Source organism: Struthio camelus, chromosome Z (assembly GCF_040807025.1).
Source record: "Struthio camelus isolate bStrCam1 chromosome Z, bStrCam1.hap1, whole genome shotgun sequence".
NCBI classification, from domain to species: Eukaryota; Metazoa; Chordata; class Aves; order Struthioniformes; family Struthionidae; genus Struthio; species Struthio camelus.
In genome coordinates, this window is record NC_090982.1 from 2,364,299 (window position 1) to 2,434,688 (window position 70,390).

The following is a 70,390-nucleotide window of genomic DNA, read 5'->3' on the forward strand; positions in this document are numbered from 1 at the left end:
TTTTCTGGAGCACAGACATCAGTGTCCCGGTAAGAGAGGAACGAGAGAGAAACCTGCTGCGGTGCGGGCCGTGCCCAAGCGGCCGGGGCGCTCCGGTCCGCAGGCGGCGGCCCCGGAGCCGCAAGCAGCCCCGGGAGGCGGAAGGGCAGCCCCACCGCCGCGGCGTGCATTAGACCACCACCTTCCCCGCCCCGCAGCCAAAGCACAGCAGGGCTTCTCCAGCCGAAACTGTCCCCCTGCCCGGGGCAGGGCGTCCCTTCCTGGCCCGGCCCGGCTCTCCGCCCCCGCTCCCCGGCAAGCCGTGCAAGAGCAGAGGCAGAGCGGCGACGCTGCCGGCCGCCGAGGCCGCAGCGGCAGCCACCGCCTCCTGCAAGGCCCCGGGCGGCGCAGGCCCGACCCGGGCGGCGCAGGCCCGAGCGGCGGCAGGGCCGCTCCTGGGAAGGGGGCTCCGTGTGGACTGCCGCCCGCCGCGCCCCGCCGCACTCACGGTCAGGCGGGCTCGGCTCCGCTGCACGGCGCGCAGCACCCAACCGCTCATGGCCGGTCCTCCCCTTCCAGGGCAGCCGGGCAGGAGGGAGGCAGGGCCTACAGAGGCTGCTGGGGCGGAGCGCAGCCGCTTCGCGCTGCTGCCGCCCTCGGTGCCCGGGCCCGGAGCGGCGGCAGCGCGGAAGCGGCGGCAGAGCCCGGAGCGGCGGGGCAGCGCCGGTAGTGGTGATGGCAGTGGCGATAAGGAGGGTGCTTTGTCTGCGCGTGTGGGTCCGCGTGAGGAGTGTCCCGGTGCCCTCTGCGTTTGGCGCTGGGCTCAGAGCCCCTCATTAAAAGCAGTCTTGATGGGGAATGGTAAAGCAATACAGTAAAGGGCCTGCCGGCAACTCTCACTGGAGTAAACTGTATCTGGCTTTGGCATACCCAGCGTCAGAGCTGAGAAAACATGCTTGGAGTTAATCCCAGAGAGGCTCCAGGAATCCTGATACAGATGAGAAGAAAAGTCTCGCAATGTGTAAGCGTTCATGTCAGTTAAATACACTGATAAGGCCGATGAAGTATTTTAGCTCATTACTGCCTGTAAACACACGCCTGTCGTCTCCAGGGCTGCTCTGCAACTCTAAATTGGTATCGGGCACAAAGCACGTGCTGCATCCAGGTGAAGCTTTATGTGACTACAGCTGTATGAATTAGTCCATTTCTTTGCAATACCTTGAAGAACAAAACCTAGCTGAGGGATCTATGAGCCTCTACGATGGGGATCTTGTCACAGAACAGAGGGCATCCTTGCAGCCTGAATTTTCTTGGAAAGATTGATAAGCTCTCTTTTCTGCCTGGAACCAGGGCTGTTGCAAAGTGGGGTGAGCACTGCTGGCAGTGCCACCTGAGGCAGAAGATGCCAAGGCCCCAGAGCTGGAAAGTGAATGCAGGCAGCCCTGCAGTTTGGGGGTAATGGGAGTAAATGCAGAATGTTTCAAGCTCATATGGGTATTGTTAGAGCTGAAGGGCACTGGCTTGTGCTCAGGACTGCATGGAGCAAAGGCTGATTGTGGATAGTATGAAAGGTTCTGCCCTTTATTCCAAAACAGTCTGCAGGGGAGGCCAGGCGCCTCAGTTTTCCATCTTCATGTCCCCTGAAGAATGAACTGGGGACAGTCCAATGCCCAATCACACACCCCTTTGGGTTGATCTCCCCTGTAACCTAATTAACCCTGTAAATTAAGTGGGTATGCTGCACTGGTTACACACCCTGTTGAGATGGGAAGTCAGGGAATATTCCAGGTGCATCTGCCCATTCCCTCCTGGGATGTCCTGCCCTGAGCCTTGCCGTGTGATAGAGAAGGTTGCAGGGGCTTCTGAAAGCCTCTCTGTCCTTCAGTCGTCCACTGGGGAACAGGTGAAAACAGGGCGGAGCTAGCTCAGGGTTGCTGCACACAGCAATACTTGAGCTCTTGCTGTACTAGGTAAGCAGCTTTAGCTGCTCCTGCAGTGCAACAGGCCTACAGCTAAAAATAGACTGCGGAGAGAGGCAGGTTATGACCTAACATGTTCCACCATGGGAGAGCTCAGTGAGGCAAGCAGGCCCTCTCCCATAGCTGCAACTGGGGGCAAGACATAAAGAGTGGTTGTCACCTCAAAAGGACAGAAGACCAGTTACATAAAGGCAAAGCAGGTTTCTGCAGTAACCAGTGCAATGAGACACAGCATGGGTTTGCCACATTGAGTAAGTAGCTTCAAATTGCGTTCCTGTAACTGCAGTAATTGTGCTTGGAAAGTGCATCGTGATCTGTTGGGTGAAGCCATGTTTTCGTTTCCCCACTCTGCCCTGTGCTGCTTGTAAAGGAGAATAACTGTCCATTGAACTTGCCTTATCCCACCCACCCTGGTGTTGTTTACAGTGCTGAGGCTGCAACTTTCACATGAGTTGAATCCACTATCTGAAAAACAGGTACCTTTGTGTCATATATAGGTGGGTATACCTCTGCAAGAGTGGGGAACATTTTCCTAACATACCCTAAATGCAGCGCCTATCTCAGCACAATACCATCTGCTCTGATCAAAGGAGCAACTGGCCTAAGCAGTGCTTTTCAGGTGCTCCAGAAACTTCCCCAAATTCTGTAACATTATCTGGGAAACCAGAGACCAGACTGGCTCTCACAGTGGTCTTTGAAAAGCATCAGGTGCCTGCACATCTGGATGACATACCTTTGAAGCACTGTGTCAGGGAAAGTGAGCCAGGAGCCAAGTATTGATAAAAAGGCAGGCAAAGACAGAACGCTCTTGTACAAGAGTGCAATCCTGCATTACCTGAGCTAGCTTAACACAGCAGGTCCAGTGATGGTGGCTAGGGTCAGCCAAGAGACCAGATTACCAGATAGATCCACAATGACATGGCAGGTCCAAGAGCAAGCCAGAAAGTCATTCAGAGGGTCGGGTGCATGGCTAGGCACACCCATGGCTGTAAGACAGCTGCAGTGCAGCTCAGGCAGAGGCCAAGGCTGAGAATCACAGTGTAAAGGCAGATCCCAAGGGAAGAGGTAGGCTGACGCAAAACAGGGGGAGGTATTCAAAGCCCTGAGATTGTGCATTAAATGTTGGGAGACCTCCACTGTCCTGATGCAGAGAGATATGCTTTGAAAATTCAGAGTGGAAAACATCCATGCACAGGGAAGCTCTGCAGGTACATCAGCATGTGGTAGAGTGGGGTGGCTGTCAACTACCACAGGTTTCTATGCTTCCCCAGGTAAACAGGTAAATAAGTAAACAGAGTTCTCCAATTGTCTGCATTGCTTCTATAGTGAGACACAGTCGGACAATTCATTTTTTTCAGCCATGTCATTCCAGGCTTCTTCAGGTTGTAATGCAGCACTTTTCACTGAAAGCAACAGATGACACAGTTTTGCCCTGTTTTCCAAGCACAAGGTTCTCCACCAGCCTTACTTCAGAGCTGGCAAATATTTTGGAGCATTCCTGTGGGCACACTGCACCATTTTCTAGGAAGCCCAGCCTAAAGACCATCTTCCATGTAACACAGAAGAGCAAATTTTCATGGGTTTCCCATTTCCTAACTTCCTCCAGGCTTGCCAATGCAAATATCACCTTAGAACCTGCTCTCCTATGGTGCAGAAGATGCAGATGACGTTGTGCTTTCCACAGTGGCTCTCTGTTCATTACACAGGGAGAGGGGCTGGCAAGCTGAGGGTATATCTGTTTTATCTCACTCAAAAATGAGCTGTATTTTCGATTCCTCCATCTTCTTGCAGACATGCAGATGAAGCTTGGACCCTGCAAGCCCTCTCTCACTGGTGTGCAGTGTGACAGAGGACTTGCCCCCACAGCCTTTTAATCTGTAGGCTGTTCTGCCTGATGGGCAGACAGAGGACATCAGGAAGCTCAAACTACAGTGCTGGCTGTTTTCAGTGGTTTACACTGATGTAAAAGCGCATGAGAAAAAGCAGGCATTTCTCTTTCTGTCTTTTCATGGCCCATTTCCCGGCTCGCCTGTTTGGCGGTGTTCCCTTCAGCCAGTACTAATTCCAAAGATGGAATAAACATAAATAAATAACTTGCTCTGACTTTTTCTACGCGTACAATAGGCGGGAGCGCACAGTCACACCTTTGATTGGAGAGTGTCAGGAAGTCAGGCTCCCCCGTGCCTGTGCCGTGCTGGCTCCGCCGAGAGCTCCGCCCGCCGCGGGGCGGGGAGAGCCGACCCGGAGCGGGAAGCGGCAGCGCGGCCCCCCCGCTCCGCGGCGATGGAGGGCGGCTGCGAGGCGGCGGAGCGGCATGGGGAGGCGGACAGCGCCTGCGAGGCCCTCCGTCTCCTGCAGATCGACCCCGGCGGCCCCGCAGAGCCGCAGGCGGGCGGCACGGCGCCCTGCTCGGTAGGGGCCGGGGCCGGGGCCGTGCGCGGGCGCGGAGGAAGGACGAGGGGCGGGCGGAGCTGTCCGGGCGAGCATCCGTCTGGGCCCGTGGGAGGCGAAGCTACACCCAGCAGGGCTGCGCCGGCTGTCGCCGGTGCTCGCTAATGTCGCCCGGCTTTTTAGCATTGCATTAGTTTTGCATTCATGCCGCTTTGAACCGACCCTTTACCTCCTCTGGAGCACTCGGCATACTCCAGAACCACGCTGACAGTGGCCAGGGGATTCCCCTTCTCGGGCAAGCATCCCTGCCACCCGGCAACCCCTGGAGTGCCCAGGTTCTCTGATCGCTGCAGAGAAATGATTGGAGGTCCTGGCGCTGTGCATATGTCTCTGCTCTCTCCCGCGCCAACAGAGGAATGTCCTGCGGAAACAGAAACACTGGGAGAAAGTCATCATGGCAAAGAAGAGGAAGAGGACACAAGAAAGAGAGAGAAGAAAAGCAAGGCAGGCTGAAGGCAGAGGTAAGAGAGAGCCATCGTGCAGGTGTAGAGTGTCACAGGATCCAGTGAGGAAGGGCCTGGAAAGAAATGCAGGAGGCAGCAGGAAGCACCTACATGGGGATAGAAGCATGCTTTCTTAGGCACGCTGGTGGGGCCCTAGTGTGAGCGGTATAGATCCCTCAAAGACTCCAGCCATGGTGCAGATTTCTCTTCTTTCTGCTCTGCATTGCAGGCACTACAGAACAGCAGAGCAAAAGGGTTCTGAAAGCCATCATGAAAGAACGCCTGCTGGAGGCCAAGGAGTCTGGGCCTCGGCTGTGTGTGGACCTCAGCATGGCTGACCGCATGACAAAGAAGGTACAAGGCGTCTACTTACCGCTCCCTTGTCCGTAGCTGCAACCTGTGAGTACAGTCCCGCTCTGGGACCATGAGACTCACAGGGACCCTGGTGACATCCCATCATAGCTTTGGGGCCTGACAGAAGTTGTTTTCAAGTGCTCATTCCTGTCTGCTTTTGTTATTGAAAGTAACTATCCCATCCAACAATGGTGCCTTGGAGATACCACCTTCTGCCAGCAGAAGTGAGCACTGTGCAGTAGGATAGAGGGAGAGGAGGAGGCTGGAGCAGGTCACTGGTTTGTTTTAACCATGCTAAGGAAGCTTAAGAAACCCTCCGTCTAAGCTAGAGCTGGGACACGTGAGGGTGTGCGCTGCCACAGAAACACACAGAGTGCACATAGCAGCTTTCCGGAGCTCAGGTTCTTGGGAGAAAGTGGACGCCTCCAGTGTTTGCCTGTCGCTTGGCCCCCAGGCCTGCTTGCTGTTGTCAGGTCTTCAGTGCACTGGCTTGCTGCGGGCTCAGTTCTTTGGGTTTCTCTCTTTGGGTTGCTATGCTCCCTAGAAACAACTTCTCCAGAACCTCACTAGCCAAACTGTGTGACAAAAGTGCTCAGTGATGCAGGCCCTGGAATGGGGTCTTGGTGCTCCTCAGCCCTGGACATGCTGTGTGACTGTGCTTGTTCTTCCCTGGAAGGAAACGAGCCGCCTTGCTGCTCAGATCAGGAGACTCTATGGGGCCAACAAGAGGGCTGAAAAGCCATTCTGGCTCTATCTGACAGAGTTTGTGGTGGGCTCATCGATCTATGAGGAGTGCTTCCGCATGAACGATGGCTTCTGCAATTATTTGGTAAGGGTCTCTGACGACAGTGCTGCCGAGGCCTAGGAGGAATGGCTGCCCCATTCCAGTGGCTCATGTCCGTGCCATATAGCAACCTCCAGCCACAGTGCTGGCTCTCAGTGCTGAAGTGTAGGGGTACAGTTTGCTGTGCCAGACCTTCAGGGTTAGAGCTCGTGGTCCCTGCCTGCCTGCAGGAGGAGAAATCCTCCCAGATGCTACTTCTGTAAAGAGACCTGTGGGCCTGATGAAGGCAGACACACTAGGCTGCACAGATTTTGGGCAGGTCATGTATTCCTGGAGTTTTATGCGGAGCTTAGTGGGGCTCCAGTATGTAACCTGCACATACAGGTTATGTCAGTGACAGTGTCAGTGACGTTAAGCCATATGTTCTACAGCACATATGGGACTGCAAGTGGAAATAGTGAAGGAAACAAGCACGTGAAATGGAAATTCCTGAGTCTCTCAAAAACTGGAATTTCACTTAGAAATAGTTAATTATTGCTGATCTCCCTTCTTTAAGGCATGTCTAGAGATTTTGAGCAGGAGAGGATATAACAGATCTTGAGAAGTTTATTTTTTGTTTAGTGCACGTGCACATTTTTCAGTTTTAAAAAATAATCCTATCTGCAGCTGTGGAAACACCAATGGCAATGGTATCAGTTCCAATACACTTCTGTGTCTGAGAGTGGATTCTGCTATGGCAGATGGACTTTGGGCTAATGGGTTTCTTCCCTCTCTTGCCCTTTTCAGATGGATACAACTGAAGAAAGTTATCTTGACCTGTTTCCTTTGGATATGATTGTTTATCTCACTCCTGACTCCGAGAATGGTAAATATTTTACTTGAGGCACAGGGACACTAGGGTAAAAGACTGATTTTTAACCTTTTAGAAATTATTCTTAAATCCATATCGTACTTCCAGTGATTCAGTTCTAAGCATTCCGTGTCTCAGCTGCATGAGATATACGCTGTCCTTAGATCTGATGGTCAGTCCACTCTGATCTGATGGTCAGTCCACTCTGCCCTTCCCTTGGCAGGGAATGAGGTTTTGAATCAAGGCTGTGTGTAATCTGCAGCAAACCTAACTCTAAACCTATTTGTAGACCTCTGCAGTTTGTAATACTCCTAGCTAGCAAAGTGGAGATGCTGCGGCAGTTTTGGATGAAATTTAATTAGTATTTTTCTCTCCCTGAAAAAATGCAGTAGCTATAAGCCTTTGTAAGCCTTTATTGCTTAATCCATTGTTGTGTTTATTTTCTCCCCTTCCTCAATTTCTAACTGGTCACATGTTCTACAGACATAGATCTGTTTCTCATTTTATGGCAAAAGTCCAGCTCTGCTAAGGAAGCTGATACGGGCAGGGGAAGGTTTTGGTGAGTGGCACTGGGGTGACCGGTGGGGAGGCATTTGCAGAGCAGACTGGGATTAGACTAACCAGATCATCCACATGTCAGAGCAGACAACAGTGAAAAAATGAACAATGTGTTGCCTATAGACCTACATTTCCAGCACTCCGTGCTTTCAGCCTATGTCTGATGTCCCCCTCTCAGGCTGCCTGCAGGTTCAGGCAGACAGTTCAGGCTTAAAGGTCTCAGCCTACTGCATGTTCTGAAGTTCCAGAGTAGGGGGTGACTGGCCACCACTTTCTAGTGTAAGCGTGGCCTTGCCTGGAGAATGGTGCAAAGCGAGGTTTTACTGTTGTGTGGTGATGAGCATGTGCTTATTTCGTTTCTAGTCCTTGAAGACATTGATCCAAAAAAAGTGTACATCCTTGGAGGGCTAGTGGATGAAAGTATTCATAAGGTGGGTAACAGCCTCTCACAACCTGAAGCTTCTGTCTGTCCTATTCTGTACGGAGAAATCAGACATCCCATTGGTGGTATACAGTGCTTTTACTGCCTTGATTTGATAAGTCACTATTGTGCCATCAGCCATTCTTCCCACAGAACCCCAAGGTCCTGCCCGGATTCAGCACCAGGGTGAAAGAGACCCTAGCAAGCTGGGTGAGATGAACCCCAGGATCCCAGCTTTGCAGCTGCTTGTACCCAAAACAGTGTGCATGCTCTACATATACATTTGTGCACACTAGGTGCTTTGTTCTGTCGTCCCTGTAGAAGCTGACCTTGCAAAGGGCACGAGATCAGTCCTTGCAAACAGCCCGCCTCCCAATTCGTGAGTACATGGTGAAAACCATTAACACCAAGAACTACCACTCAGAGACACTTGCAATCAATCAAGGTGAGCGGCTGGGCAGTGTCCTGTCACTTGCCTGGGTTTTGTCGGGGGGGGGGGGGGGCAGCTATCATGCACCTGTGCTGGGCAGGGAAACAGGTTTCTCCTGCTAGGCCTTGTCCTTGCTGCCCCTGTTTTAATGGTCTTATGTGCTTTACTGCAGCAGCCCGTTCTCAGGGGAGCAGAGCTCACATCACTCTTACTTTGCACAAAGCAGTGAACAGTTAGCATGGGGCAATGTGGGAATGATGCTGTTGCTAGAATCCACACAAGGTCCTTGACATGGGAGAAGGGAAGAAGTTGTCAGGCCTATGTCAAGTTGAATCAAAGAAAGGCTTACAGCAGAAGGATGGGACTGCTTTGTGCTGTACAGCTTTGATAAAAACGTACTGTATTGGCTGTGCATCGCGACCACGTGAGGGCTGGTCACATTAATGGATGTGCCCTTGCTCTCTGCCCCTGCTGGCAGTTTGTGGCTTTGCAACATGAACCCCTGTCTGCCAGGAGCCGGTGAGAAGCTGAGGTCATGGGCCAGCTTTACTTCTGGCTGGAGGAGTTTGTCACTATTTCCTTCACTACAGGGCTGATGGGATGGCTGAGGGCTCTGCAGAGCACCAAGCCTAGCTCCTAGACAGCACAGTGTATCCAGAGGCACATCCTGATGTGGAGGCACAGCAGCCAAGAAGCCGTACAGTGGAACCACTGTAGATAAATGACATGAAAACCCACTATAGGGAGGGATACTGTCATCAGCAGCACAAACACAGCTTGGGAGATACAGGTTAGCTGAAAAGGTGGCTGGGGACAACTTGGAATAGGAGTTTTGCCTTGGCTGACACAGCTCTTGCTTTTCCTGGTCAGAACTTCCCAAAGTAATCTGTCAAAGTATGTATATCATCCACTCTCAGATGAGCTGCCTCAATCGTTTGTTCATCAGATGAAAGGGAATGTGAGCCCTATGCTAACCTTTCTGGCCATTAGTTATATTTTCCTGATGTTTTGTAGCCAGTGGGGTGTGTATGGGAGCTTGGCATTGATATCGGTATCACAGTCTTGTCCATCTCTCTGTTCTTGACAGTCTTTGATGTCTTATCAACTTACTATGAGACTCGAAGTTGGCCAGCAGCCTTGAGAGCTGGAGTTTCTTCTGGAAAAGGCTATGTGCTCGCAGATGCAGTGAATTAAGTAAAATTACATGGCAAAGCACAAGAAAGCTCTTTATTTTCTGATGTGAGGAGCTGTGACAGACAACGGAAGCAAACTCCAAATTTCAAGCAGAGACACCAGCATGAATGTGTATACAGAAACACAGCTCAGCTTAAATTTGGGATAAGGCCCTTTCAAGAGTGATAAATTAAACCTTAGCAGGGTTTTGCTGGAAATGACTTCTCGCCTTAAAAACAAAACAAAAGCTGGTCGAGCCTTGGAATCAAGTGAAAACTGATGGGAATTCACTTTTGCTTTTTTTGCAGGTTTTTTGGGGGTATTTGTGTCTTTTACATTTACACTTGTTCTGGGACAGAGAGACAACTTTAAAGTATTTCTTTCATCTTGATTAAAAGGAAGTAGTGTGACATTGGAAGGGTGACAGAGTACAGAACACACTTGTAAAGAAAATCATCTTTCCCATCTAAAAGAACAGTGCTGTTCTGATTGGGGAACACAGGATGGGAAGTGATTCCCAGACAAATGAGATAACAGCTCCCAGAAGTACCATGTCCTGTCTTCCCTAAACCAGCTGAATTAAAGAGTTTATGAGCTGCTGAATCCCATAGCTAATTTTGTGCATTCTGCTTACAATATACAATAAAATGTTTACTCTTCCTGAACTCCGTTTGTATCCTCACAATTACCTGTGTATGGTGCCTTGAGAAGTTCACTAGCCCTTGTGTTCCTCCTGAAAGGTAGACATCTGGGATTTGACTGTGTTCTGCCTAAAGAGAAGTGATATATTTCAGGACCAAAGCAGGAAGCTTTTTGGTGTTTGTTCTGTATCTAACTGGGTATTTTTCCTCAGCTGTTGCTGCCAAAAAAAAGTCCAGGTCAGTGACTATGTCTAGTCACCACTGGAAGTACTTGAAGGGCTTCTGAGGTAAAGTTCTCTCTCATTTCCCTACCTCTCAACTCATTTGCCTCTCTCAACTGTCTTAATACCCATGAGACTGAAACACAGAATGTCAGCTACTGGTGGATATATTGAGTGTTGTTCCCAACATAAGCTGAATTTGTGTATGCTCGCATTGGTTGCAGGTGTGTGTTGCTTTACCATGTCACACAGGCTCTCCCTCTTCATATTCCATGTGTCCCTTGGCTGATCAGCTATTGGTTTGTGGTTAGATGGGTCACGGCAGTTCAGCTGACAGAGCAAAGTCTGCAAGTTGGCTTCATTGTAAGAGGCTTTAACTTACTAATTCAGACCCTTGAATTTGCTAGGCAGCAGCAAACAATTACCCAAACCAGCTGGCAGTGAAGAACTCCTCTGAAATCCTGCTTGGGATGAGCAATTTGCAGAGTGCTATCCTCCCCAGTGGCTGAAGACACCTTGGACGCCCTGTCCCTATGCAACCATTAACCAGCAGATTGCCTTTGGTTAGCTGCCTTGTTGCCTGCAGGGCACGCTGTGAGAATGGTGCCTGCCATGGGTTTGGTGTAGTGCTGCTAAGGGACTGCTGAACTGCTGGGGGTATTTGCTTGCCTGGCTGTTAGCTTCTCCCAGGTTAGGTAGGTCCTTTAGAGCTGTCACAGCACCCCAACCTTCCTTCAGACCAGCCTCTTCCCTCCTAGCTGCCTCTCTTGTCCTTAGTTAGGGCTCAGCTGAAAGGACTCAACCTTTCTTCCCCCACAGGCGTTAAAATACAAGGCAAAAGTGAGGCTGGCCTCCTTCAGCTCCTTCATGGCCTCCTTCATGGGACCATGGGCAAATACTGTCTATGTGTTGTCCAGGTGCTTGGGAAGGAGGGGTGTGTGTTGAGCTGACCAGCTCTCTTGTAGAGGCCCATCTGCTTGACTCATGTGGGGGGCCTCCGTTTGCCTCTCTGCTGCCTCACACAGACTTCTCCATCCTAAATAATTCAACTGCATGGGCTGACAGGCAGCAGTGCGAGACTTCTTGCCTGGTGCCTACATATCTCAAAGAACTGCAGCAACTCCCAAACAAAGCCCCAAGTTAAACACCAAAAGTCAAGTACCCGCCTCTGCCCTCTTTAGTGCTAGAAAGCCTCTCAGCACTGGAAGGCCTGCTGATTCACTAGAGATGCGCAGCTAGAAGACGTTTAAGGGCAAACAGCTCACATCTAGCTGGGGATATAGAACATTAGGGAAGAAGAGTTATTAATAAGAAGGCTGGGAAAAGACTTGCTTTCTCATAGGGAGGTAGGCATAATGGGTCATCTGTTCTCTAACAGCTATGAAGGCAGCGCTTCAGTGTTATGGATCACTTTTTCCTTTTTTAGAAGACAGGAATCCATAGATAGCTGAGGGAGGGTTAATTTGGGACTCTTTCAAGCATCAGCAGAAGGAAATTGCAGAGCTGGCTTCTATACAGAACCTTCAACAGGACAGGGATACGGCGTTGCACTGTAGCCTGGAACGATTCTCTTTTTCTTGCCTTGCAAGGAGAAGCAGTTAAATACAGAATAAATTCTTTCCAGAGGGGTTTTTGCTACAATTCTTGACATTTCCGTGACCACAGATGGTGGATAAAGCAGCCTGGGTCCTTTTGCGTCAGATCAGGGTTGGGGGGGAGGGGGTTGACCTCACTCACATGGAGAGTCTGCCTGGTCTGCTATGCGCCTGGAGAGTCAGTAAGGCGTGAAAGGAAGGACTGGCCAGCTGCTAAGGGCTCCTGTCTTTCTCCACAGATGACAGGAGGAGGTTAGGACAACATACTGAGACTAGCTACCTGCAAGGTGTTCAGGATGTAAAGGACAAGCCCCAGGCAAGATACATGAGCTCGAGCCACTGAAGCTTGCATATTAGACTACGACTGTCTTTACAGCATTGGACAAAAAGCTAGGTTGGAGTGGGGCTGGGCCTTGCTCCATGACCACACTTGGACTGAGCTGGTCTTGGTGGGGGTGAGCAGTGGAGCATGGACAAATCATTCCACGCTCATTCTCTGAGATGTGGGACTAAACACCCCATATGGGAGAACCTGGTGATGGACAGCAGGAAATATGGCTGGGCTCCTCCCTGTCCAGTACATCTGTACACCACCAAGAAGCCTTGTCACAAAGAGAGAGGTGCGCTGAACTGCTGCATGAGACAAAACACAGCAGCTGTAAGGGCTGTGTGCTGGCAGGCGAGGAGCTTGGCACCCACATCCTTGCAGCCCTGCCCGTCAAGCAGCTGGTGAACAACCTGCACCAGCTGGTGGTAGATGCCCACCACACCTGTGAGCACGGCCCCAAGCTCACTCTGCCGCTGCATGCACAGCTGACAGTGTGTCACCTGGAAACAGGCCACTGTCAACTGAACCAGGTCATCAAATGTCACTCTTAATGCCCCCTGCAGCTCCTTAAGGGGTCGTTCTGTTTTCAGAAGCTCCTGGCAACTGGACAGCAGCTCCTGAGAGGCTGATTCAAGCGCACCCTTGCTCTCAGAGCTGTGCTCTGCACACCTGTCTTGCAGGTGGGTTCTTTGGTTGCCAGAGAGCTTTTCCACAACCTCCTGGAGCTCTGTGATGTAGGCTAGGAAGCAGGAGAAATCCACAGGGCTCATCCGTGCTTGGTCCTTCAACTTGGTCAGGGCTTGGATGTGAGGGTCCAGCCATGCCCTGTCTCTTGCAGTAGCAAGTGGGTAACTGTCCACAGGGGTACCAGGAAGACTGTGGATGGTGGATGGCGGGGTGGTGAGGGGCCCCGGGGACATGCTGTGCATAGGGATAGTGTTTTCATGTTCCCCCTCTTCATCAGGCCTGTGGAAGCAACTGACATAGGACAGCTGACAGCTGCACTTGTCCATCCCAAGCTGTGGTGGAAATGTGTTTGTGGTGGAAAGACCCGGGGATCTGGTCATAACGTGGCCAGGACGTGTCTGCTCATCCTTCTTGTAGTTAAAGCAAAGAAAGGAATGATTTGAAGCCCCATAGTGTCCTGTTCTTTTCCCCAGGGAGCCCAAAGGAACTGGGCCTGAGGGAAAGGAGAGCCCCAGAGATGGAATTAGGGGACAGTCTTTCTCGAGCACTGTAGCTTCCTCTCTGGGAAGAAGAGTCGCACTAGGTTGAGGCTGTTTGTAATATACATTTTCTGTATCTTTTCTGGGCTCCCCCTCATCTGGCCCCTGGTTGCTCACCAACTCTTTTTCAAAGGCTGGTATAGCTGAGGGTGTTTGTGTCTCCTTTCTGACAGCATCAGCCCCAAGGCATCCACTGGTCATGTGAGCTGTTTCTTGGGAGTCCAAAAGCTCCAGTGGGTTGTCCAACCTCTCCGTAGATGGGTTGGGTGATGTGAGGTCTGTCCTGACCCCAAATGAGAGCCAGGAGAGGTGAGTTATAACCCCTGAAGTGCCACTGCAATCTGTTAACAGCTGGGTTACATTTGGAAAACCCACATGATTTTTACTGTGCACTTTCTGAAAGGCCTCCTCTCTTACTGCCTGTCTGGTTTTCACCTGAGACAAGCCAATGTCACTCTGCTTTCCAGCACAGTTGTCAAAATCACTTTTTTTTTCTTCACAGAGAGCCAGGACAAGCTCCTCACGTGCTGCTTCTTTCCCAGCTGTAGGGAGCAGATCGAACTCCAAGGCCGCACCACAGGGAGATGTCATGCTGGTGCCACAGGTTAAAGGAGAAACTGTACATTCATTAGAAGGGCAGATCATGTCTTGGCTCTGAAATTTCACCTCATTGTTGACCTTGCACTGGGCTTCCATTATCTCAGCTGCTCCCTCCAGCACTGCTTGGGCAGGCTGGTTCCTACTGCTTACACAACTGTCCTCACTTTGCCACCCAGTTTTTAACTCAATGCTGGAATTTTTTTTGGTGCCTCTGCTTTGTTCCCTGGGAAGGTGTTCGGCTTCCTCCCACAACAGGAAAGCTGGATGTACAGCACTTGCAGGACTGAGGCCATTGTCCAAACATATAGCAATGTCTGAGCTCTCTTCCCCATTCTGGTCACCTTGCAGGTGAACAGCTGAAATGGAAGAAAAAAACAAGTCAGTCACTGATTTTGTTTCCATGGTGTCAGGCTCCATTTCCATCAAGTCAGCTGATGGGTTTTTGCTTCCAGTGTCTCTCTGGACATTTGTATCAGTGTCAGCTCCCACTTCTGTGTCCGTCTTGATGTTCTCTGAAGAACGTGCATCTGGAGGCTGAGTGAGGAATGATGGGTAGGGGGACCAACTGCAGCAGCTCTGCCGAGAGCCTGGCAAAGCCAATGGGAAAGTGACCTGGGAGGTGTAATCAGTTTTCAGGAAAGATCTCCTCTTCCTCAGGCTCTTAGCGTAAGTCAGCTCTTTCTCCATTCTGTGTTTCTCCCTTGCTGTCTGCCTTGACACCAGTTTTTCCCCCAAGCTGTAACACCTTGATTTCTTTAGGATGCAGGAGGCATTGTCTATATTGTCCGATGATGTAAGGCTACAGCCTGCTGGCAAGGACAGAACATGGGAGTCAGAAGTGGCTCCAAGCAACAGAACATACACGCATCTGTGCACATGGCCAAAAGATCTTAACACAAGTCTTACAATTACAGATACAAATGTTTGGTATCAGAGACTGGCTCCCAACTGCCAAAGGAAGGTGTCTTTTATGTTATGACCATGCAGGTACTTACAACCAGCTATGCCGAAAAAAAGGTAAGAGTCTGGACCTGTGACTACAAAGGCTGAGGTTCAGTATTATGAAGAGTATTACACTCTCTCTCCTTGCTTGAACAGCTTACTGGAGTCACTTCTTCTGACTATAGATACTAATAACACCTTTTTCAAATTATAGTTGTGGCAAGCTACAGAAAGCACTGGCCAACAGTTGCAGATTTCTTAACCTTGAATGGAAACATTAATAGAAATTCCTAGCCTGGATATTTAGGCAATAAAATACCCAGAGATTACAATATTGTACTTGAGCATTGCATTGTTCCTGTATGTGAACTCAGAAGCTGAAATTGTCTAAGTACACAAACTAGATTCTTAAGAAGTTCAGTTAAAGTTGAAAGAGCTGGTTATTTCAGAAGCAAGCATCCTCTCATTTCTGAGAAAAAAATATCTACCCGAGAGCCATTCAGCCACAGGACTTCTTGACCCAACTAAATAATATGCCCTGACCCCCAAAATATTTTTAGTGTCAGTTGCGTTGTGCACTGAGCTGTAAAACAGCTTCCAGCTCTTGAGTTAAGGTAGTGCCTGAAAGCAGAAATATTTTCCATAAAACTCCAGGTCTGTGTAAGGGCACAGATTTTTTCCCTATGTTCTATTTCTGGGAGTCACCACCCCTTTCATCACCAAAAATTCAGTGTACATAGCAAGTTGCATAGAACTTGCTCATGTGGCATGATGGCTTCAACACTAGGCAGACCCATACATCAGTATTCCGGAATTCCTGCAGAAACCTAGGCACTTTCCGGAATGCTAAACTCATTTGAAAATTGAATTTTTCTGGGATCAGTGCTTGAATGCTATGGAAAAACATCTCTGCAAAACTGCAGCTCTGACTCCTACTGCACATGCACTGCCAGCTTTGCAAGGCACCTGCTGACGGCTGACTTGCAGAGAAGGTGCGTTTAAAGGTCCTTCAAAAATCTACGAAAATCTGAAAGAGGAGATGGTCCCTCCTGTATGATTGACATAGTAAATAAGCACAGCCCTAGCACAGTAAGCGGAGGGAAGGCAAGGACACGAGATCACCTGCAGGGGGTCCATGAGGGTTTACCTGCCAGAGCATCCGGGGGGCTGAGTCTGTCTGCTGCGTCGTAGAACTCATCCTCAGAGCTGGTGTCTCCAAAGCCTGGGGGAGGGTCCAGAATGAGATCGCTCACCTCTACCTTTTGGTCTGATCTGCGGGGTACACCCTCCTGGGCAGACACATCTTTCCAAGAACTTTTTCCAGGGCTGTGATTGATGTTCCTCTCCACACTGCCAGCAGGGGATATGCTGTAGCAAAGGCTGTAATAGCCCATGGCATTTCTCTCAGACAGCTTGGTCTCCAGCACAGATGCACCCATGTCCTCTTCTCTCTGATCAGAGTGACTGTGTTGAGATGCAGGTTCTGCTGCTTGTGGTACCTGCAAGAAACAGAAGAAATCTCTGGCTTCTGTCCTGCTGGAGCCCCTTGCAGCACCAATGGGGAAGAAGCTCTTGTCTGAGCTGTTCATCTCTTGCACTGTTGGCATGCAGAAGTGGAAAAACTCTGGCCTAGAAGAAGAGCAAGCTTCCAACTCGTCTTCCTCCAGCGCATCCATAGAGTCACTTGAGCCACTTGTCTTACACCCTTGGCTCTCAGTGTTGGCTGAATCTGAAGCTTCTGATGTGCTGTCTGTTGCATTGTCAGACCTGTTGCATTGTTCACCCCCTCCAGCTTGGGACTTTATGCTGTCCTGCTCCAGGCTGTGGAGGTCTTCCAGCTCCTTCTCCTCGCACACAGGATGGGCACTGCCATGTGGTGCAGGAGTGTCCAGGCAATGCTCTGAGGAGGAATCTAGCTCCCAGGAGTCTTCAGAGTCACTGCAGGTTCTAGATTCATATCCTGAAATTTAAACACATCTTTGAGCCTGTACTTAGCAGAGCAAGGAGAAATAGCTAGACAAGGGTCTGAACTTGGCTGTAGAGCAGAAACTCAAGGCTCAGGGAGCTCTGCCCTCACTGTTGCTCCACAGTAATCAAGGTGAAGATACAGTCTGAAGTGCAGGACCATAACCTGTGAGCTGGGGCTTCATCCTTCCTTCTTGCTTTGTCTAGTTTTACTGCATAGTACACACACGCATTTTGGAGAGAGTGTCTCTCATGTCCTTCATTACAGCATCTGAGAGAAGAAAGCCTAGGCCCAAAGCCTCTCAGGAGCTGAGTGCTGGAAGAGAATTGCATTGTTGTCTCACAGGCAGCCCCTAAATCTCTGTGCTCGCCTGATTTTGTACCTAGTCTGCGTGTTGGTAGCACCCAACACCTCCAGTTCTCCTGTGCATATCACCAGCGATCAGCTCAGCGGTCTCAGCAAGAAGGCCTACCTCCCTGAGATCCCTCTAGGGCCACTGCACAGAGACAGACTGACATAGAACGAAGCACATCTTCCTAAGCTGTTAACAGAGGGAGCTTAAGAAAAACAGCCAGATAACTTGTCTAAATCTCAGTCTGCAGCATCTGTTAGGCTGGAGTTATCCTGACAACTGACAGTGGTATCACACAAAACAGATACCACTGTCTTCTGGCTGGGAGAAGCCAGGAGAAGGGAGGTAGTTCACGAAGCTGGAAACAGAGCACAAGGACTCATTTACTGGTTTGCAGTTTCAATGATAGACACAGCCTCAATTTCTCGGGAAGAGCAGACAAACCATGCTGGCCTCCCTGTTGCTGCCCAACATGTTTGGGACTGATGGAAATCTGGTAGGGCTCACACCAAAGCTGACAGTCTCAACAGTGAGCAGCCATCACTGCAACCCCAGGGCTACTCTTCTAGCATAAGGAGAGTATTCCCAGGGAATAGCATCTCTGCTACTAGAGAAGCCACTGACTTGCTCCCTACCCTTTGTCAAAAAGATGGCTGTTTTTTTTTACCTTCTTCAGCTGAGATACGGTGCAGTTGCTGTTTTTTCTCCCCCCAAGTAAATATGGAGACACTTGCATCCACAAACAGCCTATAATAGCCATTGATGAGGCAGACAAGATCTTTTGCACTGTTTGATTCCAACAGCAGAGTCAGCAGCTTTTGGTGGGGGGAGGGGAGGAGGAAGAAAGAAAACCACAACAAAGTTAAAACAGACAAACACTGCTTGTGCTGCAATCTGCAGGAGTGTGCTGTACACTAAGAAGACGTTCCCTGTCTCCCACACTGCCCTCATTGCAGAGCGCTCTGTTTATGCATGAGACAGAGAGAAAGAATAGATTTTTTTTTTTTTGTTGCATTTTGTGTTTTGAAATGCCTGGTTGATGAAGGACAGCAGGAGGAAACACTTTTCTTCTATCATTTTGTGTTCTTCCTATTAGCTTTCCCTTCTCAGTCGGCTCTAAGTCTTTACCATTAAGGACACTGTTAGCTGAAGTGTCAGATCTTGAAAAAAGAGTGGTGAGAATGACTCCCTCTTGTTCTCTGGCCTTGACACAGTCACCCTCTGGCCATCACGAAACCACCATTACCTTAAGATCCTGTAAGTAGATTTTCACCATGCTCACTTTCTCAGACTCTTCCATAAGCTCCAGCCTGCTGATGTTTGCAAACTCTGCCAGACTTGTTATGATGTTGAGCTTATTATTGATAATCTGGCTCACCCCATACTTGGCCCCAACCAGCAAGGCAACGTATGATTCTCTGTCCTGTAGCTGTAGGGAGAGAGGTTAAATCCAACATCAGCTGAAATCTAAGCAGGAACGCGTTCACATCTGTTGCACTGGAACTCCTCAGCCATCTGCTATTGTGTGGTATCTTTTAACACAGGACTCCTGCTACAATTGAACTGTAACCACCTGCAAAGGAGAACCCGTCATTTCTTACAGGTCATCTGGTCCTGGCATGTCTTTTCTCTGACTTGGAGACTGCCTCTTTCCCTGTGCCTCCAAGACACGTGGCCCAAGGAGGTGCAGCAGTCATCTAACAGATGCAAATAGGTGGTTAGCAGCGTGTTGCTATGGGAAGTGTCACCTGTTGGGTTGCGCCAGATGAACCTGGCAAGACCTACTGGAACAGGTAAGAGACTGCAGGGAGGCAGACTGAAGCAGCCTGCAGAAAAGGCTAAGATCAAGAGAAGTCTAATGTGTCCCATTCAACCCAAAACCAACCCTGAGGTACGTGCCAGGGCTGTAACCCACCTCAGGACTTAAAGGAACTGGCACTTTGTGCACTTTGACAGCCAGACACTCTGTCAGAGATGAGTGCAGGTCTACAGAAAATTGCAACAAAGCCTGCAGTTCGTTTCTTTTCAGCAAAATTCACTGATAGGCTTTTTCAGCTGGCCTCTTTCCTCCCAATATGTACTGCTTTCTTCTGGCCCTAAAAATGGTCGGTGATGGTAGATGTAGCGTGACCACCACAGAGCACAGCAGACACAGAAGAAACAGGACTTGGACGGAAGCACCTACGAGGCACTGTAGGATAATTCAGTCAGCCTGTTTTGGCTCTCTGCATTTTTTTAATTTTCTTTTCTTTTTTGTAAGAAATGTCAACATTTTCTGTTAGGATCAGACATTTAAAAAATAAACTAACTTAACTCCCACATAGTTTAGCAGAAAATATTTCTTTTTCCACACAAGTATAAACATAGGCATTATTATAACACATCAGTCAGGCCCTTCGCTGATATAGTCCAGCTGCACTGCTCAGCTCTTTGTACAAAGCAGCCTGTGATCCCTAGTTTAGCAGGTGATCCAAGTGGTGATGGGTAGGAAACCAAGAGACCCTCCTGTGAAAAGAGCAGCATTCTTTTTTTAACAAAGAAAGAGGTTTAATCTTGGCCAATATCTTTTCTTAATGGTTTTTAAAACATCATGAGATCTCTGAAGTCCTTTAAAACATACAAAAAATGGACAGAGCTCACCTGAGGATCAAGATCTACATATTTTAATTAGAGAAATAACACATAATTATTGAGTAAACTGGTACGTTATTGACTTTAATGGAGCTATGCAAAATTAACTTAGCAGGGAGCCTGATCGATATTTATAATGATGTCTCAAGATGAAATACCAGTAGTACGACTGGAGCTTGCTGAAACAGCATCAGCAGGGCTAATGTGACATTTTCTACAAGCAAAGACAGCAAAGACAGGAGAGTTGACACAGTAAGAATTTGCTACTTTTACATCAACAACCAGCTCAGAAAAATATTTAGATATTTCTGCTTTAGATAGGGTGTGCTTTGGTAAAGAGATGATCTTATCCACAGGTGAAGAAAAAGTGTTAAAATTGCTTCTATAGCCCAGTCTTTCCAGTTACAGTCCAAGTACAGTGCTGTGAGAGATACACAGGGCAGGTAATAAGACAGCATACCAAAACTGATTTAGACAGAAAAAGAGCACTCATACCATGAGGGTGGCATTAAAGATCTTCCCATTGTACATCTTCAGGTCTCCCAGTATCTGTAGGTAGCTCAGGCGCACTTGGACTGCTGCAAGCATATGCTTAGTTTTGCAAAAGAAGAAATATTGTTTAGAAACATCACATATAAATAGAGTTTGCCAGGTATCCTGTAGGCTAGAAGATTCAGGAAAGCTTTTTTTTCCCCCATACAGGACTTGGTATCTGGTTTGATTCAGATACGCAATTGATCTGTATAGGACTGTCCCGCATTGCGGCATTTACTGTCTGGCAGCCTCACCAGCAAACTGCAGCAGCACACAGTACACAAAGAGATTAGGGTGTGTGGGCTGCAGAAAAGGTTGGAAGAGAAAAAGATACGGAAAAACAAATGGTCATATAGAGATGAAACCCACACAGGAAAGAACCCCCCTCTCTGACCCTGAAACATGCTGCCGGCAGCAAGGGAGGAACCGCAAAGTTATACCATACACAATACCTTCTGCCGAGGATCCAGCAGGACCTGGTTCCGCTTCATGTGGTAGCTGATAGCTTTCTTAATATCTTTGCCCCTCATGTTTCGGAGCAAAGTTGGTGAGATGAAATTTTCAATTCCCCAGTCCTTCCTGCCAGAAAGACAAGGAAGGGAGCAAAGGGAATTCCAGCTGTGCTGCCTCACAGTGATGACAGAACTTGAGAAGGAAAGTCTGTCAGGGACAGGGAAGGACAGAGACATCACCTCTGGCTCAGGAAATACTGAGTGCCAGGGTGTTGTGGGATCATTCTGAAGAATCATGCAACATGACTGCCTTGCTCAAGTTCTGTTCTCTCTGCATCTGCACCTGACTAGGAGATGAGTTTGGAGGAACGTGTGGTCTCATCCAGAATGCCTGTTTTTACGTGCTGATACAGAAGACAACCTCAGCCAGCCTCAGACACGGTCCTGTCTGTCCTTACCACCCAGAGAGTGAAAACTCCATCTTTACATTCACTTCGCTGACCAGATTATTACATTTTAATGTATCTGCATTCCTGGACCCAAAAATATGGGCCAACTCTTCTGCTGAAGAATTTATTCAGCCCAAGCATTAACTACCTACAAACTAAGAATGCTGCAGAGTTGTCTGTTGTTACTTCTCACTCTCCACGAACTGCATGTGGTTGGGCACGTCTGGCTGTAAACAATGAATCAGTGATGCTGCATGGGCTGGCTGAGGCTCTGCAGTGCAGTTACATCAGCACTACAGCACAAATGTCTGTTGCTTAATGACTGGCCCATGACAAGTTCTCAAACCAGGATTGCTCCTTAGGGCAAGTGTGATCTAACAGTACTGTCACGCAGTTCAATGGATCTGCTGCATGTGAAAGCATTTCCTGTTTTTTTTCCAGATCTCATTACTTCACAGGTCCTATCAACTATACTGAAATTATATTTCTGAGATAATGCTGGGGGATGAAGAAACGTAAAGTGCTGGATACGCAAAGTTGATGATTAATCTCTCTCAGAACTACAGCATGCAAGTCTCTGTATTCTGGCAGGAACAGCCTGGATAAGCATAACTATACAAGACGTTGTGGCTCTTGCTAGTTGATGTCTCTGCTGTAGCTACACACCAGAACCTTCCTCTGCTTATGCAAACGCTTAGATGTTATAGTGTCCATGTTATCCAAGCAGCTCAGAAGGAATTTTAAAGACAGGGAGGCTCACGCAGCTGCCTCATCCTAAAAGGACTATCATGCCTAAGAGACCGTAATCTCTTTGGGTCAGAGACAGTCTCCTATCCTGTGTTAGGGACACTGGGAAAAGTGCAGAGCAGATGCCATTTTTGGTTGGCTCTTTGTTTTGCCTGGTCTACTCACAACATAATACAGAAATTTTGACACCTACTCAATGTATTTCAAGGACACTTTCTGTGGTTGAGCACAAGCATAGATCCTTTCCTGTATGTGCAGAGCAGCCAGACGTAATGCCACGCTGCATTTCATTTCCACAGCAAACCTTTCTTGAAGCACATCACTGCAGCTCTGGAAGAGACAGAACTGAGTTAGCATGAAGATGGGAGCTCAAAGAGAAGTCAAGATAAGACCTCTGATATGACTATCACTGCTACCCAGCTCATTTCCATCTCATTGAAATAATAATCATGCCATTAACAAGCGAAGCATGCAAATTGGTTTGATTAAGAATTTAATGTAAGTTAAACCCACATCACCTATTTTTAAATGCTCAGCGTTTTACATTCATTTAACAAAACTGGCCTAAATTATGCTTTGGTTTAAAGCAGACATGAGGACTTGGGTAAGAAGAGTTCCTGAACTGAATGCCTCAATGTCACCTGCAGATAGAGATACTCAAAGGCAACTGGGTCTTCCTGCAGGAGGTCTAAGGGATCCTTCGGGATGAAGCAAACTCTGAAGAGGCACCGGTAGTCATGGGGTTCTCTTTTCTGGACCACCTGCAATGGACAAACTCAAACAGCATCATATCATAGCAACTGCTGAAATCCCCTCCTTCACAAATGCACACTGAGCCTCAGGCTCTTAAGAAATCACAGACTATTTAACGCCACTGATATCTGGGATGGTTGCACATTAGCTATTGTCTTTAGCAAACACAAGGGGACATTGCTCATGCTTCTAGTTCTTTCTTTGATTCTTCTGTTTTTTTGTTTTCTCCCTGTGATGGAGTGGAAGTCCTTTGGCTGCCAAACTTCATTAAATATCCATTGAGCTGATGTACTTGTAGTATAACCACAACAGAGGCTTCAAAGCTATACAATAATGACAGAGGAAAGGGCAAGCCCCTCTGATTTTAACTTCAGCCAGAAGATGCAAGTGGGCTATTTTGGGCTGCTGTATCATCATCATAATATCAATATAATGTTCAGGCCACTACACTATACTTTTAGCATATTTTAGGCAAAGTTGGAACAGGTTCATCAGCAGAAACTAAAAAAAAAAAAAAAATTCTCAGACACTCATGCTCAGGGGTTGGATGGAGGGTGTTAACGACAGAACCTCTGTGCATCAGTGCAGATCACCACCCAACAACGTAGTCAAGAGCATGGAGATGAGACCCACAGTTAGGCTCATTGTCACTAATTAGATTAGCCCAGAATTAGTAACAGAGCAACTATGGTACAAACAAAAAGTTAAATTTGAGCAAGTTTTTCAAGCGGTACACTAATTTTTTTTTAAAAACTGTCTCAAACGCTCCTCTGTACATGAACCTATTTAACAGCTGGCACAAAGCATGCTGATCTCCGATTGCACTACTCTGTTCAAGCAATACCAGCTTGTGGGTATTGCTCTGTGGTCTCTCTAAACTGAGTGCGGCATTTTTGAAAGCATTATTTCTCAGTGAGCTCTGGTTAATGCAGTTTTAATATATATGACAGACACAGAGAAGAGAACAGCACCTCTGGAGAAGAATTGCCAGAGGATTCACTACTTCTAACACTGTCCTCTGCAGGTAGTCAACAGCTCTCCCTCCTTCCTCACAGCACATTAAGCCAAGCCCTCTTCCTCTCGTACCTCTCATGATATCTGCAGAGCTGGGCTCTCTCTATAACTTGTTGAAGCAGGAGGGGCACCAGGCCAACTGATCCTGTGACCCCTTGCATGAGTGCAGCTGCATTAGAGGTGCTCTCCTCACCTGCTCGATGAGCTCATCGTCATGCAGCAGGTAAATCTTAGCAATGTTGTACTGCTCCTCCAAGGCTAGGGCAAAGTGTGCTATGCTCTGGATGGAGAGCTTCTCCTTCAAGGTGAGAACAATGTCCTGGGAAGGCAAGACATATAGACATTTAAATACAATTTAAACACAGTTGCTGAGCCTTGCTAGGACGCTGTATGAATCCGGATGCTAACAAAGCTACCTTTGATTCCAGCCTACCATTGGCAGTTGTGTGGGACAGCACTGAGAAGGCAAAAGCTGAACCCAACAGGCTTCTGCAACAGAGTAGTGACATTTTTAGTGCTGTCTCACAGGAAATCAATGCCTACCTAATTGTACTTTGTCTCTTCACTGACAGATTTTGAACCCACGGACCTAGACAGACGATAGAGGTCTCATGCTTAGACAAAGCCTACAAGCTTATCAGAACAAGAGATATGAGGGATGCCAATCTCTTTGTGATGTCAAACATAAGCTTGGCAGTTAGCTGTTCTTCTAGCCCAGCAGGATGTCCAACCAGCAAATGCACATGCCAGCTAGTCAGTCAGCATACAGGTAGCTCAGAAACACCCACGTATGCTGACTATAGCCAGTGGGTAAGTAAGGGACAAAGGAGGGAGCTGAGACAACTGTGGGGGAAGCTTGGGAAGTGTAGATGAAGGGAAGACAGCATATTTTTTTGGTAGGTCAAGAGGACTAGGGAGAGAAATTGGGGCTTGTTGTAATAAGGCTGGAGTAAGATGCAAAGCTTCAAGATACAGCAGGCATCAAATCCTTTTCCTAGAGTTGCATTGCCCTAGGCTGCTTCATGTTGAAGGCTTTTGCCTCACAGGTTTTAATTTTAGTTTATAGTTTTTAGTGGTGTTGGCGTTTTCTGTCACCCTCAGCCCAAATGTTTACCCTTAATCATCCTACCTTTCTAGAAATCTAAGATACTAGTCAAAGAAACTACAAAGAACTGGGGAAAAACAATCCTTCCCCCACCATGAAAAATACGAAGAATTTGAGAGCACAGTTGTCAGCAAAAGTCTTTCCAAACTTGATGAGGTGTTCAGCTGTATGGAGAAGTCTACTGGAATATTACATATTATGGAAATAATTATTTGGGTTTTTTGTTGGTAAACAGAAAACATTACACAGGGCTTGACAGAGCACAAATTAAAATAGAACTCCTTTGATTCACTCAGACCTCATGGGATGTGCATAGATGTTTGTGAAAAGGCTCATTTCAATTTTAAGCAGGGACCTTTCAAATAAGAGAAACTTTTGAAAACACCTATTTCAAAAAAGCATTTACCTGTTTAAATGTATGAATTGAACTGGTGAAAGTTTCACTCAACTCCAGTAAGAAAAATTTGTTCCAGGATAGAGGTGAGTAACTCAAGTCAATCATGAGGATCTAATCCATCTTTTAGCAATTAATCCCTTGCAAACGGACATTCAAATATCACTTCTCAATTCTTCTCTACCGCCTCTTTCCTTTATTTTATTATTATATTTTCCTCTGAGCAGCAACTGATTCTCACAAGATTTGCAGGGACTTATTTGCATGAGAGACCATTATAGCTCTGTGAAATTTGGATTAATTGGACAATAGGCCCTCTTTTTTGAGGAAAGTTATCAATGGATTATAAATAAGATCCCCTTGTTTTGCCTCCTTAATGTTATTTCCGTCTAATACTCCAGAAAGTCTGCCCATCACTTTCTAGGAAGAAAAGAGAACCAAAGCAATGCTGCCACTGCAGTAAGAGCAAAGAAAATCCAGCTCACTGAGTAGTGGCCAGCAATGCAATCAGCACCAGCTGGCTAACCTGTAACCAAGACTTTGTAAGTTCTGCTGCTTGTACAGCTTTGCAACTGGGTTGAATAGAGGTGGTAGGAACACAAAAAGATAACCAGTCATCATTACCTTCACAGTAGTGCTCCTCTCAAACCTGAAAGCCTTCGTCTGCCCATTTTCCAAGTACACCTTGAGAACGTTTGGCATACAAAGAAGAGAATTCCCCTGTGCAACAAAAGCAACAGCCTTAATTAATCCCCAGACCTATGAGGCCTCTGGGAGCCAGGCTGCTCCACCTGACACAGCACATCCTGATATAATTACTAATCTTTCTCTGCTGTTACAAATCTCACCTAGGGCCCCTAGTTTTATTCCCTGGTTATGCTCCTGCTGTGGAACAAGGGGAAAAGACCATAACAAATTCCTTTCCAATAAAACACCTATTGCCAGGGCAATAAGTGTACACGGCCCACTGTCCAATTCCCACATGGCATGATATCAAAAGCTGAGAGCCATCATCCCTGCTCACTACCGTAAGAGCAGTGAAGGCTGCCAGAAAAGATATGTTTCCATTGTCAGGCACCGGACAATACTAACCTTCACACTGACACTTTCCCACTAGCTGTGCCTTCACTCAAGAGTTATGCAAGCCCTTCACGCTACCATGAATAGACCTTGCACACCAAGGGAAGGTGTAGGATCGATCTGCGTATGGAGTGGTACTTTTCTTGAGCATCCCCTTAAGAATTGTGGATCTTGTGAACAACATATGGTGTTACCAGAGTTTCTTGAGATATGTCTCAAAAGCATTAGGCAAGGCAACGACCACGATAGTGAAAGTACCTTCCTTTGGTGCTCTCAGGAGAATCTGGGAACTTGGCCTCTCTCCTTCTGTGGGTGCCTAAAACTACACCCTTGACCCCACCATCTTCTCCCTTTAGTAAAGACTGTTTCTGCCTTTTCTCTTGTTTTCAGCCTTGTTCTTACTGCTGTTCAGTGCTGAGATGGTGTTTACTCCTCCTCTACCCTGAAACTTGTCATTCAGGTCTCCCTTTACTCTTCCTGAACCAGCACATTATTTCTTCCACTTTCATGACAGTGTCAAGGCTGAGAAGGATATTTCTGTGATGATTTAGCCTATGCTTCATCGGCTGTGAAACACCTTAAAAATCTCATGGCCTTGGTCTCTCTTGATGGAGACCCCACAAGCCCTGGAAGTGCTACAACAGAGAACATAAAACACTTGTGTCTTCTGCCTTTTCCCCCTTTTCCCTCCCCTCCCAATGAACCATCATTGTCACTATTCTTGAGCCCAAGCCCTACTTCCTCTAGGCTAAGTAGCCCAAACAGATCATGTCTTTGACAAGCTTTGGGTCCTCCGTCAACTACAGAGAAATGGTGCTTGTTTACACCTATGGCATATCTCCTTTGGTACCTCCAGCAGGTTATTATATGAATATGGCTTTGCTGGTTTGTTCAGCCAGCGCATAGCAGGACTTGAAATCTATACAGAAATGTTCATAGATAAAAGGAAGTATCACAGCTTTCCTGGTCAGATCAAATTGACAGCCGGTTCATCCAGGTGAGATTTCTGTCATTTGGAGAAGGTGCTGACAGATGATTATGAATTAAAATTTGGTAAGCTTCTGATATGGCTTAAGCACCTGAACTCCTCCAGTTTTGTCTGATGAAAGGCTGATTCACACCAAGTTAGAGCCAGATCCACAACTTCTAATAGTACGCTGTTGATGCTGACCTGACGATCCTGAGGGGATGCGTCTCCTGCATATCATTCAACTGTATGGAAATAAACCAAGTTTGCACCAGAAAATGGAGGCTTGATAGCATTTGGGCTCATCAACAATTTATGCTCCCAAATTGGAGTTTCAGATTTCATCTGCAGAAGGCAGCTTCTTGGCTCCTTCCAAAGGCCACAGAGCTCATTTAGCATTGCTCCATTAAGATGACAAGAGTTGTACATTTACTGAAACAGGATACTCTGCAGTCCTCAGTGCCATAACATCCACTTTGTCTCCCTTAATGCATCAATCTTCTACAGAGAAGGGAAGAGCAGTTCTGAAACACACATGCAGAGTAGCTGCTGTCTGTGGTGAATAATACTTTTCCAGAAAGAAGAAATAAATATACAACAAACATGCTTACTCTTCTTTTTGTACTTAGATTTTACTGTACAAATCAGGGGTTGTATCCAGCTGGTGTAAAGGGAGGTGACACGTGTGGGATCTAAGCACCTCCCTGGATTTCTCTTACCTCTGTGCTCTCACTGTGTGAACATGAAACTGTATGTTGACTATGTTCCTCCTCTGCACTTGCAAGGGGATGATAACCCGGCTCAGCAGAATATTGATAGAGGCCCTGTAGGAAATGCAGAGTACGACCTTCCATCTTCCACTCCATCTTCCATCTTTCGTTCTCAGCGATCCAGCTGCTGGAGCTGTCAAAACTTACCTCGTACCCCATAGAATGGCACAAATTTGAGACCTCCATGCACTAGCAGAGTTGTGTCCTTCACAGTTTCCTCTGCAACAGCAGTGCCCAACCTGTGGCTGAAACAGCTCCATGGGAACTCCCAAGCAGAGACCAGCGTGAACCCTCAACTACAAGAAGAACAGAAACTGCTGGCATCTTTCGGTCTTCAGGGCTGGCTATATCCCAAGACCAGGCTTGCCCAAGGCCTCTCACAGTCATCCCTGCTCATGAACCACCTCCAGCGTGCTCCCTTCCTTCTATATTCCTTATCTGTATGAGATCTGTGGCCTGTGTCTCATGTCTTTCAGTCATATGAAGGGTCCAGCATGTGGCTTCTATGCCAGGAAGGGTGGCCCAGCTACAGTAGTGTTCACCTAGGACTGCAGCCCTTTCATTAACATCAGCAGGATCTGAACACAGCCGAAGATAGAGCAGAGCCTTGCAGCAGTCCTAGGACATCTGGCAACAGCTGGCAGTCTTGGAGGTATGGGGGAGGGAGGAAAGGATCCTAGTGTCTAGAACTGTGCCTGAAGTGACACCTAATCCTCTCCTTCTCTTGAGTGAGGGCCCAAAAAGGAGGAGGGATTCTGACATGCCTAGAGTCAGGCACAGATGTCAAAGCACTTGCACTATGCCTGTCTAATAAGCTGAAGCCATCCCTGGCATCTCCAGCTGCACCTCTGCTTTGGTGCAGGGTGAGAAGAGGAGGGCAATCAAATGCGTCCCGTGGAGGAACAAACTGCCTGAGCTGGGTCACGAAAGCTCAGTACAGCCAGAGATGGGAGAGAAGAGAGCCTAGAAGAGAAGAAGGAAAGGGCCTAGTGACACACATTACAAAGCACAAAGAAGCAGAATTTGGTCCGACCCCAACTACTGAACCGCACTTACGAGTGGGGGATGAGGCAGGGGGAGTTTGGGCACTGAACTTCTTTATCCAGAAGAGGAAAAGAGAAAATTGATTAAAGAAAGACTCCCAGGTTATCCTAGTTCCTCCGAACCACACTGAACTTCTCAGTAAGTTACATAAATAGAAAAAGAAAATGTTTAAGAGCTTCTCCCACTTAAGAATAAGTGTCCTCTCTGCTTGTACTTTTCTGCCACAGGCATATCCACATCTACACAGATCATTCATTATCAGTACTAGAAACTCTGCGACAAATTTGCAGTGAGCCATGCTCTTGTTGTTTCACACTAGGACAGGTCAACTCAGGCTACAGATGGTCTACTATGGAGGCAGCACTGCACAGTCTTCTGCAAGGATATGAAACGCAATGAGGCAGCAAGTGACCCTATCATCTATCAAACCTCTTGTGTCAAATTTAACAGCAAAGGCAAATGACCACTACCAAACTACCTGAACATAACATTGCCCAAGGCCAGGAGGAGACGCCTCAACTACTTTGGCATCAAGAAAACTGTCACGTACAGCAGGATTCAGCTCTTTTATCTTTAGGGTTAGGATCTGTTGTGCAGAAACTTCCATCTAGGTTTACTATGAAGAGATTAGCACCTCAAGAGATGACTCTTCCGTCCCATGACAGCAGTAGAACAGGTATGTAATGCTAGCATGAAGTTTACATGATGAAAAGGACATAAACCATACATGGAGGTATTTTTCATTAGTCCAAGGAAATAAATCAAAGACAAAACCCTGTGGTAGGGAATAAGACCTCTGGAGATGCCAGTGCTTCCTCACGGATCACAAACGAAACCTAGGAAACAAGTTGGGACAAGATGCCGCGATACATACACAGGATATGCTAACACAGTGAGGGTGTCACTATTCTGTAGGTCCCAGCCATCCTAACCCAGCCTGGGATCTGTCCAAAGGTGTGACCTACTTCTCCCAGAGATGTGTTCCCCAAAGTTCCCAGCAGCAACCATGCCTCACTGACCTGTGAGTGTCCATTCACCAGCACCTCCTCTGCGAACCGAACTTTCACAGGATTTGTTTTTAGCCTTGCCCTCTTCTCTGCAGTGAGAAATGATGACTTAGGCCCACCCTGAAAAAATAACAGTAGGCCATTGGCAGCTCAGTCTGCTACAGCTATGTGTGAGGCAAAGGCCCGTGATACAGGCAGAATGTGATCACAGCCCATGCCAAAGCTGCTCACACCACACTGGCTCATGCTTACAGGAACAGATGATGTTAGAGTCTCTTATTTCCCTGGGAAATCCAGGTCTGCAACAGGTTCTACGATCTATCTGGGCAGTTGCTCTTTTCTGAACCCAAACCCAGGTGTCCAATAAAAGGACACAGGTATAACAAACGTTGTGCACATTCCTCATTTCACTGCATGTTAACCAGCTGCTGCATCTGGGCATCTTCCCAACTCCTACAACGAAACTAGGATCTTACAGAAAGACTCACTGTTAAATCACCAATGGCTTCCTTGTAGTGGGACTATACCTCATAACCAATGTATGCAGACTGCCTGGAAGCCATAGACCAGAAAACCTTCATCCAATGTACTACATGAACACAGCAGTGTCTGCCACCCTTTCAAGCCCCACAGGCATTTCTAGAGCATACTCTCACCTTACACACATTTAAGAAAGTTTTTGGAAGGCAAAAAAAAACAGCCTGACTTTGTAGTACTGTTGTTACATTAACCATACCTTTGCCATTGGGGGAATCTACCAAGCTCACAGAGCACCACATGAGCCTAGAAACCACGGAGTTCTTGTGCCGAACTGGCCTCTTGTAAAGCATGATATTGACTAAGAAGCAGCCACTGGGGAAAACACAGGCAGTATCTCTCAGTATCCTCAGAAAAGATTTTCAGGTATAGCAATTCCTGCACTCTTCCAGAGGCTCAAATGCCCCTCAACCTGTCACAGAATCATCTTGCTCCAAGGTAAGCATTTCGAAAGCATGAGGGAAGAGAGGCAGGCATGAGTTCCCAGCTGTCAAGCCATTCTGGAATCTGCTGGGTTCTACAGATCACTATGTTCCTAAGGCTGTCCATGAGGTGGGCCAAGGCCTGGGACAAACTTTCTAGAGTGGCCAGAGCAGCCTTGGCAGAGGGTTTGATATCTATCAACGGGAGGCGTTACCTCTCACTGCTGCCTTCAGAATAGGGCAAGAGCCAAAGACCCAGACCCAAGATCAGCCTTGGCTGTATTTGGAGGTGTCCTTAAAGTGACCTGCAAAGGAAAAAACAAAAATGGGTTTGTGCCCCACTTGCCTCTCAACAATGTATGAAGGCCTGTGAAGGGTTTTCCAAATCCCTTTCTCTCTGACAACCTGTTACTTTTTTACCATTTGGCTGGCATTCAGTTCTTGTCTACTTCATTTCTTCCTTGATGTCCAGAGCCAGACCAAGCGCTGTGGCAAGGTTGACACCGGGTATACTACACCAGAGAGGTCAGATTAGTAGAGAAGGGAAGCTCCCGTTCACTGGGTTTGCTTAAAGCTTTTCTGGTTACTTTGGCTTTGTGCACATCTATTGAATGCCTGGAAAAAATCTGAAATATGAGAAACTTTGGGCAGGAAAAAATATTTTAAGGTTATTTCCTTAATGCATCTTCAATGAATGACAAAGAAACCTCTTGACCTTATGCCTGAACTTCATGAACTCTTCTGAAGGAGAACCACCGTTCCTCACGTTTCTAAGAATAAATCAAAATAAATTAAAAAAAAAAAAACCCTGCAAGTAATCCAACAAGATATAGTCCCAAAACGCTTTCCTAGGGGAAGAAAAAAAAAAAAAACCCTCAGGACACATCCATACATTGTAAGAAGCCAAAAAACACACAAACCCAATTTTGCCCTTGCTTTGCAGCTCAGCTTCAATACACACTGAAATCCATATGGATAAACACATTATGTTGGCAGTACATCCTTTCCAGGGATTCTTATACTATAGAGGTGGCCAATGAGCTCTGAAGTTTCATACTGAAACTTTCATTCTTTTCTCAAAGTAAGATTCACACGCAAGTCCCAGCCCTTAATGGGGGTGGGGGACAGCTATCACAAGCAGTTTTGTTGATTCAGGAGAGAGCTGGAAGAGCAAAGAGTACACAGAGGAAGCATTTATAGACCAGCCCTCAAATAAGGACAATGAAGCAGGGTGGTTAGCAGCCTAACACAGCTAGATCCCAGATTCATTGAATATAAAAGGAGGAAATCCAAGTCAGACTTCTGTAATGAATGTTTCTTCCTCAGGTTGTAGTGAGCTATCAGATGGAGCCAGAAGGAAAAGGTATAAACATTTTATAGCGCTTCCAAAGGAGAAAGGGATAGAAAACCTCAAAAGCTTTCAAGGAGCCCCTAGAGAGAGTGCTGGGCCAACACCCTAGGCATCTGCCTTACTCATCCTCAGGCCTACAGCACATGGAGAACACCTGTCGGGGAACCTGTTTCTCCAATGAGGTACAAATTCTCAGGACAGCTTGCTCTTGAAAGCTAGCCACTGTCAACGCAGACCTGATCTTCCTCACCCCTGAGGAGCACCTCTGGCCCCTAACACACCCCGTCAGGCCCACAAAGCTCCCTCTCCCTGAATGGACAGATGTGGAGACACAACTCAGACATGTACCTGCTACCCTTTCCAGAACCGCAGGGCACCATCACACTTAGAGCTGCAATTTACTGGCTGAGTCAATTTGCCAGAGACAATATGAGCCACAAGTCAGGCCTCTGCAGACAGCTCTGGCCCCAGTGTCCAGAAGAGCTGTGAGGAACTGCCATTGCAACCGTCAATGCAGTAATTCTCCCCCAAGGCTCCTCAAAAGGTATAAGTATGTGCAAAGGCAGAGGCCCCTTGCAGTTACTGAAGAGCTCTTTGATGGCTTTGGTTGGCCACTTGTGTCTTATACTGAGATCTTGCCACCCCCATCTTTCTCACCATCAGCTGGTGAACGTTGCTCTGTTAACCATGGCCAAACCAAGACCACAGCACAGTAAGCAGTGCTACTGATAATGCTGAAGAAAAGCAATTTACCGACGTGCAGCGCAGAACGGTTAGGAGGAGCTCATCTCCGGCCTCCCTGTAACAGAGACAGATGCAGTCAGCCAAGTTTAGCAGTCACCTGAACCTTCCTTTTCAGCTCTGCTGACAGATGGCATTAACAAGGCCTTCAGCAGATCAGCTTTCACTGTGAGGGAAGAAGCGTGGCTGGGCAGGATGCAACCCACAGCCTCCAACATGGAAAGCACCATCTTGGCAGAGAATGCTTTGCTTTTAGGAAGCAGGAGAAACCCACGGGTCCTGCTGTGAGACCTCTGTGGCCTACAACCTATGCAGCAGCATTTTAGAAATACTATATGCACCTTTTGAACTACACAGTGAATTTGTATCTCTGGGACTTGTTTAAAGAGGGCATTCAATGTCCTATGCCTAGCCTTGCAAGGCTCAGCTTAGGCAGGACCCTAAGGAATGCCACATCATTTGAAAGGGAGAGATATTCCTTTGTGATAATGATTTCCTTCACACTACCACGTTTAGACTGCACTCTGTCAAATACCTTCATAATCACTTTTAAAACTTGGCTCCTGTATCTTTTCTCTCACTCCTTTCACCACCTCATCCCTGTGACAGCCCTTTAGTTTCTCGAAGGGCCATACCTGATGATATCAGCTGCATGTTCAATAGAAATATCTTCCACAGCTGTAGTGTTTATCAGAAGGATCTGATCACCCGGCAGCAACTTTCCATCAGCTGTGCTTCCTGTTGGAGATCAGCATATTGTTAGTCATGACAGATATAATGCAAACAGAACTCTTGCTATTTGAGATGGCTAACTGCTCTATGACCTGAAAAGCTCCTGTTCTCACATGGCTTGTTCTTGACTTAGCAACTTCCTCTAGATGGTGAAATAGGGGATCTGGGGCCCTGGAACTAGCTGATATGCATTGGCTGTGTACGTGCCACATAGCCCTGGCTCTCCTCTGGCCAGGAGAGCCATGCTTCCGTACCTCAGGAAATAATTCTTATGCATATCTTTTTTCACAGTTGTAGTCCATCAGCACAGTACTGTCACAGTCTGAAGCCAATGACACACACTGCACGTCTGCGGTTGCAGGAGGAAGGCTCAGGCTTTTGGGACAACATAGAAGGACTTGGAGGTGGAGGGAACCAGCTGTTTGTTGGGACAGACCCTGGCCCATGATGTCCCCAGGCCTAGGTAGGACTTGGGAGACAGATATTATTTTGGGTCAAAACTGTACTGGGGCTCTGATAAGAATTAAGCAGAATGGATGACTCAGAGGCATGTGCTCTCTCCCTGGCTCTCTTAGCAATACAGATGAATCCATGGAAGAGCTAGCTAGGCTCAGCCTCCCTTATCTTCCCTGGTGCCCACACTCAGAATGGGCTTGGGGAAGACAGGAAGATTGCTTCCAACTTTACTTTTGAGTTCATAGTGACCAGAGCTGTTGGTAAGGTGCTGAAAACCTAGGGTCCCACAAACATAGATGGACTGTGCCTCTACAGCGAGGGTGGACTGTGCCTCTACAGTGAGGGATAAGCAGCACAGGATCAGCACAGAATTTCCATTTTCCATATTGTCTAACCTTGCTGGTTTCTCATCCTTCAGAACCAGGGTCCAGCTATTGAGAGCTGACTGCAAACCCTGGGCCCAAGAAGGCCCGCTGACATCCTGGACAGCTGTCACAACATGACACTCCCTGTTTGCAAATTCTGCACCATGAGAAAGATCCAGAGGTTCATCACAATCAACATTAGACACAAAGGCAAGGGCATGATGCTATAAGCAAGTGCTAAGGTTTTAGATCAAGGCGCTACACTAGACCTTGGGGTATGTGGGTTGGATTCCTGAAACTGTTACTTCTCCTTTGTGACTCAGGCTGTTCCTGTCCTTTTGAAAAAAAGGGAGAAGGTTTCCTTAAACACACGCGCTGCTGGGAGGTTGCATAACTTGTGAGAAAGAATGTTTCAGAGCTTTGCTACCCAGAACAGTAGCAGCCACAGAATCTATGGGGCTAAGGAGTAGGTGATCCTCTGATCCGAAAAACAGGTTTCTGTGAATGTGAACCTCAGCTTTGTCACTGCTTGCCTGGTGGGTGAGGCATTTAATCGCTCTGACAGACAGGTTTCCTCCTGTATCAAACTAGCACCTGTCCCTCAGGGAAACCATAGCATTAGGTAACATAGGTGAAAGGCAGAACACAGAGAAAATTGTCTGGAATTGCACACAGGGCGTTTAACCTTTAGCTCCCACAGCAGAAAACAAGACTTAAAAGGAAAGGTTTCACTGCAGCTCAGTTTTAATAAAATGTCCAAGTTTTCTGATTAGGAAGAAAAAAGGCATAACAGAAAACCTCTCTCCCCACTTTTATTAGACCCCAAAGCTCTATCCCAATTTAGCAACAGATTTCACATGTGATGAATGGAAAAAAAGTTAAAATTTCACTAAAAAGCACTGCCAAAGAAGAGAGAACATGCTGTAGCACCTTTGCTAAATATGCAGCAAATAAGCACACTTGGGCAGGCCACTGCCTCATCCAGATGGGGAAACAGAAACATAGGGCTGCTAAATGCCACAGCCTACGTTGACAGCTTACCTGGCACAGTCATAATTGAACAGCTGAAGTTTATCACAGAAGCCATCTGGGACACTTTAGGCTTCTCATATCTGCTGCTGTAGGGAGAGAGAAAAGATGCCTACCTGCAGTGACAGATGTAATTGTAAGAGGAAGGTTTGGAGAAATCTCAAAGCCATAGTGATGGTGGACCAAATCTTTGTATATTGTAACAGTGAGTTTGACACGGCTAGCAGGCTGGCCAATGCCATCACTGGAGACATCTGTCACAGATGCTCTTCCCCTGTGAGACAAGAAGCTGGTGATTAATTAAGACACAAGCAGAAAATACCTCTTCAAAGAGGTTGAGAATCCCTACACTCCTGTTTCAACGGGCTGTACTAATATCAGGATAGCTGATATTAGTGATAACTGATCAGGACAGATCAGTTCTTCCTGGTATATCAGCATGCAGATCCACGTTGAGCAGGCCTGCAGGGCTTGCCTTGGGCTCCAGTGAAAGCTCAAGAAGCCAGGGTAGTTCTACCAACTAGTTCCAAGGCGAGCTGAAACCACAATTCTTTCAGCCACCCCAGCCCAGTGGTCACACAGAGGGAGAACTCCAGGTCCTCCCAGCAGCAAGCCCTGACCTGTATGGGTCACAGCAACACTCCTACCCTGCAAGGCAGCAAGAGAACTTGCAGCTCTTGGCTCCTCCCAGAATCCAGTCAAAGGATGAGTGGACTTCCCACTCGTATACAGATGAGGCTGTATCAAGATTCCATTAAAGCCAAGAATAAATGCAGAGGAATTTGGAGAAGTCTCCAAAGCCCACCCTAAGCTTTATATGTGGTGCCCAGGCATGATCATCTGTCACAGCCTTCTCTGACAGGAGCTTCCCAGGTGAAGACTGATGAACCCTCCTCTCCACCAGCCTAAGCAATGCCAATAGCTCCTGGCCCCTTCAAGCCCAAGCTCTGGATTGGGGAGAGGAGTCAGATCACTGCAGCTGGAATTCCATGCGAGAGCAGCTTCAGAACTGGACCGTAGCTCCCAAGCCACTGTCCCTGAGGAGCAAGAGGCCATGGGCAAAGAATACAGGAACACTTGGATGGTTTCCATCAAAGCTCATTTCCTGCCTCACTAATGCACTTCTGTCTTGCCCGTAACTCTTGCACAGGAACACGCTGGAGAAAGCCCAGTCCTGTGTTGCTCTTCTATTCGTGACTCGAGACACAGGAAATGTCGAGACATTAGACAAAAGAACATCTGTCAGTTTCAGCGGGGATTCAGACAACAAATTAAGAGCTAAACACATAGGTGCCTTTGTAGATTGAAGTCCATCAGCTAAATGCCTGTAAAACTTCCACTATATTTTCTCTGATGTAGCATTGTACTGCTTGAGTCTGTTGGAAATTTTAAAATATAAGTGTCCATCCTATGGATTAGCAAATTTAACATTTGACAGATCAAAGAGCTAGAGAAATAAAAACCCAAAGAAAAAGCAATTGCAATATGCAGCGAAAAAACATTTGTGATCAAATTCAAATAGTGATGCTGGCAGGAAATAATCAACACAAAATTCAGGATGTAGATCATGTTTCAGGTTCTTCACACAGTATGGGATTGCTTAACCTGATAATTCAGGTTAAATTGACCTGTTCAATCTCTTCAGGCTGATTATTCCAGTCAGTGTTTGAAAGAGCTCAAAACTCTTTGCCATTCATAGGAGCAGGCAACAGTGGGAATCACAGAGCATGGAAATATCCCAAGTTTTAAATGAAGTATGTGCATCTGTATTAACAGCTGAATTTTGATTCATTGACCTCAGGAAAGTAAAGCAGCCATGGACCAGGATATTGAGCATGCTCTTCCCCCCTTTAAGTGTAAAACAGTCTTGCTCTAAAAAAACAGAACAATGGCAAGCCACAGAGAAAAATAAAACCCACTCTGCAGGAGAAGCACATTTCACACTGAACAGTACTACTGTTTCTGTGGACATGGCTCGTGAAATCAGCACTGGGGAAAGCAGGAACGTCGGGCCCACTGGAAACTGCAGGGGACTGCTTAAAAACCTTGAATTTTCTAGGGAATGCAACAAGCATATTTCTCAAGAAGAACTGAAAGAATGAGTCAGATCTGCAATCTGATTGCATCTGTTCAGCGGAAGCAAGCTCGCACTGTCTCTGACCAAAGCTGATCAACAGGTGTTTCACTCACAGCATGTTTACCTGGAAGCGCTACTCCGAGAGCGATGGAGCCATTTTGCTACCATTTGCTCTATGCCTCGTGCTTTGCGCGTCTGCACAAAGTTAGTCTCCAAATCTTCCATTTATCTGAAAGTGACAGAAATCACAGGAGAACAGAATGACAGAAGATCTACGAAAACTTTTGTACACTGGTCACAGTTCCTAAGATCAGTTCAGAACTCCTGTTAAAAAAAAATGGCACCATGGGAATAATACATATTTTAACAACCTAGCTGGTATTTTTCTTTGTCCAGTTACTAGTTGCTATGCTGCATTAGCATAACAAATAAGAATTCGGGTAATCTTTGTAGTCCTTTTTCATGATTTCACAGCAAGAGAAAGCTGCTTTCTCTAGTCCGTAGGAAAGACCCTTTCCATTTTGGTCCACAATCTCTCAATTGTAAGTTTGGGAATACCTACCAAGTACATTGGTCCAAATTCGACACACATCTTTCATTGACCATCAGCGTTACAATCAGTTAGTCTGTTACGTAGTAAACATATTACTTCCACATGTATTAACACCTCAACAGTTAACAGTTGCAGTATGGGCAACTGAACTAGCCAGCAGTCTTATCAACTACATAATTACAGCAAGTGGCACATACAGCCCAACAACATTTGCAGTTCAGTCAATAAGAGAAAAACACCTAACAGTGAGGACAGACTTGAAAAACAGAGGCCTTTTCACTCTAAATCATTATGGTCCATACAAAAATGCAGGGATATTGCAGCAAAGCAACTATAACTACCTCATGTCCCATTTACTTTTTACAATGCTCATACTAGCTCTAGAAAGACAGGGGACTTTCAAAGAGCCAGTTTCTATCCATCACACATATCTGCATCATTTCTTCAAGTAGTATTTCCATAAAATTGTCTTCTAGTCTTCTCAGTTTCTCTCTAAATTAAACGGCCAGCAGCCCACATTTTCAGATCTTAAGACACTATGCTCTGTTTACATTCTTCACAGGCTCTGGTTGAACAATATGGAAATAGACACTTACCCAACCTGCTCCCTGTGCATGTACCCACTGCAGTTGACAGGCACTGCTATTGTTCAGGTTTTTTTTAGTCTCACAGAACTGAAGAACTGTGACATTTGAAGAATTTGTCTCAGACCTGGTTAATTCACCTTGAATTTAATCACATCCAAAAACTGTATTTCTAGTGAAGATGCAAAGGCCATGTCTGCTTCTGGATCCCAAACTGAAGCTGCAAGACTACACTGTATTGAGCCAGTTAATTTGCAGCTTTAACATTGTGCCTTCCGAGATGTATAAAGCCCATAGTCACATAGTACTTGCTCAAACACAGGCATAAACTGTTGATTGCAGGTGAACCAAATGCAAAACAGAACAGAAAATATGTTTGTATCTACAAAAAGTCATAAAGAACGTCAACCCTTGGCTTTTCAAATATTGATAAGGCTACAGACTTATTATACTCACCTTTCAAGTTGTGTCTTCTTCTCAGCCTGTAATATCCGTAGGTGCCCAGCCTCTCTTGACTACCTCTCAGACAGTAAGTTCTGTGTGCCAGGCACATTCTATGTTATACTGGGACCGTGTGCAGGACAATGGGCTGCTGGTCCATTGCAGGAGCTCTGCTGCAATAGAAATACTAATAAATTACCATCACTGCTCTTAAGATATAAAAGAAATGGTGGGAAGCTGCCAGTAAAGAGGCATGAAACATTCTGTCTGAACATAAATTTGACCTCTTTCCCTCAGCACCCTCCCAACTCGTCACACTCATCCTAACTAATCTGTTCTAATAATGAAGAGAGGTGAGGACCAATATTTGTTGACTGATGTCTCTTTCCCTTCCAGTAAGCCTTTCTGGCCAATTTCACTGTCTGCCAATGTGGTAACAGACAGAAAAGAGGGTCATAAAATTCATCCCTTCAGCAATTCTTTCACTGAGTGTCCTTTTGGCTGCTCTTTCTTATGCAACAAAATCCAAACTTGTTCTTTCAGCTACACCGCTGTTGTATCTGCCACTGAGCAACAACTGACAGTTGTATGGGGAAAATGAGCACCCTTGCAGTCAAACCATGTTTCCCAAAACAAAATGGAACTTGCAGGATGGGAAATCTGCTACCTTCCCAGCAGCACGAACTGGAAGCAATCACAGCACAAACACAACCACAGCTGTTCAGCAGCCAGGAAAACATATATATCGGACATGTCAAACCAAGGCCTGAGCGTTCATTGTCTATGCCTAGCTTGTTCCTCTCGGCCTCAATATTTCATGTTTTTGCCTGTCAGCTCTCTGGACACTGTAACACTCATGCAACATTGTAGCTGCAAAGATCATCTGATTTCAACTGAGTCTCTCTTCTCAGTAGGATGAACTGCTTTTGGCTTTTCCAAATCCCCTCAAGTGGTCTATCGTTCCCCTCAGTGCCATGGAGAAAGCTCTAACTGCAATTGTTCCTTCCCTCCAAAAGGCTCTCCCCTGTGTGGACTCCTAGAAATTGGTCATTTCAGTTACTGATGCACTGAGACCAACTGCTGTTTGGTGCTTTCTAGTTACCTCCATCTGCATCTCCAACTTCTATCCCTGCCCCTTGTCTTCTACTTCTCTGCAGAAAAGATAGCCTTTTCATTCTGTGCTTGTGCTATGCTTTACAAAACTGAGCTCTATCAAATAGGCACCCCGAGGTGTCACTGTCCTTGCTGTTCAAGTTCTGCACTTGTGTGTTTGGTTCTCATTTGGATTATACTGCAGGCTGGAATAAAAACTGAAGAGTAAGGGACTTTTGGAGAAATGGTTAAACGCCTGCCACATTCAGATCAAGGCAGAAAAAGGCTGAATGGCTTCGCTGAACTGGTCACAGATATGCAATCTAGTTTCATAGGGTTTAAGAGAGAAGGGACTATACAGATTTCTGCTGACAGCTCCTCTAACCTTTCACGCAACCTGTGATATTTCGTAGTTTCTCTGAAGCCACAGCTCCTGCAATCCTATAATTACAGCCAAATCCAAGATTTCTTTTCTTGATAAAAGAAGTTTCTTAACCTGCATGGCAAGGAGGAAAAGTTTAAATAATGAAGATAAACTCTCAAAAGCCAGAAGCCATATTAAAAAAAAACCGCTCAGTAAATCGGGATTTTTGAGCTAAATAACATTCTTTTTAGAAGAGGCATCTTTCGCAGATATTTTCCTATAATAGTGCAAAACCAAATGCAGCAGCCTCTTCTTTCGGGGGTGGGGGGGGAGAGAAGGGGTCTCCCCAGGGTATGCAAGCGCCTGCATCTGTGTGCCATGTGGGACAGGACCATTCAGCCTTTTGCCCAGTAACACCATGCATTTACCATCTCCTCCTTGCTTGGAAAAAAGGCCCACAAAAGCTCTGAGCCAAGCTCTTCTCCCACCTGTACCTGCCCTTCTGAATCTATTTTTGAGCTAAACCCTTGAGCACGTAACTAAGCACCTTGACTAGGCTAGGATCCAAACACGCAAACATACTTAAACTCTGTTAGAGGAAACTAAGACTATTCTTGCTAGGCATTTGCACAACTAACTGGCCAGTGCAGAGAGCTACTGCTTGGTAACTCACAGGCAACCTGGGTGATTCCGGCTCTTCAGGAACAACGCTGACTCAGAGATCGGGGCCTTGGCAATTCTCAGAGTGCGCAGCCACAGGGCAGCGTACAGAGGTTGTTCACAGACAGTAGTTTCAAGAAGTTGTGTCTATCTCCTACATAGAGGAACAAGGGATGCAAGGAGCCCTGCCACAGTCACAAACCTGTCAGTCTTAACTGATTGTGCTCTATGCATCTCTATAACAGAAACAAGAATACTGTTTACCCAGTAGCCCCCCAGCCACTCATGGGACTCTCTCTTTTCCACAGCCTCCTTTTTGGTTGCTGCAGTGGCAAAGGTGACTTTAAATTTTCTGCTCCTGTTGCAAACAAATGACAAAATACACCTGATTTTTTTGCCTTTTGCTCCTAGTCTACTTCAACATTGAGCACAAAATCAGTGCAAGCCAGTCCTACGAGGAGAAGAAGCTGTAAAGAAATGGGTACAGACTGTGGGAGAAGGCAGAAGGCCCTGAACTGGTAAGTGTTTAGCCAGTGAGTTCAGGCATGACTAGCCGGGAAAAAAAATATTCTTCTTGAGAAGACTACCTCTGTTTTTTTCATCTCATTAAATGGAAGGAATCAATTCATTACATTGAAGTTTTCTAACAGATAAAAGTTCTACCAGTGTTTTGAAATTATGTCTTTGTTCTAAATTGTTAACTGCCATCAAAACGTAAAGCTGCAGAATATATGGTGAACTACAGACCAGCAGACTTATTCCTCTAGGATATTTGGCAAAACCCTCAAATATCTACAGAAGTCATTTGCTTTTTGAGATGAAATCTCTTTCTGCTTTTAGACGTGTATTAGATAGACCTCAGATAACACAAAGCTTTGTTAGGCATCATTGCAAAATAAGTTTCTTACCCTAGAACGCTGATCCCTAGAGCTGCCTAGCACAAAGAGGTACTTAACTATATTTCCAGCTGCTGACAGAGCTCTGAAGTAGGAATAAGATTTAAATAAATGAATAAATAAAATAGAAACTTTTTTTTTTTTTTTTTTTTTTTTACAAAGTCACATATTTATCAGGTGTGGAACATTTGCAGATGGAAGTTTCTAATACAGATAGAGAGGAAACTCATTTTTAAAGAAAAAATTAGGAGACAAACATTCCTTCTGGTGTAGCTAAGATTCAGAACCGGTAGTAAATCTAGCCTCTGGATTTGCTGAAACTTTCATTTGAAATACTTCTTAGTTACATGAAAAATATTGAAAGTCAGAGAAGGTCAGAGTAGTTGAGGTTGGAAAGGATATCTGGAGATCCTCTGGTCCAAACCCCTTGCTCAAAGCAGGGCCAGCTACAGCAGGCTGCTCAGGATATTGCCCAGTCGGGTTTTGAATGACTCCAAGGAAGGAGACTCCACAACCTCTCTGGGAATCCCGTTCCAGTGCTCAACCGCCCTCATAGTGAAGAAGTGTTTTCTTACATTCAAGTGGAGTCTCCTGTGTTTCAACTTGTGCCCATTGCCTCTCAACCTGTGATTGGGCATGACCGAGAAGAGTCTGGCCCCCTCCTCTAGACACCCTCCCATCAGATGTTCAAGAACGTTGATAACATCACCCTGAGCCTTCTCTTCTCCTGACTGAACAGTCCCAGCTCTCTCAGCCTCTCCTCCTATGACAAATGCTCCAGTCCCTTAATCATCCGCGTGGCCCTTCGCTGGACTTGCTCCAGTAAGTCCAGCTCTGTCTTGTACTGCAAAGCCTATCATGGACACAGCACTCCAGGTGTGGCCTCATCAGAGTGGAGCAGAGGGGAAGGATCACCTCCCTCGACCTGCTGGCAGCGCTCTGCCTCGTGCAGCCCAGGATAGCGTTGGCCTTCTTTGCCATGAGGGCCCATTGCTGGCTCCACCGGGACCCTCAGGTCCTTCTCTGCTAAGCTGCTTTCCAGATAGTTGACCCCCAGCCTGTACTGGTGCATGAGCTTATTCCTCCCAGAATCACAGAATCACTGAATGACAAAATGGCCAAGGTTGGAAGGGAACCTCTGGAGATCATCTAGTCCAACCCCCCTGCTCAAGCAGCATCATCTAGAGCACAGGGCCCAGGATCGCGTCCAGGCAGGCTTGGAATATCTCCAGCCAAGGAGACTCCACGACCTCTCTGGGCAACCTGTGCCAGTGCTCTGTCACCCTCACAGTAAACAAGTTTTTCCTCAGGTTCAGGTGGAACTGCCTGTGGTTCAGTTTCTGCCCGGTGCCTCTTGTCCTGAAGAGTCTGGTGCCATTCTCTTCTTCCTTTCAGATACCTGGACACGTTGAGCAGCTTGCCTCTCCGTCTTCTCTTCTCCAGGCTGAGCAGCCCCAGCTCCTTCAGCCTTTTTTCATAGGAGAGATGCCCCCTCATCATCTTTGTAGCCCTCTGCTGGACTCTCTCCAGTAGTGCCATGTTTCTCTTGTCCTGGGGAGCCCAGAATTGGACACAGTACTCCAGAGGTGGCCTCACCAGGGCTGAGGAGAGGGGCAGGATCACCTCCCTGACCTGCTGGCAACACTCTGCCTAATGCAGCCCAGGAGACCATTGGCCTTGTTCGCCACAAGGGTGCATTGCTGCCTCATGCTTAACTTGTCCACCAGGACTCCCAGGTCCTTCTCTGCAGGTGCAGGGCTTTGCACTTCACCTGGTTGAACTTTAACCTTAAGATGTGGTTCCTCCCCGCCCACGTCTCCAGCCTGTGAGGTACCTCTGAACAGGAGGATAACCATCCGGTATGTCAGCCACTCCTCCCAGTTTGGTGTCATTAACAAACTTGCTGAGGCCACATTTGATCCCATCATCCAGATCATTTATGAAGACGCTAAAAAGTACTGGCCCCATATCAAACCCGGGGGCACATCACTGGTGACTGGCCTCCAGCTTGACTTTGTGCTGCTGATCACAACTCTCTGAGCCCAGCAATTCAGCCAGTTTTCAGTCTATCTCACTGTCCATTCAACTAGCCTGTACTTCATCAGCTTGCCAAGAGGATGTTACAGGAGACAGTGTTAAAAGCCTTTCTAAAGTCAAGGTACACTACATCTACTGGTCTCCCCTCATCCCCAAGCCACTATCAGGAGGCTAGGATAGGAGGCTATCAGACTGGTCAGACTTTCCTTTTCATAATTCCATGCTCACTGTTCCCAATCACTTTCTTGTCCTTAATACGTTTGGAAATTGTTTCCAGACTATTCATCCTCTTGCCAAGGATCGATGTGAGGATGACCAGCCTGTAGTTCCCCTGATCCTCCTTCTTGCGCTTCTTAAGAATAGCAGCAACACATGCTTTCTCCTCGTCCTCAGAAGCCTCCCCTGTCCACTATCACCTTTAAAATATAATCAAAAGTGGCCTTGCAATGCCACTGGCCAGCTTCCTCAGCCCTCGTGGGTGCATCCCATCACATCCCATGGATTTGTGCATGCCCAGTCCTTTTAAATATTCCCTAACCTGATTCTCCTCCACTGAGGGTAAGTCTGCCTTGCCCTGGATTTCCCACTGGTCTCAGGAACTTGGGACTCCTGAAGGCCAGACTTACTATGAAAGACGGAGGCAAAGACAGCATTCAGTACTTCAGCCTTCTCCATGTCCTTTGTAACTCTTTGTCCTTTGTAATGGGAAGGTCCCCATTCCCATTCAGCAGTGGATCTACATTTTCCATAGTCTTCCTTTTGCTGCTAATGTACCTGTAGAAACCTTTCTTGTTGCCCTTGACTTGCCTTGCCAGATTCAGATCCATGTGGGTTTTGGCTTTCCTAACCCCATCACTGCTTGCTTGGACAGTATGTCTACATTTCTCCCAGACTGCTTGTCCCTACTTCCACCTCCTGTACCCTTCCTTTTTATGTCTGAGTGTTTTCAGGACCTCCTCGTTCATCCATGCAGGTCTCCTGCTATTTTGGTTTGTTTTCCCGCTTCTTGGGATGGACCGCTCCGGAGCTTGAAGGAGGCGATGCTTGAAAAAAAAAAAAAATGAAAAAGACAACCGAGTTTTCCTGGACCCTCTTCTCTTCAGGATGGTGTCCCATGGGATTCTGCCAAGCATATCCCTGACCAGGCTGAAGTCTGCTCTCCAGAAGTCCAGGACCGTGATCCTGCTTTTTGCTCTTTTCCCCCCTCCTCTCACAATCCTGAGTTTTACCTTCTCACGGTTACTGCAGCCCAGGCTGCCCCTGACCTTTACATCCCCAGCCAGCTCTTCCTTGTTTGTAAGTATGAGGTCCAGCAGAGCAACTTCACTTGTCAGCTCCTTGATCATACATGTCAGAAACTTGTCTTCAGGACACTCCAAGAACCTCCTGGATTTTGTGTGCCCTGCTGTATCGTCCCTCCAGTAGATAACTGGGTGGTTGAAGTTTCCCATGAGGACCATGGCCTGTGAACGTAAGGCTTCTTCTAGTTGTCTGAAGGAGGCCTATTCTACTTCTTCCTGATCAGGCAGTCTGTAGCAGATACCTATCACAATGTTGCCCAAGTTGGTCTGCCCTCTAATCCTAACCTATAAATTCTTGGCTGGCTCAACATCCATCCCATGGCAGAGCTCCATGCAGCCCTGATGCTCCCTCACATAAAGGGCAATTCCCCCTTTTCACCTTCCCAGCCTGGCCTTCATAAAACGCATGTATCCATCCATTGCAGTCATGTGAGCTATCCCATCAGGCCTCCATGATCCCAATGAGATCATATGACTGCAACTAAAAAACAGCCATCTGATTCCTCTTGTTTGCTCCCCACGCCATGTGCATTAGTGTACAGGGCACTTTAGAGAGGAACCCAGTTGTGCTGATTTCCCAGAAAGGGTATAAGAACTTTCTACACAATTTTATCTGGCAGGCACTTCCTTATTTAGGTGGATATTGGGGTGAGCCCCATTTGGCCCTGTTTTGTTCACTATAAGGTCCCTCCTGTTTACAACACTTTGTTGCCAGGCCGGTCCACCGCATCGTTGGTCATCCTCTCCCTCCACCATAGGTCTTAGTTTAAAGCTCTTCTTACCAGTTTGGCCAATCTGCTGGTAAAGATGCGTTTTCCTCTGCTTAATCAGATGGATCCCATCTTTTCCAGGCTATCCTCAGTACTCAAGGAGGATCCTATGGCCATAAAAGCCAAATACCTGTTGCCAACACCAGCTGCACAATGAACTGTTGACCCGCAGGATCTGCCCGCTCTTCTTAAGCCCTTCCCCCTCACTGGAATAATCAAGGAGAAAATCATCTGGGCCCCCATGCCCTTGAGCATTGCCCCAGAGCCATGCAGTCATGCTTGATACTTTCCAGTATCAGGGGTAGTATTGCTGGTGCCCATACGGAAGAGCAGCAGAGGTAATAGTCTGAGGGCTGGACGAGCCTCAGCAGCAGCCTTTCCACATCATCCTAAATATGAGCTCACAGCAAGCAAGAAACCTCCCTAGACGACAGGTCAGGTTGGCATTAAGGGCCTCTGTTTGCTGCAGCATGAAGTCACCCACTGCTATCACTTGCTACTTACTGCTGGTGCTCCTGTGAGGCTGAGGTTTAGTGGGCGCAGGTGCTTCACTGGACAGAGCTCCCAGCTTCTCGGCAGCTATGAGGGCACTGAATCTGTTCTGTAATTGTAAATCTTGAGGTGGAGCACAAGCCTTCCTCCTGGTGCCAAAAGCCACAAGAAAGGGAAGTGCAGGGCTACTGGTATTTTCAACATTATTCTAAGATCTTTTCTACTGTCTGTCTAGAAAGAATAACTATCTTGTATGAATTGCCCTCAATTTCCCTCAACAAATTTCCAGGATTCTTTTTGCCTCCATGCTAGACCTCAGGGTGAATGCAGCAGAAAAGCAGTAATTCTTCCAGAAAGTTTCTGTTTCTTTTTATCCTGTCACATCTCTCATCACAGCTCTGACATCACCACAGCCAGCCAGCCAATTAACTGGCCACAGCTGCTATCAACACTTGATCCATGTTACACATGATATATTTTTATTTTCCCCATGGCATGATTAAATGTACCTACAGCTAAAGCAAAGCTGCAGAGAGACAGCCAGGCCGTGCAGCCTGAACGATACAGCAATATACTACTGGGGAAATGATACTCCTTTCCACCCCACAACTCTGTAACCCACAAGACCACTGCAAGGTCTACTGATCTCCCCAAGGAATTACTGCATCTGCCCATGAGATAAGAGTTCCCTCAGCAAATTGCTTCGGCCATTTGTGCAGAGCTCCCTGTCTGTTCAACAGAAGGACAGCACAAGTAGGAGAACACACTAAAGGCTGCAAGAGAAGGAATAAACTGGTATCCAGGGGACATACCGAGGGCAGGAGGGACAGTCAAAATCAGCATTCAAAATCTCCATTCACTGATGGCAGAGAACTGCACGAACAGAAGCAGTTGCAATAAGCTGTTGTGGAACAGCTCTCAATGTGGTTCACCCATATGTTCATGATCAGGGCTTCTGGAAGGATCTTCTTATGTATGTCTTGTGCATGATGTTGGTCAGCAGTGTGCAACCCTAAGGAAAGGAATAATACAATACAAGTAGTGTAAAATGTGTCTTGTCCTCCCTTAGTCCCCAGACGCCAGTACAAGAATGGGTACTGAGCAAGATCTGTAAGACTTCAGTGCTCCTCTGGGTGAAGAGAGATTTGCTGCACTTGATTCACATGCTCACTGCCCATGCAGCAAGCTTACATAGAAGTGCGCCCATGCCAAGCAGTCCTGCAGGGTTAAAAAGGCTGTAATGCTTTGTGAGAACATACTCCTTTCTTCACTGCAATTTGTCCCCTTGAAAGAGCATGCACTGCCAATACAACATTAGAGCAAAACCCAAACGCCCTTAAAATAACCAGCAGAGAGAACAAGGGTGACCTAGCTGGCCAGAGGCTGGTTTCCAGTTTTCCTCAGGATATTCAGCGTGGTGGCTTTTCCTATACAGCTTTAGAACTCTGCTATAGTTGTAAGACAGGCCCACTGAAAACAACTAGATGAACAGCACAGCAGGCAGCCCGCAGTGAAGCAGATGGGAGGAGATTACCTACAGATAAGACTCCAGTTGCTTATGCTGAGCTATCATAGTGACAAACATAACTGGCCTTGGTCAGCCATTATGCCCTCTCCCACAGGCGTGGTTAGGCCAGCCTGAGGGCCTCCCTTTCAGTCGGGCCTGGGAAAATTTGTTCCTTTTGCTTTTCAAGATTCCCTTGCATCTGCACAGTAACTTTCCTCCAAAGCTTTCAAATCTTCTGTGGACATTAATGACTCTCAGTATTCTGTTGGGATGGGGGGCACCCAGCTGCGGGTAATGCAAAGGGAACCCAGAGAACATATTTCTACAGCACTTCATGTGCAGTTCAGCATTACTAACTCATTACACAACAGCTACTCATTCCCAGAGTCCCTACTGATGACTGGAAATTTCAGATTTGATTTGATGCTTACCATCACCACCAGATTATAATTCCCACCAGAATGGAAGTCCCTGATCTTCTCAGTGGTAATGAAAACATCCTTGATACATGAACTCAAAAGAATGCATCCTCATTAGGCAAATTAAGAGGAATTTGATTTTTTTTTTTTTTGTTTTAATTTCCTGATGATTTGGGCCTGTTTTGAATCCTGGGCATTAGCAAGGTATAACACAAATTACTGTGAGAATAGGTGTATTTACAGCAGAGGCAGTGGGACAGCTGCATTTTCTTTTGTAGAAAATACACTTTTCTGCCTGCAAAAGCAGATGATCAGCATTTGTTTTATCATTCCAGCTGCCAGCCCTACGTTTTCACCGGTGGAAGATGAAGCCAGACTCGGCAGCCGGTACCTAATTATTGTAACTTTCTTTCTGTGGGGCATAAGAACCATGGATTAGAAACTGGTGCAGCTCCACAAAAGCTAATGCAGTACTCCTGCCTCAGTTGTGAATTTACCAATTGAGTAAAGGGCTTTTAAGGCTTCTTCCACCTCCCAACATGAGGTCAGTCTCGCGGCCCCTCTGCAGCATGCTTACAGCAAAGAACAAGGAGACAAGCCAGCTCAGGTCTGTAACCTCCAGCAAATCCTATATAACCTTCACAAGAGGCCTAGCCTGACAAACAAGTATGATCATGGAACACATTGAAACCCTGCCTCTGCTACCCTGTCCTGCCAGGGACCTCAGTGCTAGCAATCACTGCTACAGCAGAGGTGGGGATAGCACCTCTTTGCAGATGTGTCTATGAGATCTGAACCTCCATTTCCTTGAATTCAAAAAGCCTCAAGGACTGGAGTAAAAATTTGGGACACTGAAAATAGAGGCAGTTAGATTCAATGGCAGCAACTGCCATGACCCAGGGTGTAAATACAATGCTTCCTGTGGGCACTCTGTTTTTCAATTGCATCAGTTTCTCAGAATCACAAAATATTTGAGGTTAGAAGGGACCTCTGGAGATCACCTGGTCCAAACCCTCTGCTCAAGCAGGGTCAGCTACAGTAGGTTGTCCAGAATCACGCCCAGTTAGGTTTTGAATACCTCCAAGGAAGGAGACTCCGTAACCTCTCTGGGAAACCTGTTCCAGTGTTCAACCAGCATCACAGTGAAGAAGTATCTTCCTAGGTTCAAGTAGACTCTCCTGTGTTTCCATTTGTGCCCACTGCCTCTCATTCTGTGACGGAGCGTGAGAGTTTGGGTGCGTTTTCTTTACAACCTCCCATCAGATATTTATAAATATTGATAACATCTCTCCTAAGTTAGAGAGTTAGTGGGAGGAAAATAGGAAAAGGAAAGAGTTTTTTGAAGGAACTGGTCCGGGAGCTGCTCCTGACCAAGGGTAGGTACAACTGGCCTGACCTAGTTCCTCAAAACCTTCCCATTGTGTTAGATTTTTAACAAAGCATAGTCTGCTGTCCCTCAAACGGAGCTCCCAGATGCAAAAATGGCAAAAAGCAAATGCTCCTTTATTTCAGATGCTGAGAGTGTCCGAAAACCAGCAAAGCTGCAAGTGTAATGGCATTAACACCCTCCGTTGCTGCTAATGTGGTCTCAGTGTCATATCTCTTTTTTTCCCCCATTTTGAAAGACAGCTAGTTCCAAACCTAGCTGTCATACAGAACTTTGGGGTTTTAAAGTAATCACAGTGATTTTGAACTTCAGCAATGCCTCTGAAAAAAAAGAAGAGGCTTCTGTACTTCTCATGTAGTACTATGAGGACGCTACATAGAACACCTGCGAAAACTGCTTCTCAGAACAAGCTGTGAAAAATTCCAGGATAGGACCAGACCTTTTGTTATGCCTTGAACCTTTGCCTTGATGTGATAGAGTCAGAGCAGTATAAACGAATCCACAGTCCTGCTGATATCCAAACTACAGCCATTCCTGCTGAAAAGGTTCTCCAGAAACAAGTCTGTGATTCCAGTTACCCAGTCAAGGTGAACATGGCCTTTAAATCCTGTATAGCAGGATGCTTACACAGGGCAGCTGGGAAACAAACGCAGGCTGGTCCCTGCCTGAGCTACATCAGTCACCAGGCATGCTACTCCCTGGAGACCAGTCATCTGCTATACGCTGTCTGCAGAGAGGCAGAGGGGGAAGCAGCAGCAGGTTTTTTCCTTTCAACATAAGGCTGATCTCCTTGGTTTTGAGAACAGGACAGGGAAACCTGTTAGCTCACAATCAGCCCCTCTCCTATCAGAAGATGTCAGGAAGAACTGAGAGTCTCCGAAGACCATGGTGGTTTGCACTTCTCCCCACTTGCCTATGGAGAGCCCCAGGCTTTCCACTTGCTTCCAGAGATCTCAAGAGCAGTGAAAGAAAAGTTCAGCCTAGGGACTTGCTAAGATCCTCACCGGTCAGTGAACCGAACTGAGGAACGCTTGGCTTCCAGTGGGGTCAGACACTCAGCTTGGCTTCCCTCAGTCAAGGCAGGACTCTCCATCCTTGACATCAGGATCTGGTGCAGAGCTGCTAATGTCGGGCAGACGTGGGTTTACGTGAATGGGCAGGTTCCTACGCAGCAGAACACACATCCCTGCTCAAGAAACAAGGGAGCCAGGAGTCTGGTAACATAATGGGTCAACCAGAGGGTAGGGAGGGATCAATAGAATTGGCAACATTATCTCTGCTCCTTCCTTTCCAGCTGCCGCCAGAATCCAGGTATTGCCAGAGTGTAGCCTGTTCTTTGCTTAACAGGCAAGTGGTGGACAACTAAGCTCATCCCTGATGAACATAGCCCATCGTGAGCCTGGGATGCTTCAAAGGACAGTTTTGGAACAGCTTCTCTGGGCTTCTCTGCAGTACAGCTTTTGAAGGTCAGCCAGCCCTGACAAGGCATTGGGACAAAACAGCAATTTACAGACTTTCCACCAATCTTTTTAAAATGTTCTCTAAGATGTGGTTAGGGGAGATGTCTTTAATTTTGGTGCCCTAGCCAAGCTCCCATCACAACCTTCAGTCCCACCAGAATGTTAACAACCCTCATCTGGAAAGAGAATACTAGAAACCCTTCCAAATATTTTTCTGCCTGTGTAGCAGCAGACCCACAGCAATCCTCTCCTTTCTAGGACACGTATTACCCAACACACCATCCATACGATGTTGCTAACACGGCAGTGTTCAGGATGAAGGCCTGCCTCGAAACATGAACAGCCAGAGAGTAAATGAACATACAGGCAGCGCACACAATCAGGCGTTTGGCAGGAGTACAGCCCAGCAACCAGCAGTTCACCCATTACTTCACCATATCTTTATCCCCATGAACTTTCTTCAGACTCCAAACAAACATAACAAATGTTAACTGGGCAGATCTCCCTTCTCTTCCCAGAGTCCAGACCTTTTATGGAAATTAAGGATAGCTACAGCCTCATATTCAGACACAGTCAGAGCAGTAGCCAGAAAGTAGTCCTCTGTTAGTGAGTCAATCTCCAGCACAGGCTGAGACAGGTGAAGAGAACATTTAAGGAAAAAGGAACACCAACATACTGTGGGAAGTGAGCCATGCTACTGTCAATATTTGGATGCATTTGAGCTGCCACTGTCATGGTTTCCACAGGAAATTAAACATGACCTATCATCACACAATTTGATAACATAAACCTCACACACACACACGGAAAAATCCCTGTGGTCATACTTTCTCATAACTCAATAGTATATGAGCAGGATAAGTTTTCATGAACAAATCTGTAATGCCTCACTGGCTTCTGTGGAGATAACCTGTGGAGACAGTCACCTGGGCTTGCCCAGGTCAAAGGCCAGACCAAGGAGTTTGTATAGAAGTCGCCTCCACGGAAAAGGTCTTAGCCTATCTGGGGCTCATCTGTCCTGCCCAAGGGGAATAGTTCAGGGCATTATCCTCTTTCCATGCTCAAAGGAAAGATGGCCGGAAATGTCATCCTCTGTTATAACGTCAGTCCTCTTGCCTATTACGGGAGTGTTGCTTTTCACTTGCAAGGAATACAGCCCCATGATACATTAATAGGATTGAGGTCTGTTCAGCACAGTTTAACTTACACATCCTTATATCAGCTGCTTCTCTGATCACCTCTGAGGCTGTGATTATAATCACTTTGGTTCCACAGGACAACCTACTCCCTGAACAAGGACTTTACAGTTGTGCCTTTGTCCAGCTGACTGCTTGAGAGTCCCAAGGTCTTCAGCCCAGCTCCATCATGTCAGCCTGCCCTACCAGATCACACCTACTTCTGACAGACAGCTGTGAAGATTGTCCCTTTGTCTTTTATTAGCTTGCCCAGACATACTAATGGTGGCTAAGACATATTACTGAATGTAAGTGTAAATCAGCCATTGACTGCTGCCCACTCCAGCTAATCTGCCGGATACTGTCTGCTGTTAACTTTCTGAAGTCATTCGGAATAGCCTGTTCTGTACATCCTTATACTGCTCTGGTTTAACAACTTTCTCTAGACATAAAACACTTCACATATGAATCCATTTTAAAATATAATGCTCTAGACAGAGTATGCAAAGAGTTCACGTGCTGAATAACAATCATTTTTGCAAAAGCCCTACATCCTTGCCTGCCTTATACATCTGGAGCAGAAGGGGAGAAGCAAGAATAGCTTCAAACATGGTCCATTACACACAAACTGAAGAAAGTGATAAACAGAATGTTCAGGGTAGAAAGGGGAAATCAATACCTTTCCTCCCGAATAGCTTTCACTTCTAAAAACAGACTTGTGGGAGGAATGTGCGGAAACTTTCATTCCTTCAGTAATATCTCTCTGGACAAGAATTGTGTATACAGGAATGTTTCCTTCTCATTTCCTGACTTAACTTTTCAAGAGAAACTTCCCTGCAGAGGTGATAAAAACAAATGTCTGTTAGATCCTCTTCTCCAACCCCTCATTGCACAGTACAGAGAAGTCAAGCAACACTTTTGTGGCACTTGCAGTTTGCACAACAGGAAAAAAAGATTCTCTGCAGAGCTCCATATATTGCCACTGACCTCCAAGTTTTGGTGCAGGCCTGGAACTAACAAAAATGCATGTACAGTTCAGCACTCTGGAATATTTCCAATGTCTTCCTGGAATTGCTCACACAAAAAAAAAAAAATCACCTCATCGTACACAAGTTTAGGATGGACAATTTAACAGGTTCCTCTATACCTGAAGGTGATCTTTATTTCTGGCATTGAGCATGAAGACTATGTGCTGGGAAACAATTTCTATGCATGTCCTTTTGGCAAGTATCAAGAAAGAAAGAACAAAGAAAGGCAAAATGCGTGCACTTGTACATCTTTGCATGTAGCATGAAACTGCCGTGTCAGTATTTCTTGAAAAGCCTAAGAGATCCTCTTGAGCTTTAAAAATGACAGGCTTTCTGCAGACATTACAGCCCAGAGAGCTAAAGGCTCAGACAGCTAAACAGCATTAGACATACTTGCTAGCAGCATGCTCAGCAAGAATTTAAAGGATAATTTAGTAAAACATGACGGCGTGAAAAGGATAAATCAGGATAAATCAGACAGCACTGCACTAGGAAATGCATGCTAGATGCAGCTACCAGTGGCTAAACTAGAGGAGCAAGGGAGTCCCTAGCAGCAGGCTCCACAGTTGCCTGCAACCCCAGCTTCACCTAAATGTTAGCATTCCTGCTGTCAAACATCTCTTTCCCACAGCAGCCATAGTCAGTAAAGGACAAGACTGAGAAGCTCTGATGGAAAGGAATTTCATCTGCTATTTTTGGAGGGCTTCCCTGTCTTCTTCCAAGCCTCCTTTCCCTCCAGAGCCCTCCTGCCCTTCTACTTAGTCCAAGAAAGACTATGTCCACATTTCAGTCTCCACAGTCTCTTTAGTACCATGGAACTGGTACTAATTCTCTTCCTTTGAATTGTGCTGCGTCCTTGCAGTTTGCTCTGCTGCTCCCTTGCTTTTGGCTTTCTCACACAATTCAGTCACAGAGCTTACCCATCAGGAGCTGGTCTTGCCAGAGATGCATTGGCTGCACACTTTTGCTGGCTGGTTCAGAAACAGAAGGATGGAGAAGGGTTAGGTGCATCTATTTCATTCCAGGGGGAATTTATGCAGTGAGAAGGAAATCCTGCCTTGCAGGCTTTCAGAAGTTTTTCTTGTACAGCTTTGGTTTTTATCAAGTTGTGCAATAGCCCTCTGAACCTTTCTCCCTTTGCTTTGCTACAGAAATGCTCCACTTCACAAGGGAGTGGAAACAGCACCAGAGTAAAAAGAAGCAGAAGTGAGTGAAATGGTCCACTAAGGGCTTCCAATCTAACATGACTACCATTTCATCTCCAGTTCTGCAGATGCTTTCTGTCAGCAGGACTGCTCATACAGTACACTCACCTTCAAGAAGGGAGCCACAGGCAAGCGATTGGATGGAGTTAGCAAAAAGGCATGCTTCTCAAAAAGTGGGGATCAGCATGCACATCCAGAACAAGTTACACGAGAAACTCTGGGAAGTGTGCTTTAACGGTTAGATATCTGTCACTAACACACCCAGACTGAGCAAATCCAATCACTTCAGCCAGACAGACTAATTTATATTATCTATTAGAGCAATTTGCACGGCCACCCTGATTTTATCCAGTATCCTTCAAAGAGTTGTGTTCCACCTGTCTTTGCTTACACTTCCCTGCAAAGATCTTGCCTTTACCCAGTGAGAGCACCATGCTTGATTATGAAGAGATTCTCTGTAGCACAGTGCGCTTGCCACTTACCAATTAAAACTGCTCTGACTTCTGCTCCTTCAACCTCAGGCAAAATTTCTCTTCCCTTATTTTTCCCTTGTGGTTGAAAACAAAACAAAACAAAAACACCTACACACACATGCAAAATCAAGATCTGTGACTCTGAATTCCACACTGGAGAAGGTTTTATTTTGGTATTACTCGTATAGCTTTCTCCCATACAAGGGAAAATTAGCGCACAGAGTTTGGTGTGAAATCAGGCCAGCAATCACTAAACAACTACCTTAAATAAAGAGAGAAGCCCTCAAAATTCAGGGTCATTAACATTTCATTCAGGCAGAAAGAGCACAGGAGGCTGCGATGCAGCTAGGTAGTTATTTCTGGGTAAGAGATAACAGGATACCACGGTACCAGGATACTAGGATAACGGGACAGCAGGACGCTAGACCAAACCCCAGTCCCACCAGCTTTCTGCTAGATTGCTGGGTTAGTACAGCAGAACCTCCCTCATTCTTTTTAAGTCTCATCACTGCATCTACACTGATTTCATTGATGACAGCAGGTTTTGGGGTCAGAGCACACAGAAGTTGGCTATAAACCATACCAGCAAAGTAACTTTCTGCTTGGTTTGTGAGAAATAGTCAATGCTAAACAAAATCTGTTAACAGCACTAAAAAAACCTCTTGAAGCTGAAACAATCAGTTTTGGAAAAAAAAAAAATCTTAATAGACACTGCTCTGTACCTGCTATATGTATGTGCTTTAGCAGTGACTCAAACCCACCTTCTATCTCTTAGACTGCCCGCCACATCCTTACCCTCCTCCACTTACTCTCCGCATGTCAGGGGCAGTTTCTTTCCAAAGAGACCAAGGCAAACTAGGTCAAGACATACAGACAGCGCTGCCATAAGCAGGGGAGATGTGCCCTTAACCAAAACACCCCTTTGGTGGGAAATGGCAAGAAACAAAGTTTCACAGAGATGACTTGCCTGTAGGACAAAAGTGATTGGAGCTAGTCAGCACTGCACCTGGCATGGGCCTGTTTTGCACGTATCCTATGTTCCCCCTGAAATCTTCCACAGCATTGCACCATGTGTATTCAGAGATGATATTCAGGCAACAATTTACAGAGCAACTTTTTTTGTGAGAGAAGACGATAACTCCTTCAACATAGGTCTATCCTGAGGGCCTGGTACTGGGACAAGGTCTGCAAATTTGGAGACAAATTCATTTAGAAAAAAGTCCTTCTTCATCAGTGCTTCTAATCGGCAGAAGACGGGGTGGATATCACTGTGTGGCATCCCTGCCAGGGCAGCCCCGTTCGGCAGCCAGGGAGGCACATGCACATGGCCATGAGAGCCCAGGCCAGAGCTTGCTTGTCTGAGGGGACACTATAAAGCTCGGCAGCCGTCAAAGCTGACTCTCACTGGCATCTAACACTGTTCAAGCAACTCGGAGCCGCAGCTGACCTGATGGGAGCCACGGAGTGGCAGGAAAGCAACCCCTGCAAATCAGCCCCAGCGGGAGGGATGCTGCAGGACGTCGCCGAGGACCGCGGGGCCCCTGTCTCCCCGGACACGCGCTACGATCAGCCCCAGGCCCGGCTCCCCGAGGAGCTCCTCACGGCCGCGCCGCCCTGCCGCGTAGCCCCACGGAGCGGGGCCGGCCGGACCCGCAACCCGGGCAGCGACCCGCCGCTCGGATGCTGCTTCTGGGAGGGACAAGGCAGGGCAGTGCCCGCACCTCCCCGCGGCCGCGGCCGGGAGGGGTACTCCGTTACCTGGTGCGATAGCCGAGCCCGCGCCGCCAGGAGCGGAGCGCGAAGCCTGCGGCAGCGACAGGTGCTCCCTCTGCCTCGGAGAGGCGGAGCCCGGCACGGGAAGCGGGGCCGAGCTCCCGCCGTGACACCGCCCCCGGGGCGCGGGCGCGGGCGGCCCCCGCCCCTGCGGCCGGCCCGAGCGCTGCGGCTCTGGGCGCGCGGGGCTCACGCGAGGCCCCGCGCTGCCCTTTAAAGGAGAAAACGCCGCTTCTTTCCACTCTCCTCTCTCTCTTCCGCCCTCTGCATTTGAACCCACCACCGCTCCGGGAATTAAATAAAAATAAAAAATGAATAAATAAATAGGGCCGTTGCCTTGACTGCACAGCAAAGGCCACTCCAGGCATGCACACACAGTTATTGGACCCCACAGCTATAATGTGCCTGCCCTCTCTGGGCCCACAAATCTCCTGCAGTCCACACAAGTCTGGCCAGTTGCCTTATTTATCTCCCTTGTCTCCAGAGCCCTTGCATCCCTCTCCTCTCTGTCCTGTATCTTCTCTGCTGCTTGCCTTGCTGTGGTTGGGCCTGAGCTAAAGATCTAATCTCCCACCTAGCCTGATTCTTGAAATGCTTTAATCTGTCCCCTCATGAGTACCTGCTGCCTTCTGTGGGCTGCAGTTCCAAGTGCTGACTGGTACTGCAGGTCCCAGCACTCTGTTTTCCCAGTATCTGGTATTCAGGCTGGCTTGGCATTCCCATTGTATTGCGTTGGTATTAAGATATCCTTAGATTCCAGAGCACAGTAACTTTGATGTTGAGATACTTCAGGGGAGCTCATACAACTTGCTGCACCCACACTGGCTTTTGAGAGGCTTCGTCCTGGCTCTGCACTGTGTCTGCAAGCAAGTTGTAACTCTTTTGTTTTTTGATTTTTTGTTTGTTTGTTTGTTTTCCCCCACCTCTGCAGTGCTCTACTTCCTGACACAATGGACATCAGGGACTTGGGGGTGCTGAGGCACAAAAAGTGGGTGCAAGGCTGCTTGGAGATTGCCCAGCCCTGTGGGACTTCCATTAGAGCTGTGCAAGCAACTACTCACAGACACAGCTCCATTGCCTCAGTTTTTCCCTTCCTTCTTCTTTGACACTGGCCTTTGCTGTAAAAATGCCCTCCTCCAGATTTAAGCTTTTCTATGATCTGCAGCCCTTTATTTAGCACAGGGCTGGTCAGGAAAAGACGACAGTCACCTACTGAAAGGTATTGATTTTTTCCTGAATTGTGCCTTTCTGGTTTTGCTCTTTCAAATCCCTAATTAGCTGAGAGTATTTCTGCACTGCAGGTCCCTCTGCCTTTACCTTGGCTGCTCTTTCTGCTCCTAATACACAGACTGCTCTTCTCCCAAATCATCTGATCCTGAGAAACTTTGATTATTGTTCTCTTCTACTCATGTAAAAGCTGTTTGTCTGGCACCTTTCATGATCAGTGCTCCTTTGTGATCACTTCAGTTGTCCAAAAATGAGCTTTGGATCAACATCTGCAGTTAATATGACATTAAACAGTGCCAAGGAAAAGGTTTTGCATCAACTGCTGATTCATGCAGCTTGCCTGGACAATCTACTCCACACCTCCCTTCCTACCAGTGTGCCCTACTTCCGTAATCCTGCTGCTGATTCTTGTCTCTGCTACTTTGCTCTTGCTTTCTGTTTAGGAACAGCCAGTCCTGTATTATCACCTCCATGGAGGCTTTGAAAGGAACTTGTCAAAAGGCTTCATGGCAGAGGTGGTGAAAGACTTGATATTTACACATTGCTGATTTGGTTTCTAAGCTTCTGAAGACAGCCTTCATCCGGAATACCCAAGTCCTTTAGATTCACTGGTTTGCAAGTGAAATTTTGCTTTTCCTCACAAAATAGCAACAACCCAAAATTCTAAGGGTTTTTTTAAATATCAGAAGCTTGAAAAACTTGAAGGAAGCAACTTCACAGGCAGTACTGAGGTGGGAGAGGTGAAAAGCAAGAGCTTTCTGCTCCCAAGGTGACAAACATCACCATCATCATCAGCTGCCTGAGTGAAGAGAAATGCCCAGGCAAGCCTCAGACATGGCCCTGAAGAAGCAGAGGATCTTCTTCCTTGTCATAGCCAAGATTCCCCTGGAGAAGGCCTCCACCAACTCACTCTAGCTTTTGGGTTAGATTTTGGCTTAGCTTAGACTTGAAGCAAGGGGCTAGACTAGAGACCTCCAGAAGTCTCTTCTGAACTGAACCATTTTGTGATTCTAGGTCATGGGTCAGATAGACTCACACAAAACTGAAGAGGTACTTGGCAAAAAGCCATGTACAAATCTTCCACAAGATGCTGTGATGCTAAAAGTTTACACAGCTTCAAAAAGTGGTTGTAAACGCCCTAAGGAGACCTTAGTGCAAAGAGACCACTTGCACCTCTGAGTCTCTAACCCACAAATCACTGAGTTGGGGAGGCAAGACTGGGGAAAATATGTGATCTTATTTGCTCTTACATAGCTAAAAATGGGATTGTATTGTGCTAGACCATCTACAAAAACACAAAACTAGAGAGTCATTCTCTGTAATCTTTCTTAAGTCCTTATGCCAAAGTATGAAATAAAGCACACCACAAAATAGATGTTTTAATGTTCTGTTTCTGAAGCTGTGTGACTACAGTGCCTTAACAGAATCACAGAGTAGTTGAGGTTGGAAAGGATATCTGGAGATCCTCTGGTCCAAACCCCTTGCTCAAAGCAGGGCCAGCTACAGCAGGCTGCTCAGGATATTGCCCAGTCGGGTTTTGAATGACTCCAAGGAAGGAGACTCCACAACCTCTCTGGGAATCCCGTTCCAGTGCTCAACCGCCCTCATAGTGAAGAAGTGTTTTCTTACATTCAAGTGGAGTCTCCTGTGTTTCAACTTGTGCCCATTGCCTCTCAACCTGTGATTGGGCATGACCGAGAAGAGTCTGGCCCCCTCCTCTAGACACCCTCCCATCAGATGTTCAAGAACGTTGATAACATCACCCTGAGCCTTCTCTTCTCCTGACTGAACAGTCCCAGCTCTCTCAGCCTCTCCTCCTATGACAAATGCTCCAGTCCCTTAATCATCCGCGTGGCCCTTCGCTGGACTTGCTCCAGTAAGTCCAGCTCTGTCTTGTACTGCAAAGCCTATCATGGACACAGCACTCCAGGTGTGGCCTCATCAGAGTGGAGCAGAGGGGAAGGATCACCTCCCTCGACCTGCTGGCAGCGCTCTGCCTCGTGCAGCCCAGGATAGCGTTGGCCTTCTTTGCCATGAGGGCCCATTGCTGGCTTCACCGGGACCCTCAGGTCCTTCTCTGCTAAGCTGCTTTCCAGATAGTTGACCCCCAGCCTGTACTGGTGCATGAGCTTATTCCCCGCCAGGTGCAGGGCTTTGCACTTCACCTTGTTGCACTTTATGTGGTTCCTCTTGGTCCACATCTCCAGCTTGCTTAGGTCCCTTTGAACAGAGTTCTGAAAGGTCTTCCAGAGTCCAAGAGCAGCTTTAGCCTACAAGACCTGGCTCTCTCTTCCCCTCCTTGCTCAATGCAGCTTGTTGCAGCTGCCACTCTGGAAAACCTTGGGGTTTCAGTACCACATCCAAGAAGTGCCACAGATTTTCATTTAGACACTACAACTGCTAGTAGCCTGCATAACCTGGGAAAAGTGGGCATAATCTTAAGCAGAACGTTTTGCTGGATTCCAGGCTACAGAATCCAGCTGGTGGTAAAGAAAGGGGGTGATGGGCTGCTAGTTTTTCTGAAGGAGAAATATATTACTATGAGCTTGCAGCATGTGCTTGGAGGAAAATCCATGTGTCTCAGCTGCATTGTTCTGCTGCTTAGGTGAGTTTTCAAAGCAATCCACACAGGGAATCAGCTCAGGAAAGAAGAATAAAGGCATAGTTCTCTTCCATGGGGACGAAAATTGGTATCCTTTAACATGAGAACATCAGAGCTCCATGCCAAGCTGTCATATATATTGACTCTGTACATGTGTGTGCGGCAGAACTGGGAGTGTGGTTATCCTCTCTCTCATTATTATAAATTTCAAGAGCCTGGAGAACATTTCTCCAGAAAGTTATGAGACATTTTGTCTCTAGATAGTGTTCTTTTTCATTGTCCAAGTCCTGATTATCTCACAGCTGATTGATAAAAGCCTTCTGACTGTAGAAACATTTTAAAACCATTTGGAAGCTTCTAACTGGTTGCTGTTTGCCTGCTGAGCTGTTCCTCTGAAGAATGCAAGAACATGAAACCTCTAAGAGCTAATTCTTGTCATGATCTGATCTTGTGAATTCATCTCCATGTTCTGTGATCCACAGAATAGCTCTGGAGTTGCTGGGCTTAGGGAACTAAAAAACAGAGCTAGCTGAAGAACAGTGGCTAGTGGAAGATTCTGTGAAGGAGAAAAGACCTTCAGATTTCACATATGTGAAAAACTGAATTTAGTGGGTCCGTTAACCTCTCTCTCAGACTTCCTTGGTCTGGATCTGGCTGGCCTGCCTATCCATGCCTTGAGTGACTGTGTTCTGCAGATTATTGGCTCCAGGAGCTCTCTATTTAAACTGCCCTGATGTTCTCCCTACCTCTCTCAGCAGACAAGGAGCACCTCTGTCCTTCAGGCCTCTCTGGGGTTGGCCATGCCATTTTGCTGCTATTAACTGACCCAAAAGTCTGATGAGGTTTGACCCATCAAGGATCACTGAAAATTATGTGTGTGACTTCTTAAAATACTGCAAACCATGTGTGAGCACAGGGATAAAAAGAAGCTTAAAAGACAAAAAAGTGTGAGAGAAGCATGTGTTGCAGAAGTGACTGCACTGGAACCCAAGGCAGCCTGCTTCCCTCTGTGTCCACCCAAGGCAATGAATCTGGCCCTTTCCTGAAGAGACTGTGTGTCTGTCTAAGCCCTTCTGAGTGTGTCAGTTCTCCCTCCCTAATGGCAAACCTGTCTGTCTGGCCGTATAGTATGCTGAGCCAGGACCTCCTGCTGAATCTCTCCTGTACAAGTGCATGTGTGTGCTTGAGAAGGACATGTCCTCCCTGTTTAGAGCGCACCCTGGAACTCTTGCTCTTTTTAACTGTGGACAGCAAACCAGGCCAAGAGATAGTGCTGAGGAACTCCAAATCCCGCCATGCAGGAACCCCTCACCAAGCTATTTTTTAAAGCATATCTTTCAGATACCTTAGTAAAGAATGAACAAATGAATCTCTGAAACTGTAAAGTTCTGCTATGCGAGAGACAAACTATATGGCTGACAATTTGTTCTTGAAACTTTTGTCTTCCTTCTTAAATATTTGAGAATGTGTTGAACTAGCTGAGAGCTCAGAAAGGAACCCACAAATTATGTATCTGCCCTAAAACACAAAAAGGGGAGAGTGTAGCAAGAGAAACACATGTTAATGATGGAAGTGACCAGAAATAATTTCTCCTGAAAGTTCGAACTCACTTAAACTCCACAGACGTAGCAAAATATGCTGGCATATTTAGGATAGTAATTCTTTCTCAGAAAGATACAAACTCCTCTTTCTGTTTCCCTTCAGCTTGAAGGTCAGTGCATTAACCTTTTTTAAGACATTAGAAATCTTGTTCAAGTCCCTCGTGCTTGGACAGAACAGAGTGTAGCTATGTGTCATGGTCTTCTTGCAATCACATTTCCTGATAGCTCTTTCTCACCCTGTCTCAGATCACAGGTGGATGGCAAGTCTGAAACATTTGCTGTGAGGCTCCTGCTTTGCTTTTTAGTAATAGCTTCTAGTGGAGATCTCTGGTGCCAGTAGTTCTGTTTCAAGCTTTTAGGGGTGGTTTCACGGCCTAAAAGCCGTGACCGCACAAAACAGTACAGGATGTCAGGGCAGCAGCTTTTGCATCTCCAGAAGTGGCATGTCCTAATTTGCAGGGCCGCACTCTGCTCTTCCTGAAGTTAAGGGGAAATTTTTATTCAGAGAAACAGCAGAAGAGAAATTATCCCTTGGAGTCCCAGGAGTTCCAGTGGCTGCCCTCTGTGCTGTGGTCCCAGGCTAACTGGCATTGGATCCAGCAGGATGATAGAACTGGCAAGAAAAGTGATAAAATACACCTGGATAGTTGGCCACATCTCTAGAACGCTTGGATCAAGAACTCACGGGCAATTTCAAACTGTCTAACCTAACATAGGCTGACTGAGGTAGAGTCCAACCTGACTAGCCAAATAACACCTCTCACAGCATTGTCTCTCTCAGAGAAGATCACAGCTGGGGAGCAGCCAAAGATCTTTTCTTTGCTGATAAGCCCCAGTTCCAGCAGTTCTGGCAGAAGTAGACAGAGGAGGTTGAAACATCACCACCTCTCCACATTGCAGCTTAAGGCTGGTGTGTTCATCTCCTCCCAGCTCTGTGGACCCATCACCACAGAAAGAGCTTCAAGCTGTCAAAAATGAGCCACAGGTGCCCTTGGTTTTACACATGAAGGGGACAGCATAGACACTAGGGCCCCTCTTCAGAGTGTGCTCCTTCTGGGAGAAGCAAACTCAGCTCTTCTGCCTGAGCACTCGAGTCCCTGTCTGCCTTCTGAGAATGGTGAGGAAAGCAGCAAAGCCAGCTTCTGCCTAGGGCAGACGAAAGGAAGTGATGGCTTTGTTTAGCTAAGGCCACAGCAAAAATCAGTCTGGCTGGCTGGAATCTCTGACCTGCCTTACACAATCTGCACAGTCACTCAAGTCATGGATAGCCTTTTGCTGAGAAGCTATTCTCGACATGGATTCAATTCCCTGTTGAGCTGTGATATCTTTGAAAGCAGAGGCACGTAGCTTGGCAGACATCTGCCTCTCACAACTGCCCCTGTAGCCTTGCTGGCCACCTCACAGTGCCCTGGTAAGACAGTCAGTAAATAGATGTGTAATCAGAATGATGGTCCCTGCTGGGTTGGTTCTGGCCAGGTTAGGACGGGACTATAACCATTTTGTTCAGACTCCAAGCTGGCATCACCAGAAGAATCACAGAATCACAGAATGGGTTAGGTTGGAAGGGACCTCTGGAGATCATCTAGTCCAACCTCCCTGCTCAAGCAGGGTCCTCTACAGCATATTTCCCAGGAGACTGGCAGGCTGCTGGCCTAGAGAAAACCTGGGTGGTGGTGAGCTCTGATAGGAAAGGAGTACCTGTCTTTGAAAACAAGTCTGGCTATTGGGCCACTTGGACTGTTGCTCCAAGTACTGCAAGGGAGTGTGACTCCCTTGGAGGGGAAGATCTTGCTATTCCTTTTCTTCCTGCTACAGTTCAGGGTCTGTCCTTCTGCCCCATGACCTGCCTGTGTTTGACATGGCTGGTGGGGGAGCTGGTGAGATATGACCAGCAGCAAAGGGGATCAGAGAGCTAAGTGGTGGCACAACACTGCTAGTAAGTCGGAGATCACCAGCCCAACATGCTCTAAAGATTCAGTTGCACGGCAGGTACTATCTCTCCAATGTGTGTGTCTCACTGGGCAGCAAGGCCCAGCACAGTTCATGTCTGTCTGTCTGTCTTTTTCACTGTGATGCAGTGGTGAGGCATGCATTCAGCTGCTCTGATGAGCGTCCTGGAGTTGCTCTGCTGCGTTTTATGGTGCTATCCTGATTTACACCACTGCAGTATTTACTCAGGACTGTTTTATATCCCTTGTTTTCACTCAGCTTATCTGACCCCCTCCCCCCCCCCCCCGCACCATGACATCCTGTGGGCCTGAATGCTGCTTTATTTCTTGTTACTTGGTCAGCAGAAAAAGAACATTTCTCCTACAGACCTGATGTCACCTAAGGATGCCATGTTTGCCTGCAGTACTATACTAGCTCCTCCTTGAATGTATTCTTACATGGGAATCTGTGCAGTCTCCTGCTTTGTGCCTAAAAGAGGCCAGTGCAATGTATTTTTGAAAAATCTCTCTTTCTCTGTTTAAGCTCTTTGCCATTTTGGATTAGCCCTTTCCCCTTCAGATTAGCCATTCAACTGATAGTTATGATACAACACAGGGTTAGGAGTAAGTGCAGTCTCCGTTTTGGACTCTGCCAGTCAATGGAGCTGTCTATTCCAGAACATCTCCTCTTTTGTGCAGTCACCAAAAGAGTCCTGTTGAAAAGGCATGCTTGGCACTGCTGACTGTCTTGTCCCTGAATAGCTGAGATTTACTCAAATCCAGGCCAGAGTTTCCAGCTGGATATATTTGAAGGGAAAAGACTTCAGATCTGGTGAAGTTAGAAGCAGAGTTTTAACAGTATGTAGTCAGGAGCCTACCTTGCAGACTTTCTTCAGTGAGATGCGGATGATGTTACTTGTCTCAGAACTGAGAAGTGCAGAATGGAAAGAAGGTTATGCCACCTCGGGGAGTCTATTACCATAGCACTGGACTGTTGAATGAGCATTTGGCACTGGTGTTGCTGCACAGCTGCCCCAGGCATCATGTACAACAGCTGGATTTTATCATGCATATTCAGGTAAGCAAACTGGCCAGAAACTTGCAATATCTCTACGTAACACCTCTTGTCATCTTTGATACCTTCACACCAAGAGGCTGCCGATTCAGGCTGGAAAACAAATTGAAATCAAGAGGGCAGTTGTTCTGTAGTGACTGTCCCAAAGGAAAAGAGCCTGTGGATTGAAACAGCAGACCAAGCTTTAGAGGCAATACTGCCAGTACACTACTTAGGAGGGTCTGCCGGAAAATTCCCCTTTGCAAGGGAGATCCACTTTGTGTTAAATGAAGCAGCCTAAGCCAGCCTAACTCAGACACTCTTTGCCCTCTTCAACACCTGTAACTTCTCATGTGCTTCTACAGCATTGGCAGTAATAGATGCATCAGCCCTGGGCTCAACATGCGTCTAGTCTTTAGTCGCATCTGGTTTTAGACCACTTGAACTGAAAGCAGAGAGTGTGAATGCTCCAGCTTCATGAGGCTGGGGAAACAATGTGGTGAGCATCCCATACCAGCTGCAAGGCCCATGGGCACTGCCTGTGCTGGCCTTGTGCACCTGTGCACTGTGAGAGATGACCTGGCCCTATATCAAGCCTGAGAAGTAGGGGAGATTGAACTGACAGTCACATTCATTTGCTTGTCAGGCTGGTTTGATGAAACCTAGAAAACGTACGTACCTTTGCACAATCTGACCAGCTGGTGTCCAAAGAAAGAGATTACAGAATGGCAAGCCAAAATTTATCAGCTAGATGAGGACAGAGAAGTTCTTCTTGTTTGCAAAGGGGCAAACACTGCCATTAGTGTCTGTATCAGTATTGATCCTTTTGATGGGGTGAAAGGGTCAACATGGTAGGTAGCATCAAGTCTCCAGCACCAGCCACTTTGCCTACCCCCAGTGCTTCAGCATGGCTTCCTCTAGACCTCTAAATTCCCTTTGATATGTGTCCATGATAAACATCCTGGTCTGACTCTAGTAGAGGAGCTTCCTGGGTATTTTCTGAATCTTATTGCTAGATGCTCAGGGGAACAGGGCAGGCTTGTGCTGCCCTGCCCCAGGGAAAACATGCCTTCCTTTCAGCTAACTGATGAGCAATCTCCAGTATGTCAGTAGCAGCCCTGGAGAAACATCCCAGAAAGGTGTGTGTTGGGCCACTTCACAAAACATGTCCAACAAGGCGGATCAAGCTGTCTTGATGAGTTTCTTCCTGCAACAAACCTGCCTCAAGTCTCAAGAAGGGCAGTCAGGACACTTCTGATTCCTGAGTGCTATTCCTTGCCTGTCCTCTGTATTAGCTGTGTCTCACCCCAGCACCAGCACTGACACTTCTTAGGAAGGGGAGAATCTCTGTGGCAGAAAGCCCAAGTTTTCACTGTCATTTTCTGTGTCAGACCCCTGGCTGCCCAGCCAGCCTCTGCTGTCTGCATTCCCACCCAGCACACAGCAACCCTGGCACATTCACCTGAAATCTCTGTCCCTTGGTCTGTAGAGCTTGTTTGCAGCTAGACACTGCAGTTTTACAAGTGGCTTCCCCCCACAACAATAGCAAGAAGAAGCCAGAGCACGAGCTCCCTGCTCAGGCACAAACAAATGATCTGAATCACAGGTACATGCTTTAGGCTGAGACTATGTGGTCTCCAGGAGGGGTTTGGCTTGTAGGACCCACCTGATACCCACAGCCCTCCAGATGGGGTGGACAGGCAAAAGGCAGGTAAAGAACTCAGCTGTCTGGGCAGAGAGTTGCAAAGGTAACTGGCCCAAGCAAAAGGAAACAGAAGAGGGAGCTGAGTTCTGCTGCTGAGCTTCACTCTCTATTCATCCACTCTGGTTGCAGTAAAGCAGCCTCATGTCTACAAGGTGAGGGGGCAGTGGCTAATGTTCTGTGCTGTCATGTCCCAGCTGTGCTGAAGAGCTCTTGAGATATGCAGCTGCAGGGCAGCAACATGTCTTTCCAGCTACTCAGAGCTCTGCTGAGTGGACATATGAAACCAGTAAGGTGATGCCAGGAGTTCAAGATAGTGCCTTCATCTTCCCAATTTGCTGATCATCTAGCTCAGCATGGGTCTGAATATCCAGCTCAGCTCAATTGTGTATTCTCCTGCTGAAGTGCATTGAGGTTGCAAGGCCAGAGTCCTGCACATGTGTAAGAAATCATGTCCCATTGTGTTATTCATGAATGCTTGGACCTGTTACCCTCGTTGTTGTGCATCTTCCAGGGCCCTGTCAGGGCCCTTCTGTACCTGCAGAAGGAGGGGTCCTGAGAAGCCAGCAGGTCTTTGTCCTCTCTTCTGGGTCACATCAGAGAGCAAAAGGAGGAAAGGGGGAGAGCCTTGACCCCACCCACCAGGCTGCCTTGTGTACTGATATGACTGACAGCAGTAATGTTTCGTGTAACAATCACTGCTTTTCTCTGGGCTTATGATTAGCTGCGCATATGCATGCATACATACCATCCTCCAGTAGTTGTCAGGCCTTGGTCACCTGTAGAACCCCCCGCCATATGCTTTTAACTCATCCTTCCTATCCCTATGCCAGAGGCTTTGGCTTTATCTTATATGTAGATTACTTTGGTTTTGAACCAGAAGGTAGACAACTGTTTCCGTGAAACATAAAAATCTGCTGTGATGGGTTGGCTGCCAGCCATTTATGCTGCCCGCCTTGGGTTATCCACAGACTTAAGCATCTCTGCCAGCATTTGGTTTATTTTCTTTCCTGGTAACACCTTTTTTTGACAAGCTTATTCACATTCCCGACTGAAAGGAGAAGAGGGCTGACCTGTGTCTGGCTTTCAGGCTGCCTGCACCCTCCACCAACATTCTCTGGGTCAGAGAGATGCTTGGGCTTTTCAGCTACATCTGTGTGCCCTACTGAGGACCAGAGAGGTCGTAGGTGACATGTGGTATCTACAGGAGTGCCAAAGGTGCTGGGGTGTCAGCAGTGACACAGAAAATAGTCAGTTCTGTGGGGCATGTCTGTGGAGGTGGGAAGAAAGGATGGGGCAGCCAATATGGAGAAGTTACATCTCTGCCAGAGAGCACACTATTTCCCTGATGCTGTGAGAGAATTATACTACCATAAATGGGAGTCTGCTTTTTGGGGAGAGAACTTTGGCCAGGCTCAGTGCAAGACTGTTTATTTTGAAGCTAGTTTTAAGCAATGATGTGGGTTGCATTATAACCATTCCCAAGACATTTCCAGGGCTGGTCCAGCTGGGACAGAGGAAATGACAAGAAATGTCACCTTATTTATTGTGTATGCAGGGGGATTGCCTGGCCTGCTGCTCGGTGACTGCCAGAGGGGTAAAGAGATAGTGGGACCAGCCTGTGCCCAGTATGTGAAATGCTCCTTGGCTTATGCAGAGCTGAACTGGTTGCAGTGTGACATGTGTCCTCCTGTCTGCCCGAGAAAGCAACCTTTGGTCCTCCTGACCAGGAAAGCAGGTCTCACATGCATGCTATGACCAGAACAATGGGATTGATTTATTTTTCTCCTCCAGCTATGGTTATCAAGCGCAAAGTTGCTTGGCCTCCATTCAGCACCATTCACATCATTTGCGTACCTTGTTACCCCCTTTTTCTGCTTCCTGACCCTCCTTTTCACAACCCTTGTACTTCCCGTCCTCTGTCCCAGTGACCTCCCAAATGAACAACTGGCCTCTAGTTATTTTTCCCCATCTGTACCAGTTTTTCTACACCTATACCCAATGAGATATTTCTGTCTTCTCCTGGCTCCAGTTCTTTTGGTATTCCATGCTGTGTTTGATAAAGATTTGTTCAGATTTCCCCAAGTTCCTTTATCTTGTTCAGCGCAAGGCTTGAGAAAAAAGCCTCATTTTTGCTTTTAAAATATAAACCAAACCTGGATGGATCGGCTGTCTTGGAATGTGGGGCAGGACTCCTTGCTTCTCAGGCAAGATGGGCCTGAGATCTGCTAATCTATTTCCACTAACAGAGGCCAGAGAAACTCATCATTCAGAACAAAACTAGAAGTAAATCAATGGGACTTCCTGTAAGCCAGCACAATGAGGCTGGTTTACATCAACTGCAAATCTGAGCTGCTCAGTTACATTTTCCTCCCATATGTTCTGTAAAGCTCTTGGGAGGGCACTCATATGCTTTTTGTAACCAGGAGGGGCTGTGCCCTTCGTTTGCAATGGACCTTGGAAGTGCATGTCCTGCAAAAAGCCGAGGAAAGTCCCAGGATGAAGTAGGGTGGTTTGGCAAGACTTTCTTTGGCTATCCTTCACAAAGCCAGGGAGGGTCCCTGAGGCAGCACAGAAAGGCAGGAGAGCTTCTCCCCTCCCCTAACTGATACAATTAGCCTCATTAATCATTGGTACAATGAAGCCAGCTGCTCTGTAATTGGCTTTGCCTCAGGTCATGGGGAGCTTAACTGGGTGAAATCAGTTTTC

General features: G+C 46.9%; 3 protein-coding genes across 7 annotated transcripts in view; 1 reads left to right on the forward strand and 2 right to left on the reverse strand.

Annotated features, from left to right (window-relative positions):
• LOC104145406 (uncharacterized) overlaps positions 1-858 on the reverse strand; it is an 8,665-nt gene extending 7,807 nt beyond the window's left edge. The window contains exon 1 of the mRNA XM_068928942.1: positions 488-858. Coding sequence (XP_068785043.1) covers positions 488-538 — 51 coding nt within the window. The 5' untranslated portion in view covers positions 539-858. The remainder of the gene's footprint in view (positions 1-487) is intronic.
• A 1,915-nt stretch (positions 859-2,773) lies between these two features.
• Positions 2,774-10,087, forward strand: TRMT10B (tRNA methyltransferase 10B). Of its 5 annotated transcripts, XR_011138103.1 has the most exons (9): positions 2,774-4,370; positions 4,762-4,870; positions 5,082-5,206; positions 5,883-6,035; positions 6,777-6,855; positions 7,762-7,829; positions 8,141-8,264; positions 8,840-9,039; positions 9,337-10,087. XR_011138103.1 is itself a non-coding variant. In XM_068928943.1 (8 exons), the coding sequence occupies exons 1-8, from the start codon at positions 4,242-4,244 to the stop codon at positions 9,441-9,443; spliced, it is 894 nt and encodes a 297-aa protein (XP_068785044.1). In that variant the 5' UTR covers positions 2,774-4,241; the 3' UTR covers positions 9,444-10,087. The 5 variants fall into 5 exon arrangements, 4 of the variants coding, with proteins under 4 accessions (XP_068785044.1, XP_068785045.1, XP_068785046.1 ...); XM_068928943.1 differs by lacking the exon at positions 8,840-9,039; XM_068928944.1 differs by lacking the exon at positions 8,840-9,039 and having other exon boundaries at positions 9,731-10,087.
• An 88-nt stretch (positions 10,088-10,175) lies between these two features.
• FRMPD1 (FERM and PDZ domain containing 1) lies at positions 10,176-39,695 on the reverse strand. Its single transcript, XM_009676903.2, has 16 exons — positions 39,544-39,695; positions 38,075-38,179; positions 35,990-36,147; positions 33,927-34,029; positions 33,304-33,349; positions 30,253-30,360; positions 25,997-26,092; positions 24,067-24,192; positions 22,748-22,867; positions 22,300-22,436; positions 20,911-21,037; positions 20,420-20,515; positions 18,540-18,722; positions 17,961-18,108; positions 16,123-16,935; positions 10,176-14,842 (listed from the first exon to the last, which is right to left on the reverse strand). The coding sequence occupies exons 2-16, from the start codon at positions 38,173-38,175 to the stop codon at positions 12,486-12,488; spliced, it is 4,719 nt and encodes a 1,572-aa protein (XP_009675198.2). The 5' UTR covers positions 38,176-38,179; positions 39,544-39,695; the 3' UTR covers positions 10,176-12,485.
• Between the last annotated feature and the right edge of the window lie 30,695 nt (positions 39,696-70,390).

Bases quoted from the DNA above. Each gene is read 5' to 3' on its own strand.
- TRMT10B (XM_068928943.1), top strand. From the start codon at position 4,242: ATGGAGGGCGGCTGCGAGGCGGCGGAGCGGCATGGGGAGGCGGACAGC. The intron at 4,371-4,761 runs GTAGGGGCCGGG...CCGCGCCAACAG, and splicing joins GCGGCACGGCGCCCTGCTCG to AGGAATGTCCTGCGGAAACA. The intron at 6,036-6,776 runs GTAAGGGTCTCT...TGCCCTTTTCAG, and splicing joins ATGGCTTCTGCAATTATTTG to ATGGATACAACTGAAGAAAG.
- FRMPD1 (XM_009676903.2), bottom strand. From the start codon at position 38,175: ATGGAAGATTTGGAGACTAACTTTGTGCAGACGCGCAAAGCACGAGGC. The intron at 24,193-25,996 runs GTAATGATGACT...TTGCCTTCCCAG, and splicing joins AGAGGAGCACTACTGTGAAG to GACATTGTTCTCACCTTGAA. The intron at 20,516-20,910 runs GTATTGTGTATG...TGCAAAACTAAG, and splicing joins TGCTGGATCCTCGGCAGAAG to CATATGCTTGCAGCAGTCCA.